This window comes from Coregonus clupeaformis, chromosome 27 (assembly GCF_020615455.1).
Source record: "Coregonus clupeaformis isolate EN_2021a chromosome 27, ASM2061545v1, whole genome shotgun sequence".
NCBI lineage: Eukaryota > Metazoa > Chordata > Actinopteri > Salmoniformes > Salmonidae > Coregonus > Coregonus clupeaformis.
This window is the reverse complement of record NC_059218.1, coordinates 7,346,149-7,418,237: the sequence shown is the minus strand read 5'-3', so window position 1 is coordinate 7,418,237 and position 72,089 is coordinate 7,346,149. Positions and strand designations below refer to the sequence as shown.

The following is a 72,089-nucleotide window of genomic DNA, read 5'->3' as shown; positions in this document are numbered from 1 at the left end:
GTAGTTTGTAGGTTGTTCGGACGCTACATACAATTATGTGAGAAGACCGATTTTCGGGATGTCTCATGGTCTGACAAACGCCGCTCTAGCTCTGTCACCTTTCACTGCAGTGCGACATCGGCAAAAAAAAGGACTTTGTAATGTTATCTACCCACTTAATGAACCCCATAGATAATATAGACAATAATTCTGATCATAAAGTACTCTTAAGACCTTAACCCTCCCGTTGTCCTAGGGTCAAAATGACCCGCCACTGTGTTGAACCAACTTTATTTAATTTTTATATTTTGGGGATCATTTGTGAGAAGGAGGCAGTGAGACTTTCTTTAAAGTCTCACTGCCTCCTTCTCACAAATGATCCCAAAAATATACAAATTAAATAAAGTTGGTTCAACACAGTGGCGGGTCATTTTGACCCTAGGACAACGGGAGGGTTAATAGGGGTCCTATTGAGGTCATTTTGACCATAGTCCAGCGGCTACTTGAAAAAAGATGTGGACTTTGTGATAGCAGCACCAAATTTCACACACCGCTAGGGCTATAGTTCCATCGCAGATTTTGTCCATTACCCCCCTTGAGGTCGTTTCCAATATGGCCACTGGAAAATAGGCTAAGAAACCCAAGATAGGTAACTGGTTGGATAGATGTCACCAGGGGTACTCTGCTCCGGTCAGAGAGCAAGCAGACGACAGAGACAGTGCCAAAGTTTACATATTTATTAAGGACTCGTGGTTGGACATGGTAAAGTTGGATTTGTGTGGTTCTGCAACAAAGGAGAGACATTATAAGCAGGTTGCATAACATAAAAGGTAAAGGTGATAAGGATGAATCTATTAAACCAATATACACCAAGACAGTCGTGAAGAGGGCACGACAAAGCCTATTCCCCCTCAGGAGACTGAAAAGATTTGGCATGGGTCCTCAGATCCTCAAAAAATTATACAGCTGCACCATCGAGAGCATCCTGACTGGTTGCATCACCGCCTGGTATGGCAACTGCTTGGCCTCCGACCGCAAGGCACTACAGAGGGTAGTGCGTACGGCCCAGTACATCACTGGGGCCAAGCTTCCTGCCATCCAGGACCTCTATACCAGGCGGTGTCAGAGGAAAGCCCTCAAAATTGTCAAAGACTCCAGCCACCCTAGTCATAGACTGTTCTCTCTGCTACCGCACGGCAAGCGGTACCGGAGTGCCAAGTCTAGGTCCAAAAGACTTCTCAACAGCTTCTACCCCAAAGCCATAAGACTCCTGAACAGCTAATCATGGCTACCCGGACTATTTGCACTGCCCCCCCACCCCATCCTTTTACGCTGCTGCTACTCTGTTAATTATTTATGCATAGTCACTTTAACTCTGCCCACATGTACATATTACTTCAACTACCTCAACTAGCCGGTGCCCCCGCACATTGACTCTGCACCGGTACCCCCTGTATATATAGCCTCCCTACTGTTATTTTATTTTATTTCTGCTCTTTTTTTCTCAACACTTTTTTTGTTGTTGTTTTATTTTTACTTAAAAAAAATAAATATATGCACTGTTGGTTAAGGGCTGTAAGTAAGCATTTCACTGTAATGTCTGCACCTGTTGTATTTGGCGCATGTGGCCAATAAAATTTGATTTGATTTGATTAATGAAAATAATGAAATTAATGTCATGACTTAACTAAAATATACATGAAAAATAGGAAACAAACGTATTCTTAACACAACTGGAAAGAAACTGAGGAATGGCTTGACAGGATTTAAATGCAAACTAAAGGTGTTAATGAGCCTATCAGGGCAGTCCTGATAATTAGTGACTAGTGTGTGGCATTGAGAGAGAGTCAACAGTTGAAATAAACTTGGTTGATCACGTTCATCTCAGTAGTATGCTGCTCAACTCTGAGGGCTTTTGTACAGGAGCCAACCAGCTGCATGGGGACGTATTGGACACAATTCACATGGCCATATCTCTAAAAATAATTGGTACGTACAGCCCAATGATGGCTTAAAATGTTTGAGGGGGTCTGGAAAACACAATAAAACGGCCCAAAGATGCCATATACAGTGGGGGAAAAAAATATTTAGTCAGCCACCAATTGTGCAAGTTCTCCCACTTAAAAAGATGAGAGAGGCCTGTAATTTTCATCATAGGTACACGTCAACTATGACAGACAAAATGAGATTTTTTTTTCTCCAGAAAATCACATTGTGTAACGATCCCGGCAGTCTGAGTCGGGTCCTGTCTGTGGACTAGTTTTTCTGTTCGTGATCTCCAGTTTCCCGAGGGTTCGGGAACGCTCCGGGGAGCTCTCTTGATTTCCGCACCTGCATCCCATCAGCAATCTGCACACCTGGTCCTGATCATCACCCTTCTTAGGCTCTGGCCTAACATCCATTCCCTGCCGGATCGTTAGCCATGAACAGTAGGTTTACCAGAGTATCAGTCTTAGAGCCTAGCGTTAGTTTTGTTGTTTTTGCACCTTGTTGGGTTGTTGCTTACTTACCCCCGTTTTGTTCCATCTGCAGTCACCCGTCCGAACCTTCATCCAACCTCTGCCTGGTGGTCGGCGGCTGCCGACCCAGGATGGGATCAACCACTGCACCCCCAACAACTAATCAACGCCGCCCGCTCTGTTCCCTGGATTATTCAGCATCACTCTTGAATTTGTAAATAAACACTCACCTTCGTTTCAACTTACCTTGTCCTGGTCTGCTTCTGGGTTCTGGCTTAGCAACTCGTGACAGAACGATCCGGCCAGTAATGAACCCAGCGGACCTGGACTCTGTTCGCCATGCCATTACCCAGCAGGAGAAGATGTTGGGCCATCATAGCACGGTACTACAGGAGATCGCGTTGTCAGTTCGAACCTTTCTACCGGTCTGACGGAGGTCCAGAACCAACGCAAGTGTCCGGTGGAGGATCCACTACCGGTTTCACCCATCTCGCCTGCCGCTTCTGAAGCTGTGTCCTTCCGTGAGCCCAAGGTTCCGACGCCCGGATAAATATGAGGGGGAGCTGGGAAGATGCCGTTCCTTCCTTATGCAGTGTGGATTAGTGTTCGATCTACAGCCCTACTCTTATGCCACAGACAAGGCTAGGATAGCCTTTGTGATTGAGTTGCTGCGTGGTCGAGCGCTGAGTGGGCTTCAGCCGTTTGGGAACGACAGGATCCCTGCATGGCTTCATACCAGGGGTTCACGGCCGAGATGAGGAAGCTCTTCGACCATTCCGTCCGAGGGAGGGACGCAGCTAGGCGCCTGTTTCGCTCGCCAAGGAACTCGCAGCGTGGCCGACTTCGTGATCGAGTTCAAGACGTTGGCTGTGGAGAGTGGGTGGAATGAGGAGGCTCTGCAAGCGGCCTTTACCAGGGTCTGTCGGAGCAGCTCAAGGATGAGTTGATCTCCTATCCGGAGCCTAGTGACCTGGACAGCTTGGTAGCCTTGTCTATTCGGGTGGATAATCGAGTCCGTGAGCGAAGGAGGGAGAAGCAATGGGTTCCGTCCCAACCGATCAGCTTCTCAGGTTCCAGTCGGGTCGTCAAACTGCGCGGCTCGCTAAAGTTGGGAGGACTTTTAGCGAGCCAGTTTCACCTCTCAATACCTCTGTCAGACCCCGTTTCCGGCTACCCTTATGAACAGGAATCAGAGCTTAGCGATTAACGCTTTTATCGATTCAGGTGCCGATGGAAGCTTTCTAGATGCCGAGTTGGTGGAACAGCTGGGGCTTTCCAAGGAGCAATTGCCGGAAGCCATTGAAGCTACCACTCTGGACGGCAGTAGTCTGGCACGTATCACGATGAGGACTGAACCGGGTTAAGATGCGGTTGTCGGGGAATCATTCTGAGATGATTTCATTCTTCATTCTGCCGTCTTCCCATGTTCCTCTGGTCCTTGGATACCCCTGGCTGAAGGAACACAATCCCACGTTCGATTGGGTGACGGGCAAGGTAACGAGTTGGAGCCTTGATTGTCATGCTAACTGTCTCAAGACTGCCTGCCCCCATTCGGTTCCCAGTCAGGTGATTGAGGCTAAACCCCCAGATTTGTCCCTGGTTCCCCGAGACATATCACGATTTGGGGGAAGTTTTCAGTAAGCAGAAGGCTCTGTCACTCCCTCCCACCGACCATATGATTGTGCCATCAACCTGTTCCCTGGAGCTGTCTACCCCAAGGGAAGGTTATACAGTATCTCCCGACCTGAACGTGAGGCTTTGGAGACCTACATCAAGGAGTCCTAGCCGCTGGTCTCGTTCGTCCTCGTCATCACCCCTGGGGGCAGGATTCTTCTTTGTGGGTAAGAAGGATGGCTCTCTTCGACCGTGTATTGATTATCGGGGTTGAATGACATCACGGTCAAGAACAAGTATCCCCTGCCCTTGATGAGTTCTGCCTTCGACTCCTTACAGGGTGCTACGGTGTTCACCAAGCTAGACCTACGCAATGCGTATCACATGGTCCGGATCAGAGAGGGGGACGAGTGGTTGACGGGTTTCAATACACCGATGGGTCACTTGAGTATCAGGTGATGCCGCTTTGGACTGACCAATGCTCCAGCGGTATTCCAGAGTATGGTGAAACGACGTCCTGAGAGAGATATGATCGGTCTCTTTGTGTTTGTTTACCTGGATGACATTCTGATCTTCTCGAAGGAACCTTCCGACCACGTCCAGCATGTCCGGCAGGTTCTGCAGCGATTGTTGGAGAATCGCCTGTTCGTGAAGGCCGAGAAGTGCGAGTTTCACGCCCACACGACATCCTTTCTGGTACATCATCTCCAGGGGAGAGATTAGGATGGACCAGGAGAAGGTTAGAGCGGTTCTGGAATGGGCCCAGCCCGGTACGAGATTGCAGCTCCAGAGATTTTTGGGGTTTGCGAATTTCTACCGCAGATTCATCCGGGATTACAGCCGTGTGGCCGCTCCGTTAACTGCCTTGACTTCCAGTATCAGGACCTTCAAGTGGAATCCGGAGGCGGATCGAGCGTTTCTGGATTTGAAGAGGCGATTCACCAACGCACCGATTCTCTCTCAACCGGACACGGCCCGTCAGTTCGCCGTTGAAGTGGACGCGTCTGATGTGGGAGTTGGCGCCATCCTGTCGCAGCGATGCTCCACGGACAGTAAACTCCATCCCTGCGCCTACTACTCTCGCCGCCTTTCGCCTGCGGAGAGGAATTACGATGTGGGTAACCGGGAGCTTCTCGCGGTGAAACTTGCCTTGGAGGAGTGGCGCCACTGGTTGGAGGGGGCGGAGCAACCGTTTATTGTCTGGACTGACCACAAGAATCTTGCTTACGTGCAATCGGCTAAACGCTCTCAACTCCCGTCCAGGCCAGGTGGGCGTTGTTTTTCGGACGATTCAAGTTTTCCCTGACGTTCCGACCTGGATCTAAGAACGGCAAGGCGGACGCCTTGTCCCGGATGTTCTCCAAGACGGAGGAGAGTGGGTCCAAGACCGAGACAATTCTCCCCCCGAACTGCGTCGTGGGGAGCAGTTATGTGGAAGATTGAGGAGGAGGTGCTGGCGGCCCTTCGGACTCAGCCCGGTCCCGTAACGGTCCACCCGGTCGGTTGTTTGTGCCTGAGTCGGTTCGTCCTGCTGTCCTCAAATGGTCCCACGCCAGCAAGATGGCTTGTCACCCTGGCGTGGCTCGGACAATGGCGTTTCTTCGCAGACGTTTTTGGTGGCCTGCCATGGCCGAGGATACTCGGGGTTTTGTTGCTGCCTGTCCAGTGTGTGCGCAGAATAAGAGTACCAATCGGCCCAGCTCTGGACTACTTCACCCCCTTCCTATTCCCCGGCGACCATGGTCGCATCTGGCCCTGGACTTCGTCACTGGGTTGCCCGCTTCTGAGGGGAACACGGTCGTTCTGACTATCGTGGACAGATTCAGCAAGTTCGCCCACTTTGTGCCAATTGCCAAGCTTCCCTCTGCCTCGGAGACGTCCGAGATCCTGGTTAGGGAGGTTTTCAGGGTCCACGGTTTGCCCAGTGATATCGTTTCCCGACCGTGGCCCTCAGTTTACCTCTGCTGTCTGGAAGTCCTTCTGTTTGGCCATTGGAGCTACAGTCAGTCTCACATCTGGTTTTCACCCCCAATCCAATGGTCAGGCGGAGAGAGCCAACCAGAAGATGGAATCCACGCTACGCTGCCTGGTCTCTTCCAACCCCACCTCCTGGGTCTCTCAGTTGCCTTGGGTTGAGTATGCCCACAATACTCTCCCCTACATCTGCCACTGGGATGTCTCCCTTCCAGTGCCTGTATGGCTACCAACCTCCCCTGTTCCCTTCTCAGGAGAAGGAGCTCTCAGTGCCTTCTGTTCAGGCCCATATTCGTCGTTGCCACCGGACCTGGCATCGGGCCAGAAAGGCACTCCCTTAGAGTTTCGGACCGTATCAGCTCCAGGCGAATCGTCGCCGGATCCCCGCTCCCACCTATACCATCGGAGATAGGGTCTGGTTGGCCACACGGGATCTTCCGTTACGGACTGAGTCTAGGAAGTTGTTACCGAAGTTCATTGGTCCGTTTGTGGTGGAGAAGGTGATCAATCCAGTGGCAGTTCGACTCAAACTACCGAGGACGCTCAGAGTCCATCCCACCTTTCATGTCTCCTGCCTCAAGCCTGTTTTCCTCAGTCCTCTGTTGCCTCCTCCGCCTCCTCCTCCTCCTCCTCGGATGATCGGAGGTGGTCCTGCCTACACGGTGCGACGCATCATGGATTCCAGACGGCGGGGCCGGGGTTTCCAGTATCTCGTGGACTGGGAGGGGTATGGTCCTGAAGAGAGGAGTTGGATTCCGCGCGACAGATCCTAGATGCTGATCTCATCCGTGACTTCTACCGCCTCCATCCTGGCGCTCCGGGGAGTCCGCCCGGTGGCGTTCGCGGAGGGGGGGTACTGTAACGATCCCGGCAGTCTGAGTCGGGTCCTGTCTGTGGACTAGTTTTTCTGTTCGTGATCTCCAGTTTCCCGAGGGTTCGGGAACGCCTCCGGGGAGCTCTCTTGATTTCCGCACCTGCATCCCATCAGCAATCTGCACACCTGGTCCTGATCATCACCCTTCTTAGGCTCTGGCCTAACATCCATTCCCTGCCGGATCGTTAGCCATGAACAGTAGGTTTACCAGAGTATCAGTCTTAGAGCCTAGCGTTAGTTTTGTTGTTTTTGCACCTTGTTGGGTTGTTGCTTACTTACCCCCGTTTTGTTCCATCTGCAGTCACCCGTCCGGAACCTTCATCCAACCTCTGCCTGGTGGTCGGCGGCTGCCGACCCAGGATGGGATCAACCACTGCACCCCCAACAACTAATCAACGCCGCCCGCTCTGTTCCCTGGATTATTCAGCATCACTCTTGAATTTGTAAATAAACACTCACCTTCGTTTCAACTTACCTTGTCCTGGTCTGCTTCTGGGTTCTGGCTTAGCAACTCGTGACACATTGTAGGATTTTTTATGAATTTATTTGCAAATTATGGTGGAAAATAAGTATTTGGTCAATAACAAAAGTTTCTCAATACTTTGTTATATACCCTTTGTTGGCAATGACACAGGTCAAACGTTTTCTGTAAGTCTTCACAAGGTTTTCACACACTGTTGCTGGTATTTTGGCCCATTCCTCCATGCAGATCTCCTCTACAGCAGTGATGTTTTGGGGCTGTCGCTGGGCAACACGGACTTTCAACTCCCTCCAAAGATTTTCTATGGGGTTGAGATCTGGAGACTGGCTAGGCCACTCCAGGACCTTGAAATGCTTCTTCCGAAGCCACTCCTTCGTTGCCCGGGCGGTGTGTTTGGGATCATTGTCATGCTGAAAGACCCAGCCACGTTTCATCTTCAATGCCCTTGCTGATGGAAGGAGGTTTTCACTCAAAATCTCACGATACATGGCCCCAGTCATTCTTTCCTTTACACGGATCAGTCGTCCTGGTCCCTTTGCAGAAAAACAGCCCCAAAGCATGATGTTTCCACCCCCATGCTTCACAGTAGGTATGGTGTTCTTTGGATGCAACTCAGCATTCTTTGTCCTCCAAACACGACGAGTTGAGTTTTACCCAAAAGTTATATTTTGGTTTCATCTGACCATATGACATTCTCCCAATCCTCTTCTGGATCATCCAAATGCACTCTAGCAAACTTCAGACGGGCCTGGACATGTACTGGCTTAAGCAGGGTGACACGTCTGGCTCTGCAGGATTTGAGTCCCTGGCGGCGTAGTGTGTTACTGATGGTAGGCTTTGTTACTTTGGTCCCAGCTCTCTGCAGGTCATTCACTAGGTCCCCCCGTGTGGTTCTGGGATTTTTGCTCACCGTTCTTGTGATCATTTTGACCCCACGGGGTGAGATCTTGCGTGGAGCCCCAGATCGAGGGAGATTATCAGTGGTCTTGTATGTCTTCCATTTCCTAATAATTGCTCCCACAGTTGATTTCTTCAAACCAAGCTGCTTACCTATTGCAGATTCAGTCTTCCCAGCCTGGTGCAGGTCTACAATTTTGTTTCTGGTGTCCTTTGACAGCTCTTTGGTCTTGGCCATAGTGGAGTTTGGAGTGTGACTGTTTGAGGTTGTGGACAGGTGTCTTTTATACTGATAACAAGTTCAAACAGGTGCCATTAATACAGGTAACGAGTGGAGGACAGAGGAGCCTCTTAAAGAAGAAGTTACAGGTCTGTGAGAGCCAGAAATCTTGCTTGTTTGTAGGTGACCAAATACTTATTTTCCACCATAATTTGCAAATAAATTCATAAAAAATCCTACAATGTGATTTTCTGGATTTTTTTTTCTCAATTTGTCTGTCATAGTTGACGTATACCTATGATGAAAATTACAGGCCTCTCTCATCTTTTTAAGTGGGAGAACTTGCACAATTGGTGGCTGACTAAATACTTTTTTTCCCCACTGTATAGATATCCTTTAATATTTTAGTAAAATAAGCTGGTTAAAACGTGTACCTTTTTTGTAAAGGTTTTCATGGCTAGTTCAAAAGATACATACAGTTGAAGTCCCGTGTAGCTCTGTTGGTAGAGCATGGCGCTTGCAACGCCAGCGTTGTGGGTTCATTTCCCACGGGGGACCAGTATGAAAAAATGTATGCACTCACTAACTGTAAGTCGCTCTGGATAAGAGCGTCTGCTAAATTACTCAAATGTAAAGTTGGAAGTTTACATACACTTAGGTTGGAGTAATTCAAACTTGTTTTTCAACCACTCTACAAAATTCTTGTTAACAAACTATAGTTTTGGCAAGTCGGTTAGGACATCTACTCTGTGCATGACACAAGTACTTTTTCCAACAATTGTTTACAGACAGATTATTTCACTTATAATTCACTGTATCACAATTCCAGTGGGTCAGAAGTTTACATACACTAAGTTGACTGTGTATTTAAACAGCTTATAATAATGTCATGGCTTTAGAAGCTTCTGATGGGCTAATTGACATCATTTGAGTCAATTGGAGGTGTACCTCTGGATGTATTTCAAGGCCTACCTTCAAACACAGTGCCTCTTTGCTTGACATCATGGGAAAATCTAAAGAAATCAGCCAAGACCTCATTAAAAAAATGGTAGACCTCCACAAGTCTGGTTGATCCTTGGGAGCAATTTCCAAATGCCTGAAGGTACCATGTTCATCTGTACAAACAATAGTACGCAAGTATAAACACCATGGGACCACGCAGCCGTCATACCGCTCAGGAAGGAGACGCGTTCTGTCTCCTAGAGAAGAACGTACTTTGGTGTGAGTCAATCCCAGAACAACAGCAAAGGACCTTGTGAAGATGCTGGAGGAAACAGGTACAAAAGTATCTATATCCACAGTAAAACGAGTCCTATATCGACATAACCTGAAAGGCCGCTCAGCAAGGAAGAAGCCACTGCTCCAAAACCGCCATAAAAAAGCCAGACTACGGTTTGCAACTGCACATGGGGACAAAGATCGTACTTTTTGGAGAAATGCCCTCTGGTCTGATTAAACAAAAATAGAACTGTTTGGCCATAATGACCATCATTATGTTTGGAGGAAAAAGGTGGTAACTTGCAAGCCGAAGAACACCATCCCAACCGTGAAGCACGGGGGTGGCAGCATCATGCTGTGGGGGTGCTTTGCTGCAGGAGGGACTGGTGCACTTCACAAAATAGATGGCATTATGAGGAAGGAAAATTATGTGGATATATTGAAGCAACATCTCAAGACATCAGTCAGGAAGTTAAAGCTTGGTCGCAAATGGGCCTTCCAAATGGACAATGACCCCAAGCATTCTTCCAAAGTTGTGGCAAAATGGCTTAAGGACAACAAAGTCAAGGTATTGGAGTGGCCATCACAAAACCCTGACCCTAAAGCCTATAGAACATTTGTGGGAAGAACTGAAAAAGCATATGCGAGCAAGGAGGCCTACAAACCTGAGTCAGTTACTCCAGCTCTGTCAGGAGGAATGGGCCAAAATTCACCCGACTTATTGTGGGAAGCTTGTGGAAGGCTACCCGACACGTTTGACCCAAGTTAAACAATTTAAAGGCAATGCTATCAAATACTAATTGAGTGTATGTAAACTTCTGACCCACAGGGAATGTGATGAAATAAATAAAAGCTGAAATAAATCATTCTCTCTACTATTATTCTGACATTTCACATTCTTAAAATAAAGTGGTGATCCTAACTGACCTAAGACAGGGAATTTTTACTAGGATTAAATGTCAGGAATTGTGAAAAACTGAGTTTAAATGTATTTGGCTAAGGTGTATGTAAACCTCAGACTTCAACTGTATAATAATAATAATAATGATTATTATATGGGTGTTCCCTGAAGTCTATTGATTGCAATTATATATAATATGATATTATGTTTTGTGTCAATTTTAAGAAATGTGACAGGAAACCTGCCCTGTACATGTCACTTTAGGTAAAATCCCATAGATATGCATTATGTCCAGCAGAGAGACAGGTAACCCATTATGACGAGACCTTTCAGTCTTCACACAAAGTGAGTAAACTACATAAATATGTCTAGCTATAGTGCCATTGCACATCTAATAACCTATTGTACTCTAAAAGACCAGTTTTCCAAAATGACCACTAACCAGCTACATTGGTTCTAATTGGACAGGATTCACATGGCCATATCTCCATACAAACAGCCCAATGATGGCTTAAAATGTTTGACGTGGTGTGGAGAACACAATAAAATTACATAAGTATTCCTTATGTATGTGTCCTTTAAACTTTATGCAGAAATGTGGTGGAAACATCCCCTAGAATTACTCTTCTGTCATTTGAATTGGCCATAACTTCAATAGTAAGTGGTATATTAAGCCTAATGATGGCTTTAAATGTTCAAGGTAGCGTGGAAAATACAATCAAATAGATAATGTATGTTTTTTTACTTTAGGGAACACCCATTTGACAGTTTTAAGTGTTTAAAAGTAAAATACTGAAAATTAGGATGAAAGTATGTTCAAAAATCCTTTTGTACAAATTATTTGTCATTGGCCTGTATGTACCAATTATTTATGGAGATATGGCCATGTGAATCCTGTCCAATATGGCCCTATGGACCTGGTTGGTGGTCATTTTGGAAAACTGAGTATAATCATGGATGTAGTTCTGCCGGGGCGCACCGAAGCGACAAATCAATGTCTCGCAAGATCACTGAATGAATTATTGATTAGCGTTAACGTCTTCAGACGAGTTCCGTGGGGCGTGTGGGGGTCGTAGAGCAAAACGGAGACGGCAATCGTGAGAGTCTCATCTTTTACATTAGTTTGAATGCCAAACTGTTCGGACGCTACAGACGTTTTCATGAGAAAAAACGATTTTGGGATGTGAACTGATATCTCTACCTTAAACTGAAAGATTTTGATGGGGATCTTTTAAATATGTTACTTAGATTGACGCACGTGTGTCTTAAGAGTACTTTATGATCAGCATTATTGTCTATATTATCTGTGGGGTTTATTAAGTGGGTAGATAACATTACAATGTCATTTTGATATTGTTTGGAATGATTTTACCATATTTTCTTCTAACAGGAAATCTGAATTTTATTAAAATGGCCGCCCTGGTTGACTGACATGCTTCTGTGGCTGCCTCCAATCATTAAAATGCTTCATTCTCTAGCTAGAGGACTCCTGATAGCTCCAGGAGTGATAAGTATAATTTTTGGCTTCATCTGTTGTTGTCTAGTACTGTCTTTTTACTAGCTAGTGCCATCTGCTTTGAGTGCTGTCTTCCCAGTAGCCTTCTTTTTGTCATTTAGCAGATGCTCTTATCCAGAGCGACTTACAGGAGCAATTAGGGTTAAGTGCCTTGCTCAAGGACACATCAAAAGATTTTTCACCTAGTCAGCTCAGGGATTAGAACCAGCGACCTTTCGGTTACTGGCACAACGCGCTTAACTACTAAGCTACCTGCCGCCCCATAACTTGCAGATTGTTGACACATCAACAAGGATTAATGGGCATGGCAATTTGTGACAGTTGTTGTTTTTGTATTCAGTGTTGTTTTTGTATTCAGTGGCTTTTCCTCACCTAGGCAATAAGCAATTAGTACCGGTAGGTGTACTCTTCACCTTTGCAAGGCAATTAGCAATTAGTATTAGTACTTCAGTCTCTCCTGTTTTCTCAGCTGCGGTCTGGTCACAAAACTAAGACCGTATCCGAAACAAAGACGGTTCTGTCAAGTTATGGAAGCGGAAATGGGCTTATAATTGGAATGTTTGATAAACTTTGGAATGGAATTCAAAACACAGCGCTGTGAAAACAATTAAGAAGTTTGAGTTTGGGCAACACTGAGATCCTATGCACAATGTAGCCTAATCAAATGTCTAATATTCGGCCTAACGTGGAAATGCAATGCATCAATGGAATGCAACTAAAGGATCTAAATATACTGCGTGTTTAAATGTAATTAAAGGGGACAAAACATATAATGGGATTAAATGTTTAACACATCTAAAAGGCCCAACTTGCACATGTTCAATGAAAAATGGGTCAATATGCTGAAATGGATGACTGTGTTTTAAAGCATTAAAGGAGGTCTAAAGGGGCATTGCGTTTAACAATCAAATCAACAACTGTGTCGTTGTAAATTGAATGAATTAAAAGTGAATGATGGCAGATGAAATCCCAAATAAGACCCCACTGGAGAGGGCAGGGGGAGCAACTAAATTCACTCTATGCAGCCCGGAGAGGCAAACTTGTAGTATGTACACACAAAATGAATGAAATGAAAGTCCTTCTTGTTGATGGAGGAAATGTCGAAACTGTGAATGAGGGTCTTGAAGCATTTTATGTTGTTCTCAATGAATGCTCATGAATCTGTGCTAGAGCTGGTCACAGAGGAGGAAAAGGAACAGGAGAGCGTTAACTATTATCAACCAAGAATGAGGACTTATGAACATTTCCTGAAAGAGGTGGAAATATGGAAAAATGCTGAAGTGGAGCCAGAAACGCTAATTGAACCACATGACAGCATTTCCAATATGTCAAACATATCAAGTAAAACAAAGTATTCTAAGGCTGCATCATCCTCAGTGTCCTCGCCTAAAAGCTGAGGCAGAGCGAGCAGCTGTACTTGCTCGCCAAGCATCATTACAGGACAAGCATGCATTGGAACTGGAGAAAGCTAAACTGGAACAACAGAAAGCTCAACTGAACGTTAGGATGGAAAAAATGGAACTGGAAACGGACATAGCAGCATATAATGCCAGACTGAAGGTCCTGGAGAGTTTTGAGTCAACTTCTCAATCCCATGCCGTGACAGCCCACTTACTAAGCCAAGAAGATGGAATTAACTATTTTGAGAACCAGGATCCCGAGATCTTTGAGGAAGCTGAACCATCACCTGTAGAGTTTGCAGGATTAGGTGCAGCTCCAAAGACCCCACTACAAAGGGTTTTACAACAACAGACAACAAAGCCATCAAAACCCATTCAGAAAACAGTCAGAAACCACACCCTTCAGCAGCCAACAGCAAGGTCACAGAATCAACACTGTGGGTATCAGCCATAATACCAGCCATGATAACCTCTCTACTGTCATGCAAAGGCAGAATTAAATTGCTGACCTCCTTGTACTACAGCACAAACAGGCCACACTCCCTGTTAGGGAGATACCTATGTTTGACTGTGATCCTCTAAACTTTAGGCCATTCATGCGTGCATTTGAGCATGGCATAGAAGATAAGACAAGCAGCCACCAGGATAGGCTGTATTACCTGGAACAGTACACCTCTGGTCAGCCCAAGGATCTGGTCCACAGTTGTCTGCATATGGAAGCCAGATGAGGCTATGCAGAGGCTAAAGGGTTGGTAAAGGAACACTTTCCAATGAAATGAGCACTGCTTACATGGACATTTTTTGGAACTGGACAAACATCAAACCGGATGATGGAAAGGGACTGGGTGGCTATGCACTCTATCTTAGAGGTTGCTGTCATGCTATGCAAGACCTACAGAACATGGAAGAGCTTAATCTTCCTTCCAACATAAAGTTGATAATGTCAAAACTTCCCTACAAACTAAGGGAAAAATGGAGGTCTACAGCATGTGATATTTTAGGGAGAAGCCACCTGACGGCCCAGTTCAGTGACCTTGTGACATTCATGGAAAAACAGGCCAAAATATTGCAGGATCTGTTGTATGGCGATATTCAAGATCCCCTGTCCAACAAAAGGTTTTTACAAACCAAAACAGCAGCAGACTTTAAACAGCCGTTCAAATCCAAGAACAGGGAAAGCAGCTTTGCCACTGCAGTAGCTGTAGCGGCAGATTGTGACTCTGAAAAACCTTTAAAAGAACAAACATTCAAAGTAAAGAGACCAGGCACCTACCCTTCTGATGCTCCCAGTGGACCGTATGCAGTGAAAACACTCTTTGGATGGGTGATGAACGGTCCTCTTAACCCCTGTACCATGGCAGAAGAATCTGGACGTCCTACGGTGATGGCCAATCGCATCTCAATGGCCGACCTGGGGTTTCTTCTTGTAAATCAGTACAACCATGACTTCCCTGAGAGGGAGTATGAAGGGAAAAGTTAGATGTCAGCTGAGTATCGTAAGTTTATGGAGATAGTATCAAGCTCCATAACCCTCAAAGACCGTCACTACTACTTACCGTTGCCCTTTCACAACAAAGATGTAGTCCTGCCAAACAACCGTGACATGGCAGTGCAGCAGGCTCAAAATCTTATCAGGAAGTTCAGGAAGGACAAAGTACAAAGGCTTAATGGAAGCGGTAATAACAAAAGGTTACGCTGAGTAGGTACCACAAGAACATCTCCTCAGAGAGAAAGGCAAGGTATGGTACATACCACACCATGGCGTTCACCATAAGCGCAAAGGAACAATACGAGTGGTGTTCGACTGCTCATCATATAATGGCACATCTCTCAACAGTAAACGCCTTCAAGGCCCTGACCTGGCAAACACGCTCATCGGAGTCTTGCTAAGATTTCGGCAAGAGCACATTGCCATGATGGCGGACATTGAAGGAATGTTCCATCAAGTACGTTTCCATGAAGATGACTTAGACTTCCTGCGATTCCTATGGTGGCCAGATAGTGATAGTAACAAAAGATTGGAGGAGTACAGAATGACGGTACATCTTTTCGGTGCTATATCTTCTCCAAGTTGCGCAAACTTTCCACTGCAAAAGACGGCAGAAGAAAACTGTGAGAAGTACGATGAAGAGGTGATTGAAACAGTCAAGTCCAACTTCTATGTTGATGACTGCCTCAAATCAGTGGCCACAGAAGAACAAGCCATAGCTCTCACAAAAAACCTCAGATGTATGCTCTCAAGGTGGGTTCAAGTTGACCAAGTGGGTCAGAAACAGCCGTGCTGTGCTGGCTTCTATCCCTGATGAACACAAAGCCAAGCAGATAAAATAACTGGACCTGGACAGAGAAAAGCTGCCTGTTGAGAGAGCACTTGGAATCCGATGGAACATTGAAAGTGATGCGTTTACCTTCCGAGTCACGAAAATAGGTATTCTCTCAACTGTCAGCTCTGTTTATGATCCATTAGGTTTCCTCGCCCCATTCATATTAAAAGCAAAGCAAATTCTTCAAGAGCTCTGCAAGCTCAAGTGTGGATGGGACAAAGTCTCTATTTCATGGAAGAGATGGCTCTCAGAGCTGGACCAGCTGTCCAGATTCCAGATTGACAGGTGCATGATGCCTGAGAACTTTGGTCAAGTCAAAACCGCACAGCTGCTTCACTTCAGTGACGCAAGTGAACAAGGTTATGGCACAGCAAGTTACCTTAGGTTCACAAACGGTATGGAAAAGGTCCACATCGCATTCATGCTGGGAAAATCAAGGGTGACTCCACTCAAGCAGATGACGATCCCCAGACTGGAACTTGCTGCAGCAACATTTGCGGTGCGAGTGGACAGGATGTTAAGGTTGGAGCTCCAGATTGAACTTGAGGAGTCAACTTTCTGGATAGACAGCCATTCTGTGCTAAAATACATCTGCAACGATACCAAGAGATTCCATACCTTTGTGGCTAATAGGGTTGCTGTGATCCGTGACCTATCGAAAGCACAACAGTGGAGGTATTTGAACTCCAAACACAACCCAGCCAACAATGCCTCTAGAGGGTTACATGTTGAAATTTTCCTGAACTCAAAGAGATGGCTCAAAAGACCAGAATTACTGGAGAAAGCAGAAACACAATGGCCGAAAGTCCCTGAGGAACTTGGCTCCATCCCTCCGGATGATCCAGAAGTGAGAAAAGATGTCATCGTTAACAGTACAAGTGTGGAAGAAAAGGATCCGAACAGCAAACTGATTGAGTACTATTCGACATGGAACAGCTTGAAGAAAGCAGTTGCCTGGATGCTGAAACTGAAGAGACTTCTTCTACAGTTAAGCCAGAAAAGGAAAGTTCTCACAAAAACTGATCCAGGATCAGTTCAGTTTAACAAACTCACTGAAGGAACACATTGATAAGTTCACACTGACATTTGGAAAAGAAAGTCTGTCTGTGGATGACCTAGATGAAGCAGAAAAGGTCATCATTCGATTTGAGCAAAGACAGCACTTTAAACAAGAAATTGCACTTGTTGTGAAAGGAAGACAATGTGCCTAGGGAAGTGGCTAAATCTGTAAGCTTGATCCAATTGAGAGTGGGAGGAAGGTTAAGCAAAGCTGCTATGCCTATAGAACTAAAGAATCCTATGATCCTGCCCAAAGACTCCCACATCTCCAGACTGATCTTACTCCACATTCATGAGCAGGTTGTCCACTCTGGGAGAGGTCACATGCTTTCCAGACTTCACCAGTGATATTGGATACCCTGTGCCAACTCCTTAGCAAGGAAGATCCTTAAGAGCTGTGTCTTCTGCAGGCGGATGCAAGCTAGAGCTGGAGAACAGAAGATGGCCGACCTTCCACAAGATCGGGTGTCACCTGATTTGCCGCCTTTCACCTATGTGGGCATAGATTACTTCAGCCCCATAGAGGTGAAGCGAGACCGCGTTCATGTGAAGTGGTATGGTGTGATCTTTACTTGCCTTGTGAGTCGAGCTGTCCATCTAGAAGTGCTAGTTATCTGGATACTGATTCCTGCATTCAACCTTTCCCTCTGGAGCCTACCATGGGGGAGTATGAGTGAGGTTGATCCGACTGGTGAAAAATATCCTCTATTCAGTCCTTAAAGAGCAAGTACTGGATGATGAGGCTCCGCAGACAGCCTTGTGTGAAGTTGAGGCGATCATGAATGACAGACCAATCACAACTGTAACGAATGATCCTAATGCTCTAGAACCCCTGACTCCGAACCATCTGCTTGATCTGAAAGCAAAGCCAGTCCTGCCACCAGGACTATTCCAGAAAGGAGACCTATACTCACGAAGGAGATGGAAGCAAGCACAATATATCACTGACCTCTTCTGGAAGAGATGGATAATGGAGTATCTTCCACTTATACAGGAGCGGAACAAGTGGAACAAAACTAAGAGAAACTTCAGTCCTGGTGACCTTGTTGTCATCGTAGATGATACAGCCCCAAGGAACTCTTGGCTAATGGGGCGTGTGGTGGAGGCTTTGCCAGGGGCCAAAGGTCTTGTCCGGAGCATCATGGTTAAGACCAATACTCTATGGTGTTGGCAGCATCATCCTGTGGGGATGTTTTTCAGTGGCAGGGACTGGGAGACTAGTCAAGATCGAGGGAAAGATGAACCGAGCAAAGTACAGAGAGATACTTGATAAAAATCTGCTCCAGAGCGCTCAGGACCTCAGACTGGGGTGAAGGTTCACCTTCCAACAGGACAACAACCCTACAACTTATCCAGAACGCTGCAGCCCGCCTGGTGTTCATCCTTCCCAAGTTCTCCCATGTCACCCCGTTCCTCCACAGACTCCTCTGGCATCCAGTCAAAGCTCGCATCCACTACCAGACCATGGTACTTGGCTATAGAGCAGCAAGAGAAACTGCCCCTCCCTACATTCAGGCTATGCTCAAACCCTACACCCCAACCCGAGCACTCCGTTCTGCCACCTCTGGTCTCTTGGCTCCCGCTCAGCCCAGCTCATGCTCTTCTCTGTCCTGGCACCCCAATGGTGGAACCAGCTTCCCCCTGAAGCTAGGACAGCAGAGTCCATGCCCATGTTCCGAAAACATCTTCAACCCAACCTCTTCAAAGAGTATCTTAAATAATCCAACAGCACACCCCCCAGTCTCAAAAGTTTGGACACACCTACTCATTCAAGGGTTTTTCTTTATTTGTAAAAAATTTTACATTGTAGAATGATAGTGAAGATATCAAAACTATGAAATAACACATATGGAATCATGTAGTAACCAAACAAGTGTTAAACAAATCAAAATATATTTTATACTTGAGATTCTTCAAATAGCCACCATTTGCCTTGATGACAGCTTTGCACACTCTTGGCATTCTCTCAACCAGCTTCATGAGGTAGTCACCTGGAATGCATTTCAATTAATAGGTGTGCCTTCTTAAAAGTTAATTTGTGGAATTTATGTTTGAGCCAATCAGTTGTGTTGTGACAAGGTAGGGGGGGTATACAGAAGATAGCCCTATTTGGTAAAAGACCAAGTCCATATTATGGCAAGAACAGCTCAAATAAGCAAAGAGAAACGACAATCCATCATTACTTGAAGACATGGTCAGTCAATACTGAACATTTCAAGAACTTTGAACGTTTCTTAAAGTGCAGTCGCAAAAACCATCAAGCGCTATGATGAAACTGGCTCTCATGAGGACCACCACAGGAATGGAAGACCCAGAGTTACCTCTCCTGCAGAGGATAAGTTCATTAGAGTTACCAGCCTCAGAAATTGCAGCCCAAATAAATGCTTCACAGAGTTCAAGTAACAGACACATCTCAACATCAACTGTTCAGAGGAGACTGAATCAGGCCTTCATTGTCGAATTGCTGCAAAGAAACCACTGCTGACACCAATAAGAAGAAGAGACCTGCTTGGGCCAAGAAACACAAGCAATGGACATTTGTCTTTTGGTCTGGAGTCCAAATTTGAGATTTTTGGTTCAAACCGTTGTGTCTTTGTGAGACGCGGTGTGGGTGAACGGATGATCTCCGCATGTGTAGTTCCCACCGTAAAGCATGGAGGAGGAGGTGTTTTAGTGTGGGGGTGCTTTGCTGGTGACACTGTCAGTCATTTATTTAGAATTCACTTAACCATTATGGCTACCACAGCATTCTGCAGCGATACGCCATCCCATCTGGTTTGGGCTTAGTGGGACTATCATTTGTTTTTCAACAGAACAATGACCCAACACACCTCCAGGCTGTGTAAGGGCTATTTTACCAAGAATGAGAGTGATGGAGTGCTGCATCAGATGACCTGGCCTCCACAATCCCCCGACCTCAACCCAAATGAGATGGTTTGGGATGAGTCGGACCGCAGAGTGAAGGAAAAGCAGCCAATAAGTGCTCATCATATGTGGGAACTCTTTCAAGACTGTTGGAAAACCATTCCAGATGAAGCTGGTTGAGAGAATGCCAAGAGTGTGCAAAGCTGTCATCAAAGCAAAGGGTGGCTATTTGAAGAATCTCAAATATAAAATATATTTGGATTTGTTTAACACCTTTTTGGTTACTACATGATTCAATATGTGTTATTTCATAGTTTTAATGTCTTCACTATTATTCTACAATGTAGAAAATAGTAAAAATAAAGAAAAACCCTTGAATGAGTAGGTGTGTCCAAACTTTTGACTGGTACTGTATGTTTTGGAATGTTGTGTACATACATCCTTCTTTTCACTCTGTAATTTAGGTTAGGATTGTGGAGTAACTACAATGTTGTTGATCCATCCTCAGTTTCCTACTATCACAGCCATTTAACTCTGTAACTGTTCTACAGTCACCATTGGCCTCATGGTGAAATCACTGAGTGGTTTCCTTCCTCTCCACCAAATGAGTTTGGAAGGATGCCTGTATAGTTGTAGTGACTGGGTGTATTGATACACCATCCAAAGTGTATTTATTAACTTCACCATGCTCAAAGGGATATTCAATGTCTGCTTTATTTAAAAAAAAAACAATCTACCAATAGCTGCCCTTCTTTGCGAGACATTTGAAAGCTCCCTGGTCTTCGTGGTTGAATCTGTGTTTGAAAATCATTGCTCGACTGAGGGGCCTTACAGATAATTGTATGTGTGGGGTACAGAGATGAGGTTGTCATTAAATAAATAATGTTAAACACTATTATTGCACATAGAGTGAGTCCATGCAACTTATTATGTGACTTGTTAAGCACATATTTACTCCTGAACTTATTTAGGCTTGACATAACAAAGGGATTGAATACTTATTGACTCAAGACAATTCAGCTTTTCATTTTTCATTAATTTGTAAAAATTTAACTTTGACATTATGGGGTTTTGTGTGTAGGCCAGTGACACAAATCTCAATTTAATCCATTTTAAATTCAGGCTGTTACACAACAAAATGTGGAAAAAGTCAAGGGGTGTGAATACTTTCTGAAGGCACTGTAACGCTCACACTTGACCTTTCCCCCCCTTACTAGCTCTGACTTTGCTGATAGCTACTTTATTGAGGATAAATGTACTTACTATGACAGTGATATGTGGTTGTCCCACCTAGCTGTCTTAAGGTGAATGCACTAACTGTAAGTCACTCTGGATACGTTTCTGCTAAATAACTAATGTAAATGTAAAATGTTCCTTAAGATACAGTATCTGGTGTACCAAGTTTGATACTTTTGATCTCGGGTATATTTGGGTCTTATCTGCTGCACTATGTGCCCTGTGCTGTGTTTACTTTCGCTAAGCTACACATTTGTTTTGGGAGGAACAAACCCTCCCTCCTTCCTTCCAAACAAACGTGGCGATACGGCAAGATGTTGGCTCGTTTTAACTAGGCTCATTAGCCAGGGGGAAACAACTCCAGTTATTAAAAATAATTTGCTGTTATCGTGGCTGCTTCTGCCACTGCTTTGGTCAGCCAAACGTCACCGGGCGAGTTCTGTGCAGCGGCTGCCTGCCACTCTCTCACTCACCTGCCTGTCGACCCCTATCCTCCGCTGCTGCCGTTTTCTCAGGCTAATTAGTGACAGAGGAGGAATATTTTACAGCTAAATAAAAATGCAGCGCTTCGGCCTGCGCTCTAATTGACGATCCTGCTTCTGAGGGTGGGAGGAGGAGGAGAAGAAGAAGAAGAAAGTGCTGAGGAAAAAGAAGAGAAGAGCGCTTGTTCGGCTTGGGAGTGTAGAAGTAGAAGCATGCACTGAATATTGAGTCATTTTGTAATTAGCGTGTATCAAGAAAGCTGCTTGTTTAGCAGGTCGAGTTTGGTAGATTTTTATAATGGTGGCGTAGTCACCCGAGGGAGTGATTCGGTTATCTATTTATATGAACTCACTTACACTCATTGCATAAATGAAAGGGGAGCATTAGAAGCGCATGGTTAAGGTTGGAAGGCTGCCATAGTAACTATATCCCCAGTGGATAGCCTAGCCTATCAACCCTCAAATTCGTACTTAGGTTGGCTAATCAACATAACATACTGTATAACTACGGTTAAATGTCACTGTTTTTTACATATTTTAATGAGACCAAGGACCTGGGCAATACATACACTTTTATCCTGCTTCAATTTGCTCTGAATCAGTGTCGGAAATCGACAACAGCCAGGCTATTGAGCAACAATGACTAAAGGCCCATTATCACCAAGTCCATTATTTCCGTCCAAATAATTAGTAGGAAAATAAATGTTTCGTTTATGACGCCGTTCACACCAATTGCGAAATATCCATAAATGATTTATTCAGAACAGGTTTGATTTTTTGCGTCTTTTTGCATGCGAAAATGTCACGGTTTCGGCCGAGGCTGCTCCTCCTCCTTGCTCGGGCAGGCTTCGGCGGTCGTCGTCCCCGGAGTACTAGCTGCCACCGTTGTATGTTATCGATGTTTGTTTGGTTTTGTCTTCCTTGTTCACCTATTTCCTGTTAGTGTTAATTATGTTCCCTATAAGTGTCTCGTTTTGTTTGTAGTGAGTTGTGTGTAATTGTTCCGCCTGTCCGTAGGTGCTGGTATTTTGCTCTATTGTGTTTAGAGTCCAGACGCACTTTTGCGTATTTCTTGTGCATTGGAGTATTTTGCGCACTGTTGCGTAATCGCTCGCCTCCTTGTTTTGTTGAGGCCCTTTTCTTTGTATTGTCGTGTCCTCTAGTAAAGTCTGTTGGAAGTAGCTTCTGTGTCCTGCGCCTGACTCCTACACCACATCCACATCAGCCATTGACAGAATTACACACCATCATGGAGTCAGCAGGAGCAGCAGCAGCACCCGAGTCGCTGGAGGAGCGCGTCAGCGGGCAAGACGACCGGATCCGTCAACTTGGGTCCGCCCTGCAGGACGTGATCATCACTCTGCACCGATGGGAGACCAGAGGAGTGCCCACACCTCCTCCGACCTTACCACCACCATCGGTCAGTCCTCCCATCCAAGCTCCAGAATCCAGTGGGATTCGGCTCTCGCTCCCGAGGGCGTATGATGGTGCCACAGCCGGGTGTCAGGGGTTCCTCCTGCAGTTGGAACTCTACCTGGCCACCATACACCCGGCGCCCTCGGGATACGAGAGCGTTTCCGCCCTCATCTCCTGTCTCTCCGGCAAGGCGTTGGAGTGGGCCAACGCTGAATGGAGGGGAATAGACGCCACCACCATCACCTACGCGGAGTTCTCCCGCCGCTTCAGGGCAGTGTTCGACCATCCACCTGAGGGGAAAGCGGCAGGGAAGCGTCTATTCCACCTCCGACAGGGGAAGAGGAGCGCACAGGAGTTCGCCCTGGAATTCCGGACTCTAGCGGCGGATGCGGGGTGGAATGAGCGGGCCCTCATCGACCACTATCGATGCAGTCTACGGGAGGACGTTCGAAGAGAGCTGGCCTGCAGGGACACCAACCTATCGTTCTACCAGTTGGTGGACATGTCCATCCGTCTCGACACCCTGGACGACACCCATGGACGGCCCCCGAGTGGGGGCCGTCCATTCCATCCTCCAGCACCTCCGAGCCGAGCCCTATGGAGCTCGGGGGTGCTGGCGCTGGAGAGAGGAGGAGAAGGAGCCCGAGGGGGGCCGTCCCCTGCACCAACTGTGGCCGTGGAGGGCACACTGCGGCTAGGTGCTGGGGAGGGTCTCCAGGGGGACGGGACAACAGGCCACGCACTGGGGAGTCCTTCCAGGTGAGTAGGCACCCCACTTACCCAGAGCTCTCTGTTGTTCACTTATGTATACCTGTAAGATTTCCACAGGTTGCACCTCATTCCCAGCATAAGGCGCTAGTAGATTCAGGTCAGCTGGGAATTTTGTTGATCGGAATTTTTGTGTAAAGTTAGGGATTCCCCTCCTTCCTGTTGATGCTCCCTTCCCTGTCCATGCACTAGATAGCCACCCGTTGGGATCGGGGTTGATTAGAGAGGTCACAGCACCACTTAGGATGAGTACGCAGGGGGGTCATGAGGAAACTATTCAGTTATATCTGATCGACTCTCCTGCGTATCCAGTGGTGCTGGGGCTTCCCTGGTTGACCATAATCCCTCCATTTCGTGGCAACAGAGGGCTCTCAAGGAGTGGTCTGCCCAGTGTGTAGGGCGATGTCTAGGTGTTTCCGTGGGGGCGACCTCGGTGGAGAGTCCGAACCAAGTGCCCGCAATGCACATTCCCCCTGAGTATGAGGATGTAGCACTCGTGTTTAGCAAGACGAGGGCGACGCGGTTGCCTCCTCATAGACAGGGGGATTGTGCGATAGACCTCCAGGCAGGAGCAGCGCTTCCGCGGAGCCATGTGTATCCTCTGTCTCAAGAGGAGAAGGGGGCTATAGAGACTTACATAGCCGAGTCTCTGAGACAGGGATACATACGGCCCTCCACTTCCCCTGCGTCCTCGAGCTTCTTTTTTGTGAAGAAGAAGGATGGAGGGTTGCGCCCGTGTATTGATTACCGTAGTCTCAATCAGATCACTGTGAAATACAGTTATCCACTCCCTCTGATTGCGACTATGACGGAATCATTACACGGAGCGCGTTTCTTCACAAAACTAGATCTCAGGAGCGCCTACAACTTGGTGCGCATTAGGGAGGGCGATGAATGGAAGACAGCATTTAGTACCACCTCGGGTCATTACGAGTATCTCGTCATGCCATACGGGTTGATGAATGCTCCTTCAGTCTTCCAATCCTTTGTGGACGAGATCTTGCGGGACATGCAGGGGCAAGGTGTGGTCGTGTACATTTACGACATTCTAGTGTACTCTTCTACCCGAGGCGAGCATGTAGCCCTGGTGCGCCGAGTGTTGGGGAGGCTGTTGGAGCACGACTTGTATGTCAAGGCAGAGAAATGTCTGTTTTTCCAGGAGTCGGTCTCCTTTTTGGGTTATCGGTTGTCCACGTCAGGGGTGAGGATGGAGGTTGACCGTGTGTCAGCCGTGCGTAATTGGCAAACCCCAACCACGGTTAAAGAGGTGCAGCAGTTCTTGGGTTTTGCAAATTACTACCGGAGGTTTATCCAGGGTTTTGGACAGGTGGCAGCTCCCATAACGTCCCTGCTGAAGGGGGGCCCGGTGCGTTTGCAGTGGTCAGCTGAGGCGGACAGGGCATTTGGGAGACTGAAGGACCTGTTCACTTCGGCTCCGGTGCTGGCGCATCCGGACCCCGCTTTACCATTCCAGGTAGAGGTGGACGCGTCAGAGGCCGGTATTGGGGTCGTACTATCGCAACGGTCTGTGCTTTTTATTCCAAGAAGCTCAGCCCGGCGGAGCGAAATTATGACGTAGGGGACAGGGAGCTGTTAGCCGTGGTACAGGCCCTAAAGGTGTGGAGGCATTGGCTTGAGGGGGCTCAACACCCTTTTCTCATTTTGACTGACCACCGTAACCTGGAGTACATCCGGGCAGCTAGGAGATTGAACCCTCGTCAGGCTCGGTGGAACATGTTTCTAACCCGGTTCGTGTTTAAAATAACGTACATCCCTGGGTCCCAGAACGGTAAGGCAGACGCCCTGTCCCGGCGGTATGACACAGAGGAGAGGTCCATTGAGCCCACTCCCATCCTGCCGGAGTCTTGTCTGGTGGCACCGGTAGTGTGGGAGGTCGATGCGAAATCGAGCGGGCGTTGCGTGCCGACCCTAGTCCCCCAAAGTGTCCTGTGGGTCAGACGTACGTTCCGCTCGAGGTTCGGGATCGTCTGATTTATTGGGCTCATCGTCCCCCCTCCTCTGGACATCCAGGTATTGGCCGGACAGTGCACTGCCTTAGCGCTAAGTACTGGTGGACAACGTTAGCCAGGGATGTGAGGGTTTATGTCTCCTCCTGCTCGGTGTGCGCCCAGTGTAAGGCGCCTAGACACCTGCCCAGGGGAAAGTTACAACCCCTGCCCGTACCACAGCGACCCTGGTCTCACCTCTCGGTGGATTTCGTTACAGACCTTCCCCCCTCTCAGGGGAATACCACTATACTGGTCGTTGTGGATCGGTTCTCGAAGGCCTGTCGTCTCCTCCCAATGCCGGGTCTCCCTACTGCCCTACAGACCGCTGAGGCACTGTTCACCCACGTCTCACTGTTCACACCACTACGGGGTGCCCGAGGATATAGTGTCTGATCAAGGTCCCCAGTTCACCTCCAGAGTCTGGAGGGCGTTCATGGAGCGCTTGGGGGTCTCGGTGAGCCTTACCTCGGGGTACCACCCAGAGAGCAATGGGCAGGTAGAAAGAGTGAACCAGGATGTGGGGAGGTTTCTGTGTGTTAGGGTATCAGCCGGTTCTGGCACCATGGCATCAGAGCCAGATCGAGGCTCCTGCGGTGGATGAGTGGGTGCGGCGCTCGGAGGGGACGTGGAACGCTGCACACGTCCATCTGCAGCGGGCCATCCATCGACAAAAGGCGAGCGCCGATCTCCACCGCAGTGAGGGTCCGGTGTACGCACCTGGAGATCGAGTCTGGCTCTCGACTCGAAACCTGCCCCTCCGCCTGCCCTGCCGGAAGCTGGGTCGGCGGTTTGTGGGGCCATTTAAAGTCCTGAGGAGGTTGAACGAGGTGTGTACAGTTCGGTCCATCTTGGATTCGAGACGTCGGATGGGGGGTCTCCAGTATCTCGTGGAGTGGGAGGGGTACGGCCCGGAGGAACGGTGCTGGGTGCCGAGGAGGGACATCTTAGACCCATCTCTCCTGACTGAGTTCCACCGTGGTCATCCCACGCGCCCTGCTCCGCATCCTCCTGGTCGTCCCCGAGGCCGGGGTCGGCGCACGGCTGGAGCCGCGCGTCAAGGGGGGGGTACTGTCACGGTTTCGGCCGAGGCTGCTCCTCCTCCTTGCTCGGGCAGGCTTCGGCGGTCGTCGTCCCCGGAGTACTAGCTGCCACCGTTGTATGTTATCGATGTTTGTTTGGTTTTGTCTTCCTTGTTCACCTGTTTCCTGTTAGTGTTAATTATGTTCCCTATAAGTGTCTCGTTTTGTTTGTAGTGAGTTGTGTGTAATTGTTCCGCCTGTCCGTAGGTGCTGGTATTTTGCTCTATTGTGTTTAGAGTCCAGACGCACTTTTGCGTATTTCTTGTGCATTGGAGTATTTTGCGCACTGTTGCGTAATCGCTCGCCTCCTTGTTTTGTTGAGGCCCTTTTCTTTGTATTGTCGTGTCCTCTAGTAAAGTCTGTTGGAAGTAGCTTTGTGTCCTGCGCCTGACTCCTACACCACATCCACATCAGCCATTGACAGAAAATAAGCTGTTGACCAACATAAATTGTTATCTGGGACACTGCCACCGACAGGTCTGTGGGATCCTTGTGTGAATTAATGAATTCATTCATTTGTAATGCATCAATGCAGTTAAGTATCAATTTAGCCAATGTGATCACATCACATCAGAGCTACACATCGCTCTCGCCATTCAAACTTCCCCGCCAGTTCATTGCCAACGCTGTTGACTATTTTATAGCCATTCAGCAACAAAAGGATTGATCTACACTTCTCTCCTCGAATAAGCCTAGGCCTATGAGTTTAAAAATCTAAATAAGTTTCAAACTATATTGCTGTTCATTGTCTATATACAGTGAGGGAAAAAAGCATTTGATCCCCTGCTGATTTTGTACGTTTGCCCACTGACAAAGACATGATCAGTCTATAATTTTAATGGTAGGTTTATTTGAACAGTGAGAGACAGAATAAAAAAATGCTGAAAAGTGTCAAATTTTATAAAATGATTTGCATTTTAATGAGTGGTCAGACGTTTCTTGTAGTTGGCCACCAGGTTTGCACACATCTCAGGAGGGATTTTTTCCCACTCCTCTTTGCAGATCTTCTCCAAGTCATTAAGGTTTTGAGGCTGACGTTTGGCAACTCGAACCTTCAGCTCCCTACACAGATTTTCTAAGGGATTAAGGTCTGGAGACTGGCTAGGCCACTCCAGGACCTTAATGTGCTTCTTCTTGAGCCACTCCTTTGTTGCCTTGGCTGTGTGTTTTGGGTCATTGTCATGCTGGAATACCCATCCACGACCCATTTTCAATGCCCTGGCTGAGGGAAGGAGGTTCTCACCCAAGATTTGACGGTACATGGCCCCGTCCATCGTCCCTTTGATGCGGTGAAGTTGTCCTGTCCCCTTAGCAGAAAAACACTCCCAAAGCATAATGTTTCCACCTCCATGTTTGACGGTGGGGATGGTGTTCTTGGGGTCATAGGCAGCATTCCTCCTCCACCAAACACGGCGAGTTGAGTTGATGCCAAAGAGCTCCATTTTGGTCTCATCTAACCACAACACTTTCACCCAGTTCTCCTCTGAATCATTCAGATGTTCATTGGCAAACTTCAGACGGGCCTGTATATGTGCTTTCTTGAGCAGGGGGACCTTGCGGGTGCTGCAGGATTTCAGTACTTCACGGTGAAGTGTGTTACCAATTTTTTCTTGGTGACTATGGTCCCAGCAGCCTTGAGATCATTGACAAGATCCTCCCGTGTAGTTCTGGGCTGATTCCTCACCGTTCTCATGATCATTGCAACTCCACGAGGTGAGATCTTGCATGGAGCCCCAGGCCGAGGGAGATTGACAGTTATTTTGTGTTTCTTCCATATAATTGCACCAACTGTTGTCACCTTCTCACCAAGCTGCTTGGCGATGGTCTTGTAGCCCATTCCAGCCTTGTGTAGGTCTACAATCTTGTCCCTGACATCCTTGGAGAGCTCTTTGGTCTTGGCCATGGTGGAGAGTTTGGAATCTGATTGATTGATTGCTTCTGTGAACAGGTGTCTTTTATACAGGTAACAAGCTGAGATTAGGAGCACTCCCTTTCTCCTAATCTCAGCTTGTTACCTGTTTAAAAGACACCTGGGAGCCAGAAATCTTTCTAATTGAGAGGGGGTCAAATACTTATTTCCCTCATTAAAATGCAAATCAATTTATAACATTTTTTACATGCGTTCTTCTGGATTTTTTTGTTGTTATTCTGTCTCTCACTGTTCAAATAAACCTACCATTAAAATTATAGACTGATCATTTCTTTGTCAGTGGGCAAACATACAAAATCAGCAGGGGATCAAATACTTTTGTCCCTCACTGTAGCCTATATATTAGGCTATATATTATAGGCCTGCAAAAATTAAATCTAGGCAACCACCTGTGCTGAAAGTAACTAGCTCTCACAGTCTCACATCAGAATTAGACGTTCATCAATGTCAAATTTAGCTGTTGTTGCAAACAAAGTGTTTAAGGTTAAGTATAGGCTTTAACCCTTCAGACCCCAATAGAATTCCAGAATGCTGCTATAGATTACTGAGACTTTTCAAGATAAAGCTCATTTTCTCACACATTTCAAACAGACATAGCTCAAAAACAATGAACAAATGACAATTACAAGTTAACTTAGTTTTAAAGAGTACAACCTCTTCGTTAATATGACACCACAGTCATGTCAATAGGAATAACACTCATTTTGTCTTCCATTGTGTAAAGACACTCACTATCAAAAAACGATTAACACTCAACACAACAACAAACAAACTTTATTATTTCAATTGTAGTATATTTGACCAAATTACTCACTTAAAATGTACAAAGTATAATATATTATACTTATAAATATTATTTACATATAAATATAACAATTATCCAAAATGTGACGAGAGGACAATATTCAGAAAATATTTCAAAACCCACACAAAGTAGCCAATTTGATTGACAACGATTCTTACTTCTGTAACAATGTAAAAATGCAAATAACTATTCAGAGACTATTTCAAAATGTAGGTAACCTCTCTCAATAAGATTTAATACGGACCAGGCCTGACACAAAATGTAGAAATTGTAGACAACAATTCAGTGAATGCAACAAGTATTACATAGAGACAGATAAAGAAATAAGATACAAAACAACAACTGTACAGAGACAATAAAAGAATTGTAGGACAAATTCACAATTCACACTGTCACTTTAGTGTTTGCATTTCGCCTACAACATGTCATGGAACTTCTGGAAGCACGGCCCCATCCTGCAAAGTGGCACAGACCACGTAGAGCACCCAAAGGAAACTCTACGTGTTTCGTGCCACACATCTTCCACTCTTTGGCCTGCTTCCACTCTGGATGCACACCAAACACCCTTTCTTGTGCCCTTCAAACTTCACCTGCTTTCAAATGAGTTACAACTTGTTCTACACGCCCTGGTGCCACACTGTTGGCTCCCCTCTTCCTGCCACTGTAGCCAAATCACAAAGTGAATTCACAAGCTGCGTTTTGAATGTCTTCAGGGACCAGCGCCTGCGGTTCTTGGGAAGGGGCCTTTGCAGGGTGACAATGCACGCATTTATGATGGCAATGTTGAGCATCCCCCAAAACATATACTTCCACCATTTTCAGCCTGTGCATCCAACATTGTAATAGCTCCTCAGTTAGTCAAGATGGTCAACCCTACCCATTTTTTTGTTGTAATCCATTACAAGCACCGGAACAGATATAAGTTCCTACCACTTTTAAAAACAACACCAAAACCCCTGCCACTGTCACTTTACGCCCAGGCTGTGGTACAAGGATGAATGTTGGGACTTAGGGCATACACACGCCATGGAAACGTAGGCTCCCATCTCGGGTGTGCTCTCCCTCTTCCCCTCCCTCTTCCTCCTCCTCTCCCTCTGCTTCCTCCTGTCCCATTGCTTCGTCCTCTCCTTATGCTTTGTCCTCTTCCTCCTCCTCGTCACTCTCCTCTTTCTCTCTCCCTCCACTCTCCTCTCCTTCACGCTCCTCTTCCTCTCTCCCTCCACTCTCCTCTCACTCCACTCCTCCCTCCTCGCTCCACATCTCTATCCCTCCAATCATCTCTAACTCCTATTCCTCCCTGCCTTTTGCTGCTGAGCCCTGACTCTCCACATCACTTCCTTCACTTTCACTGACGTAGAGAACAGAGTAAAAGAGGGATGCATAGGATCCATGCTCAAGTTTTCTGTTTTTTTTGTCTTATTTCTTGTTTGTTTCACAAAAAAGCAAGCTACAGTGGGGGAAAAAAGTATTTAGTCAGCCACCAATTGTGCAAGTTCTCCCACTTAAAAAGATGAGAGAGGCCTGTAATTTTCACCATAGGTACACGTCAACTACTTTGTTATATACCCTTTGTTGGCAATGACACAGGTCAAACGTTTTCTGTAAGTCTTCACAAGGTTTTCACACACTGTTGCTGGTATTTTGGCCCATTCCTCCATGCAGATCTCCTCTAGAGCAGTGATGTTTTGGGGCTGTCGCTGGGCAACACGGACTTTCAACTCCCTCCAAAGATTTTCTATGGGGTTGAGATCTGGAGACTGGCTAGGCCACTCCAGGACCTTGAAATGCTTCTTCCGAAGCCACTCCTTCGTTGCCCGGGCGGTGTGTTTGGGATCATTGTCATGCTGAAAGACCCAGCCACGTTTCATCTTCAATGCCCTTGCTGATAGAAGGAGGTTTTCACTCAAAATCTCACGATACATGGCCCCATATATTCTTTCCTTTACACGGATCAGTCGTCCTGGTCCCTTTGCAGAAAACCTGCCCCAAAGCATGATGTTTCCACCCCCATGCTTCACAGTAGGTATGGTGTTCTTTGGATGCAACTCAGCATTCTTTGTCCTCCAAACACGACGAGTTGAGTTTTTACCAAAAAGTTCTATTTTGGTTACATCTGACCATATGACATTCTCCCAATCCTCTTCTGGATCATCCAAATGCACTCTAGCAAACTTCAGACGGGCCTGGACATGTACTGGCTTAAGCAGGGGGACACGTCTGGCACTGCAGGATTTGAGTCCCTGGCGGCGTAGTGTGTTACTGATGGTAGGCTTTGCTACTTTGGTCCCAGCTCTCTGCAGGTCATTCACTAGGTCCCCCCGTGTGGTTCTGGGATTTTTGCTCACCATTCTTGTGATCATTTTGACCCCACGGGGTGAGATCTTGTGTGGAGCCCCAGATCAAGGGAGATTATCAGTGGTCTTGTATGTCTTCCATTTCCTAATAATTGCTCCCACAGTTGATTTCTTCAAACCAAGCTGCTTACCTATTGCTGATTCAGTCTTCCCAGCCTGGTACAGGTCTACAATTTTGTTTCTGGTGTCCTTTGACAGCTCTTTGGTCTTGGCCATAGTGGAGTTTGGAGTGTGACTGTTTGAGGTTGTGGACAGGTGTCTTTTATACTGATAACAAGTTCAAACAGGTGCCATTACTACAGGTAACGAGTGGAGGACAGAGGAGCCTCTTAAAGAAGAAGTTACAGGTCTGGGAGAGCCAGAAATCTTGCTTGTTTGTAGGTGACCAAATACTTATTTTCCACCATAAATTGCAAATAAATTCATTAAAAATCCTACAATGTGATTTTCTGGATTTGTTTCTTCTCAATTTGTCTGTCATAGTTGACGTGTAGCTATGATGAAAATTACAGGCCTCTCTTATCTTTTTAAGTGGGAGAACTTGCACAATTGTTGGCTGACTAAATACTTTTTTCCCCACTGTAGCTAGCTATAGCAAGCAGCTTGGGCCGTTTCCATATGAATTACATCAGTAGAAACAAGACACAACAACCAACTAGTTAACTGACTATATACAGCTAAACACTACAACTATTTCCATGAGACAGAGAGCAATCATTCAATCTCCACTGCTGATGGAGCTGCAGTATGAAAATGTATGCACTCACTAACTGTAAGTCGCTCTGGATAAGAGCGTCTGCTAAATGACTAAAATGTGCTCGCCTGTACTAACCAAGTTATCATGACATGACAGGACTTGCTAATATGTGAGCTATTCCCCAAGTTTCCCAGCATCAAACATCGACAACACCAAACATATATCTGCTGTTTACTTATTTCACTCAGCTCAACATCATCGCTTTTCAAATTGCAAGGACGTGTGTAAATCAGTATCACCAACCAATAAAGCCTCTTTCACAATGAAAAGTAATGTCTGCTTCGGCGCTGCCATTTTGAGTAATGAAGTTTTAAAAAATGGTTAATGTCAATAACAGCATAGCCTGTTTACGGTTTCTGGTTGATGACAACAGCCACGCGAATAAGACAACAGGTTTGTTAATTTTGAGATATTGACACAGATATTCCTGTTAGAAAAAATAAGCCTTTCGCTGCCACTATTGTAATTTAAAGAAAGACTGTTGACGGCCACTATGGGTTCTAAAGGGTTAACTCTGATTTGTTAAGTTTAGGGTTAAGTTTAGGCATTAACTCCGAATTGTTCAGGTAAGGGTTAAAGTTTGTGATAGGCTTAAAAATAAAATCTCAAAAACAACTTTCTATCGCTGGATTCAAACTTGCAAATTTTGGAATCGGAGGCTCACGCCAATCCACCATCACCATATACAACACCCTAGCAAAACCGAAACCAACTTGAAGCTAACATTGTTCACTGTTGCCCCTAGTGGCCGGTGTCCAAGTCATCTCCTGACGTCGAATGCTGACTTGTATCACGGGTGACCTGGCTGGCTAAAAGACAGAGACAAAACATATCTGCCGGAGTTACCCTTATCATTAAGTGGTTGCGCAGATTTAGAATTACTCACTCAAATTAAAATGTAGTGTCAGCATAAGCACCCATTGCTTCACAAAAATGTATCAACAGGTGATCAGTAGGCTATGGACAGGTTGCGTGCATGTCTTTCTGTTTTCTAATGGTTGTCAATTTCATCTTCACATAGCATGTATCACAGCTGTCTCTATAGCCTATCTCCCACTTAAAATGTTCCTTGTCAATTTATATGATAGATTTAGCATTATCCTATAATGTAGCATAGACTCGTTTTTTGATGTCCTACAGAAAGGATTTGAAGCTAAGGCAAGGTTTTTAATACGTTTTGGGGAAAGAAGAAATGTGATTTGCAAACCTGGTCTCAGAGCATTTCGTATTATTCTGTACGTAAATCTGGGAACTCCATTTATTATGATATGTATTAATTTGTATGTTATATTACAAATTACAATTCTTATTATATGTTAAGAATTTGCAAAACGTATGATATGTTACGAAATCTAGCTAGGTGGCTAACGTTAGCTAGCTTGCTAACGTTAGCTAGGCTAGGGGTTAGGGTTAAGGTTAGGGTTAAGTTTAGGAGTTTAGTTAACGGGTTAAGCTTAGGGTTAGCTAAAAGGGTTAAGGTTAGGGTTAGGTGAAGGGTTAGATAAAAGGGTTAAGGTTAGGGTTAGGGGAAAGGTTAGCAAACATGCTAAGTAGTTGCAAAGTAGCTAAAAAGTAGTAAGTAGTTGAAAAGTTGCTAATTAGCTAAAATGCTAAAGTTGTCCGTGATGAGATTCGAACTCGCAACCTTTGGGTCGCTAGACATTTGCATTATATGCCAACCCATCCATCCTCCTTTCATTTTTGCCTTAACCCTTTGACACATACGAACACACAGGTGTGATCATTTTACAGTGCAGCGTACGCTCAAACCGGTGGGATTAGAACACTTCTTTAGAACGTCCAGTTACGATTGATGCAACAGTCAGCGTTTGAGCTGGCCACACTGTTTTTTTCACAGAAACATTTTGCACAAATACAGTCTTTACAACGTTATGTCCTCAATGTGAGCATTTTATTTTTGGATGCAGTGTTCAGACGTTCACAGAAGTAGCGACAGCGTAACAGAATTTTCATCCAAACCGGAAAATGAGTCGTAGCGCTAACTGAGGAAAGAGTGACCTAACACAACCGGTCATATTTATCTAACTCTCGGCTGACAAAAACCATAATATGAATGAGCTAATAGTAATTATTATTTACAATTCATCACATCACGGGTGACCTCACCAGTGACCAAAATAATTGAGTAAAACACTTTCAGAAATTCTAAAGTAATCCTACAATGGGTAGTTTGTGCACGCCATCATGCTTGTTTTATCGCGTCAACCAAAGATAAGAGGTTACAAGAAGAGTTGGGTCTGTTTGCAGTATGCATGTTGAAGGGGGTGTGTTGTCTACCATCATTCACTTCCATCATTCACTTCCGGAAGTTTACTCGAAAAACGAGTGAACCATCCCTTTACCTTGTTTTGTTATAACATCTTTGGTCTGACAGACGTTTACGTGACAACCAGAAAGAATTGTATGATGTCAACAAACATGGCGCCACACATAGCTGGTAATTAGCTTAGCATTAGCTCATCATAATCAGGACAACCTTCAAAAAAGTATTTTACACACGTGTCCATTACAATCTATGCAAGAATCAAAATGCATGATTTGTCACCAGTACTAGAAAATGTGAATAAAACAATAAATACATTATGCTCCATACATACATATGGTGTGCTACAGTAGAAATGACAACACAAAATACAGAAACTATAATCATAATGTAATAAGGCACTGATTTTGATAGGAACGCACACATGTCCAAAGTTATTATTAGTGGTGAAGGCAATGCTGGCACCAGCCGGAAAATGTGCCAGGGAGGAAAAAGCTTGGGCTTGTCTTGTCGGAGAGAGAAGTTTGTGCTCAGTAATGCCTCAAACGTAAATTGTCCGCAACAGTAAAATGGGCTACTTCTATGTGAATTAATCATGAGGCGGAACACACCTCAATTCAAACTATTGTTAGAAAATATAACTTGTTAGAAAATCATTGTTGATTAGCCTATAGATAATTAGCAGGCAGCGTACCTTGGTTTGAGGGCAGCGTGGGTTAACTGTCCTGTTGCGCAACAAACACATTTTGGAACAGTGAATGCATTCTGACTACACGCACATTAAAAAAAACTCACGCTGGTGCAAACGTTAGAGATATTTGGAACTCTCACGGGAAAAGGTTAAGTAACCATCTGTCTTATGTAACCATACCAAAGGTAACATATCATACTAAATCTCAGATTTACGTACAGAATAATACGAAATGCTCTGATACCAGGTTGGATTTGCTTATGTGTCTGAGCGAGATGCGCTGCAGGCGGTTTGATTGATGGGTCCTTTTAGGTGGGTGGGTGGATGGGCGTGCATTTATAAGTTTGCTTAGTCTCCATGTCCATTCAGAAAGTTACCTAAAATACGCTAGGCCTATTATTACTAGCATATTTTCAGAAGCACATTATTTGTTCAATAGTATATGATTATTCTCTCATTAATGTGTCCTCTCTAGCCACTTTGAACAACATATTGCCACTAAGAATTGCCACTAAGCAGCGTTGGTGACGTTATATAAATGTTTTGGAAAAGTGGAGGAAAAAAAAAACTTCTGTAGTGAGCGAACGGTTTGGCCTACAAACTACAACCCCCACAAGTGTCACGGGACTCATCTGAAGGTAACTGGTACCGGTTTAAAAAATGTATGTTAGTATGGAGGTAGTTTTGTGCTTACCCCCTAAAAAGGTGTTAAATATGTGTAAAAAAATATGTATACAGTACCAGTCGAAGGTTTGGACAGCTACTCATTCAAGGGTTTTTCTTTATTTTTACTATTTTCTACATTGTCGAATAATAGTGAAGCCATCAAAACTATGAAATAACACATATGGAATCATGTAGTAACCAAAAAAGTGTTACAAAAATCCACTCAACCAGCTTCATGAGGTAGTCACCTGGAATGCATTTCAATTAACAGGTGTGCCTTGTTAAAAGTTAATTTGTGGAATTTCTTTCCTTCTTAATGCGTTTGAGACAATCAGTTGTGTTGTGACAAGGTAGGGGGCTATACAGAAGATAGTCCTATTTGGTAAAATACTAAGTCCATATTATGTCAAGAACAGCTCAAATAAGCAAAGAGAAACGACAGTCCATAATTTCTTGAAGACATGAAGGTCAGTCCATACGGAACATTTCAAGAACTTTGAAAGTTTCTTCAAGTGCAGTCTCAAAACTATATAGCGCTATGATGAAACTGGCTCTCATGAGAACCACCACAGGAAAGGAAGACCCAGAGTTACTTCTGCTGCAGAGGATAAGTTCATTAGAGTTACCAGCCTCAGATATTGCAGCCCAAATAAATGCTTCACAGAGTTCAAATAACAGACACATCTCAACATCAACTGTTCAGAGGAGACTGCGTGAATCAGGCCTTAATGGTCGAATTGCAGCAAAGAAACCACTACTAAAGGACAGCCATAATAAGAAGAGACTTGATTGGGCCAAGAAACACGAGCAATGGACATTAGACCATTGGAAATGTGTCCTTTGGTCTTGAGTCCAAATTGGAGATTCTTGGTTCCAACCACCGTGTCTTTGTTTGACGCGGTGTGGGTGAACGGATGATCTCCGCATGTGTATTTCCCACCGTAAAGCATGGAGAAGGAGGTGTTATGGTGTGGGGGTGCTTTGCTGGTGACACAGTCTGCGATTTAAATAAAATTCAAGGCACACTTAACCAGCATGGCTACCACAGCATTCTGCAGTGATACGCCATCCCATCTGGTTTGGGCTTAGTGGGACTATCATTTGTTTTTCAACAGGACAATGACCCAACACACCTCCAGGCTGTGTAAGGGCTATTTGACCAAGTAGGAGAGTGATGGAGTGCTGCATCAGATGACCTGGCCTCCACAATCACCCGACCTCAACCCAATTGAGATGGTTTGGGATGAGTTGGACCGCAGAGTGAAGGAAAAGCAGCCAACAAGTGCTCAGCATATGTGGGAACTCCAAGACTGTTGGAAAAGCATTCCTCATGAAGCTGGTTGAGAGAATGCCAAGAGTGTGGAAAGCTGTCATCAAGGCAAACGGTGGATACTTTGAAGAATCTCAAATATAAAATATATTTTGATTTGTTTAACACTTTTTGGGTTACTACATGATTCCATATGTCTTATTTCATAGTTGTGATATCTTCACTATTATTCTACAATGAAGGAAATAGTAAAAATAAAGAAAAGCCCTTGAATGAGTAGTAGCACAGACACTTCAAAACCGTATTCCTTATTATAGATTTTTTGACTGTCTTCCATTCATGAATGTGTTATTCAATGCGTTTCTACGGGCTAAGTAGTAAAGGCCAAATTCAATATTTTCTCAAATATATGTAGATTTTTTTGTTTTATACCTAAAGGTGTCCTTAAATTCAAAATCAAATAGCTAAATGATCCATGGTATGACCATCTTAAAACAATTCCATATGTCATCTTAGAACTCAGAATTGAAGATGCTGAGAAGATAATGGATCCTCCATCCATACGTTTATGGTCCCCCCCCACACTTACATCACCCATCCTTCCCCCAGCCCAGCCTTCCATCTGTCCTCTACCCATCCCTCCCCCCTGCCCTTTCTCTTTTTTAGCCTTGCCCCATCCCTGCCCTCTTTCTCCCCTCCCCCCAAACCCTCCCCTACTCTCCCCCCTCCCTCGTCTCTTCCCCCCTCTCGCTCGCCAGCCCTCCTGATATCGGGGTCAGTGTAATCTGTCCGTATATAATCTCAGCCCTAATCCCCTCAATCTCCCACGATTAAACACAAAAAGATGTCCCTAACAAGAGCTGGGAACAGCACAGAGGTTACGCAACAGGCCGGCACCACATTCTATAGTCTACATTGAGGGGAGGGAGGGAGGGAGGGAGGGAGGGAGGGATGGAGGGAGGGAGGGAGGGAGGGAGGGAGGGAGGGAGGGAAAGTTTGTGGGTTGCAGATCAGACAGAGGACAAGAAAAAGGATGATGAATAGATATTTTTAGCAGAACGATGGGTTAAGTATTTTTCAGGGGCTAAAGGGTTAAATCAGAGGCTAACACATCTGTACTGTTATCCATCCCATATAAATATAATTCATTCTATGGTTCCTCCATGCCTATTTCATGGAATGGAATGTTAAGACATGACCTTGTAATAACCTTAGTCTCTCAGGAATGGAGTCTTTGTATATTGAATACCTGGAGTATTGAATGGAGGGGTCAGATGGTTATTTGGAGGTTATTTGGAGGTTGTGTGGAGGTTGTGTGAGAGCAAAACAATCAGAAACAGATTAAACTACATTCTATCCTGGACCATGATGCCACAGATGCTGAAAGATGATTTTTGAAAGAGAACGACAAACTTTGTCCCCCCTCGATTGTGATGGTTCAACCACCCCTTGTGAGAGCCTTCTGTTTCTCTACAGGTAAGAACAAGGTCAGAGTGCCCACCCAGAATCCCTTGTCACAACCCCCCCCCCCCCACGCACACACCCACACCAACAAAAAAACACACATGCACACACCCCTCCCACACCCAACCCCAACCCACACACAGATAGTACAGTATAGCCTATGAATGGCAGTGGGCCAGAAAACCACCATGGGTTGGTTCCACAGTTGCATCGTTAGAACCGTAGAACCGGGCCTGAAGGGTGCAGCTGCCCAGGAGATGTGACCATGTGACGTTCCCTAGTTAGCCACGCTTGGGTTCCCTGGTGACAGGAACATGGCAGTAGTGACACGACAGGACAGAAAGGCCACTCTGGATCCACTCCTCAAGGACACAGGAAGCTCTGAGAGAGATGGACTCTCTGATTGGCTAAACTGGAGACTTACCACCATGCTTCTGTTCTGGGGGAGGTGACCTTGTTTGGCTTGTTGTGTTTCCAGCAATGTCACTCTCTCACTATTTCTCCCTGTCTGTTTGTCACACGCACATATGCATGCACACACACACACATTGCATCCGCTGGTGCAGTAATCACAGTGGACGTTTGCCATAGGCACTCTTATTGTATTGAGAAACATGAGCCGACAGAGCAGATTATATTATATGACGTGAAGCTTCCGCTTCTCCTTTTACACACACTTATGAAAATCTGATACCACTAGTCTTCCTACCCTTCATCTGCCCAGCAATTCATCCAGAACCATACAGAGGGAGAGGGGGGAGAGAGGGGGTGAGAGGAAGAGAGAGAGAGGGGGGGAGAGAGAGAGAGGGGGGAGATTGAAAAGGAAGGAAATAGGGAGAAAGATAAAAGAGGGAAAAGTCAAGTGTAGCAGGTACAGTAGAGAGCCAAGCAGTGACGGTTAACTTACAGTAAGATGAAGAAGAGCAGTTAAAAGTGGGACGGATAGACAGAAAGAGGGAGAGACATGGAGGAGGGAGAAAACAGCTGGCTGAGAGGAACGTGGTGCAGAGGGAGAAAAAAGCCTCAGGTGAAGACTGAACTGCATAATTCATGCTCTGCTACTTTTAGAAACGGCAGCTTCATCAGGACAGGCCCGTTTGACTGGAGAGATGCTTGTGTGTGTGTGTGTGCGTGAGCGTATCTGTGTGTGTACTGTTGTGTTGTGTGTGTGTGTGTGTGTGTGTGTGTGTGTTTAACTGGAGGAGCTGCATGCATTCACCTTGCTCTGCTATTCACCCTCTCTCCCTGACTGCACAGTACAAGGCCATTAGTGCTCCCCAAGGCTCATGGAGGCTCTACGTCTGTGTGGGTCTGCTTTCATGTATCAGTGAGTGGGCTCCAAGGTGTGTGTGTTAGGGATGGGGAGGGGGGGACTGCTTGCCTGTGTCAGAGAGTGTGTCTCTACTGTATGTGGGAACCTTCACATGTACACTGAGTGTACAAAACATTAGGAACACCTGCTCTTTCCATGACATCTGTAGACTGACCAGGTAAATCCAGGTGAAAGCTATGATCCCTTATTGATGTCACCTTTTAAATCCACTTCATTCAGAAAGGGAGGAAACAGGTTAAATATGTTTTTTTAAGCATTGAGACAATTGAGACATTTTATTTTATTTTTGTCATTTTTAGCAGACGCTCTTATCCAGAGCGACTTATAGTTAGTGCATACATTATTTTTTATTTATTTGTATTTATTTTTTCATACTGGCCCCCCATGGGAATCGAACCCACAACCCTGGCGTTGCAAACGCCATGCTCTACCAACTGAGCTACATCCCTGCCGGCCATTCCCTCCCCTACCCTGGACGACGCTGGGCCAATTGTGTGCCGCCCCATGGGTCTCCCAGGATCTCTAGTGGCACAGCTAGCACTGCGATGCAGTGCCTTAGACCACTGCGCCACTCGGGAGGACAAAGACATGAATTGTGTATGTGTGCCATTCAGGGGGTGAATGGTCAAGACACAATATTTAAGTGCCTTTGAATGAGGCATGGTAGTAGGTGCCAGGCACACCGGTTTGAGTGTGTCAAGAACTGCAACACTGCTGGGTTTTTCAAACTCAACAGTTTCCTGTGTGTATCAAGAATGATCCACCACCCAAAGGACATCCAGCCAACTTGACACAACTGTGGGAAGCATTGTGAGTCAACATGGGCCAGCATCCCTGTGGAACGCTTTCGACACCTTGTAGAGTCCATGGCCCGACTAATTGAGGCTGTTCTGAGGGCAAAAGGGGGTGCAACTCAATATTAGGAAGTGTATATCTATGTTTGTGCACAGTGCACACACGTGTGTATCTTCATGCATACAGTATGTGTGTGCCTTACTAGTAGATTATTGCGTGTGTATGTACAGTGCACAGCGGCAGACACACACACACACACACTATAGGGGAACAAGCTCAATAGGCAGTGGTTGAATGATCAAACATACTGAGGGAGGCCTTGCCGACTAGAATCCTCATCACTGGGTTTAGAATGTGTTGACTGGTGGATTAAAAAGCAACGAACAAACACCACTGAGATACAAATAGGAGGAATAACAAAGAAATATACAGTTGAAGTCGGAAGTTTACATCCACCATAGCCAAATACATTTAAACTCAGTTTTTCACAATTCCTGAAATTTAATCCTTGTAAAAATTCCCTGTCTTAGGTCAGTTAGGATCACCACTTTATTTTAAGAATGTGAAATGTCAGAATAATAGTAGAGAGAATGATTTATTTCAGATGTTATTTCTTTCATCACATTCCCAGTGGGTCAGAAGTTTACATACACTCAATTAGTATTTGGTAGCATTCCCTTTAAATTGTTTAACTTGGGTCAAATGTTTCGGGTAGCCTTCCACAAGCTTCCCACAATAAGTTGGGTGAATTTTGGCCCATTCCTCCTGACAGAGCTGGTGTAACTGAGTCAGGTTTGTAGGCCTCCTTGCTCGCACATGCTTTTTCAGTTCTACCCACACATTTTCTATAGGATTGAGGTCAGGGCTTTGTGATGGCCACTCCAATACCTTGACTTTGTTGTCCTTAAGCCATTTTGCCACAACTTTGGAAGTATGCTTGGGGTCATTGTCCATTTGGAAGACCCATTTGCAACCAAGCTTTAACTTCCTGACTGATGTCTTGAGATGTTGCTTCAATATATCCACATAATTTTCCTTCCTCATGATGCCATCTATTTTGTGAAGTGCACCAGTTCCTCTTGCAGCAAAGCACCCCCACAGCATGATGCTGCCACCCCCGTGCTTCACGGTTGGGATGGTGTTCTTCGGCTTGCAAGCATCCCCCTTTTTCCTCCAAACTTAATGATGGTCATTATGGCCAAACAGTTCTATTTTTGTTTCATCAGACCAGAGGACATTTCTCCAAAAAGTACCATCTTTGTCCCAATGAGCAGTTGCAAACCGTAGTCTGGCTTTTTTTTATTGCGGTTTTGGAGCAGTGGCTTCTTCCCTGCTGAGCGGCCTTTCAGGTTATGTCGATATAAGACTCGTTTTACGGTAGATATAGATACTTTTGTACCTGTTTCCTCCAGCATCTTCACAAGGTCCTTTGCTGTTGTTCTGGGATTGATTTGCACTTTTCACACCAGAGTACGTTAATCTCCAGGAGACAGAATGCGTCTCCTTCCTGAGCGGTATGACGGCTGCGTGGTCCCATGGTGTTTATACTTGCGTACTATTGTTTGTACATATGAACGTGGTACTTTCAGGCAATTGGAAATTGCTCCCAAGGATGAACCAGACTTGTGGAGGTCTACAATTTTTTTTCTGAGGTCTTGGCTGATTTCTTTTGATTTTCCCATGATGTCAAGCAAAGAGGCACTGAGTTTGAAGGTAGGCCTTGAAATACATCGACAGGTACACCTCCAATTGACTCAAATGATGTCAATTAGCCTATCAGAAGCTTCTAAAGCCATCACATCATTTTCTGGAATTTTCCAAGCTGTTTAAAGGCACAGTCAACTTAGTGTATGTAAACTTCTGACCTAATGGAATTGTGATACAGTGAAATAATCTGTCTTTAATTACTTGTGACATGCACAAAGTAGATGTCCTAACCGACTTGCCAAAACTATAGTTAAAAATACATGTGTAGAGTGGTTGAAAAATGAGTTTTAATGACTCCAACCTAAGTGTATGTAAACTTCCGACTTCAACTGTATAACAAAGTTGTCGACAAGAATCACAAACCATTTTGTTTTTCTTCTGCCATATTTGATGAGGGTGCTTTTTGCATCGCAACTGACTTTTGATTAATTTGAGAACGTCAGCGACATTTTTAGATAGGAAGAAGAATAAGATATCACCCTTTCTGTATCAACCCCTATTGTAGTTTTGCACTCCTCTCCCATATCCACATCTCATATAGACATCTACTGTACACGTTTCCCCCACCCACGCACAACACGACTCGTTATCCACATTCTCCATTATAGACGAACATACAACATGGAGATCCAGCATCTAGATGTAAGAGGGGGCTCACAGGTCGTCAACCCGAAGTGGAACCCCCCTCTCTGGGTGCGGATTCGTCAGTTCTGCCCTGCCTGGTCTGGATCAGCTGTGGGTTCATGGTTACTGGAGAGAGCCACCATTAAAGACATGTCAAATATTCTCCTTTTAACTATTTCCTCATTAACTACCCCTCTCAATGTCAATAACCCCCTGGAGTCAAATGTCTTTTTTTATTTTATTCTTTTTTTAAATTTCACCTTTGATTAACCAGGTAAGCCAGTTGAGAACAAGTTCTCATTTACAACTGCGACCTGGCCAAGATAAAGCAAAGCAATGCGATAAAAACAACAACAGAGTTACATATGGGGTAAAACAAAACATAAAGTCAAAAATACAACAGAAAATATATGTACAGTGTGTGCAAATGTAGCAAGTTATGTAGGTAAGGCAATAAATAGGCTATAGTGCAAAATAATTACAATTAGTATTAACACTGGAATGATAGATGTGCAAGAGATGATGTGCAAATAGAGATACTGGGGTGCAAATGAGCAAAATAAATAACAATATGGGGATGAGGTAGTTGGGTGGGCTAATTACAGTTGGGCTGTGTACAGGTGCAGTGATCACTAACCTGCTCTGACAACTAATGCTTAAAGTTAGTGAGGGAGATAAGAGTCTCCAGCTTCAGAGATTTTTGCAATTTGTTCCAGTCATTGGCAGCAGAGAACTGGAAGGTGTTGGCTTTGGGGATGACCAGTGAGATATACCTGCTGTAGCGCATACTACGGGTGGGTGTTGCTATGGTGACCAATGAGCTAAGATAAGGCGGGGATTTGCCTAGCAGTGATTTATAGATGGCCTGGAGCCAGTGGGATTGGTGACGAATATGTAGTGAGAACCAGCCAACAAGAGCGTACAGGTCACAGTGGTGGGTAGTAAATGGGGCTTTGGTGACAAAACGGATGGCACTGTGATAGACTACATCCAATTTGCTGAGTAGAGTGTTGGAGGCTATTTTGTAAATGACATCGCCGAAGTCAAGGATCGGTAGGATAGTCCGTTTTACGAGGGCATGTTTGGCAGCATGTGTGAAGGAGGCTTTGTTGCGAAATAGGAAGCCGATTCTAGATTTAACTTTGGATTGGAGATTGTTAATGTGAGTCTGGAAGGAGAGTTTACAGTCTAACCAGACACCTAGGTATTTGTAGTTGTCCACATACTCTAGGTCAGACCCGTCAAGAGTAGTGATTCTAGTCGGGTGGGCGGGTGCCAGCAGCATTCGATTGAAGAGCATGCATTTAGTTTTACTAGTGTTTAAGAGCAGTTGGAGGCTACAGAAGGAGTGTTGTATGCCATTGAAGGTCATTTGGAGGTTTGTTAACACAGTGTCCAATGAAGGGCCAGATGTATACAAAATGGTGTCGTCTGCGTAGAGGTGGATCTGAGAGTCACCAGCAGCAAGAGCGACATCATTGATATACACGGAGAAAAGAGTTGGCTCAAGAATTGAACCTTGTGGCACCCCCATAGAGACTGCCATATGTCCAGACAAATCAAATCAAATCAAATTTTATTGGTCACATGCGCCGAATACAACAGGTGCAGACATTACAGTGAAATGCTTACTTACAGCCCTTAACCAACAGTGCATTTATTTTAAACAAAAAAAGTAAGAATAAAACAACAACAAAAAAAGTGTTAAGAAAAAAAAAGCAGAAGTAAAATAAAGTGACAGTAGGGAGGCTATATATACAGGGGGGTACCGTTGCAGAGTCAATGTGGCCCTCCGATTTGACACATTGAACTCTATCTGAGAAGTAGTTGGTGAACCAGGCAAGGCAGTCAGTTGAGAAACCAAGGCTATTTAGTATGCCAATAAGAATGCGGTGGTTGACAGAGTCGAAAGCGTTGGCCAGGTCGATGAAGACGGCTGCACAGTACTGTCTATTATCGATCGCGGTTATAATATTGTTTAGGACGGAATAAAATGCTAATTAATTACTTAAAAATCATACAATGTGATTTTCTGGATTTTTGTTTTATATTCCGTCTCTCACAGTTGAAGTGTACCTATGATAAAAATTACAGACCTCTACATGCTTTGTAAGTAGGAAAACCTGCAAAATCGGCAGTGTATCAAATACTTGTTCTCCCCACTGTAGATCCTGAAAATACATAAGATGAACTCCAACATTAACCAAAACATGAGCAAAGTAGAGTTGTGTGAACTTTCTGTTGCTAGACTGCCACATAATTTATCAAATTGAAGTGCCAAGGTGAAACAGTAACGAGTGCAGGCAGCTTACCATTACCTTCACCATAACAGGTTATGTGCAATGAAACTAGCTAGCTAGATAGCTAACTAGGCTAACGTTAAATATGAAGTTGCCGCTCAACAGCAAGTAAAACTGTAGCTAACGTTACTGTTCAAAGTAACTTATAGTCCTACTAAAGCATGTAGCTAGCTAAAGGCACAGCAGGCAGCAGGCTGAAAATCTGTTTTCAAAGATGTACGATTAAATAGTCACCACCACAGAAGCTTCGCTATTCACCATCTTCCAAGTTGTTTTGTTGTTTACTTGAAGAGTTTTAACTAAATTCAAATACAATAAAACATTCAATTTTTTCCCGCTATTGGTTCATTTCGGTAGCGCATCCCTATATCTAATTGACAGCTGATTATCAGCTGCTGTCAAAGCCTAAATTAGTATGACATCCGGGCATTTAAAGTATACTTGATTTTCAAAATGTCACATAGTATAAAACTTCATTTCTTTGAATACTCAAGCGGCCTACTATTTAGGACGTAAGGGTATTCAGACACTGCCACTGTCTGTCTCCCTTAATGAGCGTGTTGGTGGAGGAGTAGAGCTGATGGCCCGTGTCATGTTCCTACACGCGTCTGTGTGTTTAGTCTGTTTAGTAAAAGGTTACAGCTCTGGTAGAGGGAGGGAGGGAGGGAGGGAGAGAGAGAGAGAGAGAGAGAGAGAGAGAGAGAGAGAGAGAGAGAGAGAGAGAGAGAGAGAGAGAGAGAGAGAGAGAGAGAGAGAGAGAGAGAGAGAGAGAGAGAGAGAGAGAGAGTAAAATAAAAAGATGGAGTGCATGAGGGATACAGAGGGAGAGAGAAAGAGATAGGGGGAGAGAGAGTGGAAGAGCGAGCGAGAGTAAGAAAGCAGGGCAATGCTAATTGGGCCAGGAGATCGGGGTCAGGATAGAGTGAAGGAGCAAATGAAGGAGAGAGAGGAGTCCACTACTCGTCAGGCCCTCGGGTGGCTCGTTGTGCTTAATGACGCGTCTCTGTGCTAATTAGTAGACTGTAATTAACACCTGGATGGCCAAGGTCTCCGTGGGTTGTCTCTCTCTTTCTCTCTCTCTCTCTTTCTCTCTCTCTCTCTTTGACACTCGGTCTCCTCCACCTCAGACTTGCACGGACACCACAAACCAACATAGGTGCCAACCTATGGTCAAACAGCATTGTTCTCATTGTGTGTGTATGTGTGTGTTTCTTTACTTGTGTGTCTGTGCTTGTATGTGTATACGTGTGCATGCGTCCTTGCATGTGTGTGTGCATGTACGTCCGCGTGTGTGTGTGTGTGTATGTATGGGAGGCAACCAGCCAGTGTTGGGTACACATGGTCTATCATTGGCGTGTTGAAGTAGGCTTCACCTCCAGACTTGTTTAAATATTAAGATTGTGTGATTGAGTGATGGCTCCACATGTATACTTTACACACAGGCCCTTGTGCAGATGGACATGCAGAAGTAGCACAAGTTCCAAACACAACTAACTTACAGCCTCAACTTCAACTATCAAAGCGTCACTGAACCTCAAACACACCATATAATATATTTCATATCGTACATAAGCTTGTTAAACCTGACCTTTTTGTGTGTTGTTTTATGCTGTGTACACTTTATGGGGCTCAAATTGAGGAAAAATATTGTTGGAGACGCACACGCACACACACACACACGTATGTGCATGCACACAAGCACGCATACACACACCCACACACTCTTCCACATACTGTAGAAATACACACACAGATATGGCACCAAATACAAATATGCCTTTGTTGGATCCCTCCTCTATTTAGCATCAATAAACCATGGTGTGTTGGGGAGACATTCAATTCAGACAAAACTAATCTCCAAACACACCATTTAATAATACAGGTAGGAATCTATATATCCCCCTCTCCTCCTTTCCTCTCATCTGTTTCCATCCCCCTCTCCCTCTCTCCTCTATCCCCCTCACCTGTAGTGGGATTGGGTCATGTCGGGGCTGCTAAGTAGAAATAGGCCAATTAACTTGAATAGGAATACCCCTTCTAGTATTTCTATTTCTTTGACCTGCTCCTTTCAGTGGTGGTGAGGGTACTGGGGATGTAATGTTGCGCACTACTTTGTTATTCCTTTAATTTTAAAGTAACCTCGCGCTGCTACTGATCTGCATTTATATAAAAAATATTACACACAAGCATACACGCGCTCGCACACACACACACACAGACACACCCTTGACCAAACTCAAAGTTACCGCGTTAGCCAAGTAGCTAACTGCAGAGTCAGAATGCTTGGGTGAGTAGAAATGTTGTTGGGATTCGGTGACAGCTGAAGCTTGGGAGTTTTGCTGAGCAAAGCACTGGGGATGGGTAAGGGAGGGGAGAGAGGAAGAGAGGGAGAGGATAAAACAAAGAGCAGAAAGGTGTGAACATATGAGAGGAAGTGGAATGATATTAAGAAAGGCGGAAAGGGGGGATGGAGAGATTGTGTGTGTGTGTGTGTGTGTGTGTGTGTGTGTGTGTGTGTGTGTGTGTGTGTGTGTGTGTGTGTGTGTGTGTGTGTGTGTGTGTGTGTGTGTGTGTGTGTGTGTGTGTGTGTGTGTGTGTGTGTGTGTGTGTGTGTGTGTGTGTGCATGTACGTGCATGCTGGTTGAGAGAGCGTTTAGGTAAAAATCAAAATCAAATCACATTTTATTTATCACATGTGCCGAATACAACCTGTGTAGTCTTTACAGGGAAATGCTTGTTTACGAACCTTTCCCAATGATGCAGAGTTTAAAAAATAGCAATAAAACATAAAATAGTAACAACACGAGGAATAAAATAAAATACACAAGAATGGAGCTATATACAGGGAGTACCAGTACCAGATCAATGTGCAGAGGTACGAGGTACTTGAGGTAGATACACTAAATGACCAAAAGTATGTGGACACCTGCTCAACATCTCAATCCAAAATTATGGGCATTAAACATGGAGTTGGTCTCCCCTTTGCTGCTATAACAGCCTCCACTCTTCTGGGAAGGCATTCCACTAGATGTTGGAAAATTGCTGCGGGGACTTGCTTCCATTCTGCCACAAGAACATTAGTGAGGTCGGCACTGATGTTGGGTGATTAGGCCTGGCTCGCAGTCGGCGTTCCGATTCAAAGGTGTCCGATGGGGTTGAGGTCAGGACTCAGGACCTCGCTTTGTGCACAGGGGCATTGTCATTCTGGAACAGGAAAGGGCCTTCCCTAAACTGTTGCCACAAAGTTGGAAGCACAGAATGAATAATCTAGAATGTCATTTTATGATGTAGTGTTAAGATTTTCCTTCACTGGAACTAAGGGGCCTAGCCCGAACCATGAAAAACAGCCCCAGACCATTATTCCTCCTCCACCAAACTTCACAGTTGGCGCTATGAATTGGGGCAGGTAGCGTTCTCCAGCCATCCGCCAAATCCAGATTAATCAGTCGGAATGCCAGATGGTGACGCGTGATTCATCACTCCAGAGAACGCGTTTCCACTGCTCCAAAGTCCAATGGCGGCGAGCTTTACACAACTCCAGCCGACTCTTGGCCTTGCACATGGTGATCTTAGGCTTGTGTGCGGCTGCTCGGTCATGGAAACCCATTTCATGAAGCTCCCGACAAACAGTTCCTGTGCTGATGTTGCTTCCAGAGGCAGTTTGGAACTCGGTAGTGAGTGTTGCAATTGAGGACAAACGATTTTTATGCACTACGCACTTCAGCAATCGGCGGTCCCGTTCTGTGAGCTTGTGTGGCCTACCACTTCACGGCTGAGCTGTTGTTGCTCCTAGACGTTTCAATTCACAATAACAGCACTTACAGTTGACCGGGGCAGCTCTAGCAGGGCAGAAATTTGACGAACTCACTTGTTGTAAAGGTGGCATCCTATGACGGTGCCAAGTTGAAAGTCACTGAGGTCTTCAGTAAGGCCATTCTACTACCAATGTTTGTCTATGGAGATTGCATGGCTGTGTGCTCGATTTTATACACCTGTCAGCAACCGGTGTGGCTGAAATAGCCAAATCCACTAATTTGAAGGGGTGTCCACATACTTTTGTATATATAGTGTATGTACAGTGGGGGAAAAAAGTATTTAGTCAGCCACCAATTGTGCAAGTTCTCCCACTTAAAAAGATGAGAGAGGCCTGTAATTTTCATCATAGGTACACGTCAACTATGACAGACAAATTGAGGGAAAAAAATCCAGAAAATCACATTGTAGGATTTTTAATGAATTTATTTTCAAATTATGGTGGAAAATAAGTATTTGGTCACCTACAAACAAGCAAGATTTCTGGCTCTCACAGACCTGTAACTTCTTCTTTAAGAGGCTCCTCTGTCCTCCACTCGTTACCTGTATTAATGGCACCTGTTTGAACTTGTTATCAGTATAAAAGACACCTGTCCACAACCTCAAACAGTCACACTCCAAACTCCACTATGGCCAAGACCAAAGAGCTGTCAAAGGACACCAGAAACAAAATTGTAGACCTGCACCAGGCTGGGAAGACTGAATCTGCAATAGGTAAGCATCTTGGTTTGAAGAAATCAACTGTGGGAGCAATTATTAGGAAATGGAAGACATACAAGACCACTGATAATCTCCCTTGATCTGGGGCTCCACGCAAGATCTCACCCCGTGGGGTCAAAATGATCACAAGAACGGTGAGCAAAAATCCCAGAACCACACGGGGGGACCTAGTGAATGACCTGCAGAGAGCTGGGACCAAAGTAACAAAGCCTACCATCAGTAACACACTACGCCACCAGGGATTCAAATCCTGCAGTGCCAGACGTGTCCCCCTGCTTAAGCCAGTACATGTCCAGGCCCGTCTGAAGTTTGCGAGAGTGCATTTGGATGATCCAGAAGAGGATTGGGAGAATGTCATTTGGTCAGATGAAACCAAAATAGAACTTTTTGGTAAAAACTCAACTCGTCGTGTTTGGAGGACAAAGAATGCTGAGTTGCATCCAAAGAACACCATACCTACTGTGAAGCATGGGGGTGGAAACATCATGCTTTGGGGCTGTTTTTCTGCAAAGGGACCAGGACGACTGATCCGTGTAAAGGAAAGAATGAATGGGGCCATGTATCGTGAGATTTTGAGTGAAAAACTCCTTCCATAAGCAAGGGCATTGAAGATGAAACGTGGCTGGGTCTTTCAGCATGACAATGATCCCAAACACACCGCCCGGGCAACGAAGGAGTGGCTTCGTAAGAAGCATTTCAAGGTCCTGGAGTGGCCTAGCCAGTCTCCAGATCTCAACCCCATAGAAAATCTTTGGAGGGAGTTGAATGTCCGTGTTGCCCAGCAACAGCCCCAAAACATCACTGCTCTAGAGGAGATCTGCATGGAGGAATGGGCCAAAATACCAGCAACAGTGTGTGAAAACCTTGTGAAGACTTACAGAAAACGTTTGACCTGTGTCATTGCCAACAAAGGGTATATAACAAAGTATTGAGAAACTTTTGTTATTGACCAAATACTTATTTTCCACCATAATTTGCAAATAAATTCATAAAAAATCCTACCATGTGATTTTCTGGATGATTTTTTCTCATTTTGTCTGTCATAGTTGACGTGTACCTATGATGAACATTACAGGCCTCTCTCATCTTTTTAAGTGAGAGAACTTGCACAATTGGTGGCTGACTAAATACTTTTTTCCCCCACTGTATATGAAGGCAGGGTAAAGTGACTAGGCATCTGGATAGATAATAATAAGAGTAAAATTAAGAACAGAGTATCAGCAGCAAATGATGAGTGTAAAAGTGTGTGTGAGTGTGTGTATGTATATTTGTTTGTGTTGTGTCGGTATGCATGTGTGAGTTATGTGTGTGCGTATGTAGTGTTTGAATGTGTGGGAGATTTGTGTGGGAGTGACAATGTAGTTTGTGTGAGTGAGTGTGTATATGGTGTGTACAGTGCATTTGAAAAGTATTCAGACCCCTTGACTTTCTCCACATTTTGTTACGTTACAGCCTTATTCTAAAATAGATTATATTGTTTTTTCCCTCATCAATCTACACACAATACCCCATAATGACAAAGCAAAAACAGGTTTTTAGAAATTTTTGCAAATGTATAAAAATACAAAATAAACGGAAATGTTACATTTATATAACCGTTCAGACCCTTTACTCAGTACTTTGTTGAAGGACCTTTGGCAGTGATTACAGCCTCGAGTCTTCTTGGGTATGACGCTACAAGCTTGGCACACTTGTATTTGCACTCACTACTGTAAGTCGCTCTGGATAAGAGCATCTGCTAAATGACTACAATGTCAATGTAAAATGTGGACGCCAAGGAACTTAAAGCTCTCGACCTGCTCCACAACAGCCCTGTCAATGTGGATGGGGGCGTGCTCTCCCCTCTTTCTCCTATAGTCCACCATCAGCTCCTTGGTCTTACTGACGTTGAGAGAGAGGTTGTTGTCCTGGCACCACACTGCAAAATCTCTGACCTCCTCCCTGTACGCTGACTCATTGCCCTCTGGGATGAGGCCTACCACCGTTGTGTCATTAGGAAACTTGATGATGGTGTTGGAGTCATGCACGGCCACTTAGTCGTGGGTGAACAGGGAGTACAGGAGGGTACTAAGCATACACCCCTTGCTGACCCTCAACAAGGGGCCCCCATGTTGAGGGTCAGCGTGGCGGAGGTGTTGTTGCCTACCCTCACCACATGGGGCCGACCAGTCAGGAAGTCCAGGATCCAGTTGCAGAGGGATGAATCCAGTTGTTATCGGCTGAATCCCAGAACATAAACCAGTCTGTACTAGCAAAACAGTTGTGTAGCCTCACGTTTGTTTCAGCCGACCACTTCCGTTTGGAGCTCATCACTGGTACTTCCTGTTTGAGCTATTGTTTGTAAACAGGAAGCAGGAGAATGGAGTCATGGTCAGATTTGCCAAAGGGAGGATGAGGGAGGGCCTTTTATGCATTTCTGTGGATAGAAAACAAAAGTGGTCTAGAGTTGTAGCACCCCTAGTGGCGCAGCAGACGTGTTGGTAGAAGTGAGGTAGGACGGTTTTAAGTCTCCCTGCGTTAAAGTCTCCGCCCACCACAAACGCTGCATCTGGGTGAGCGGTTTCTTGTTTGTTTATGGCCCCATACAGTTCGTTGAGTGCCAGAGTGGTTTTGGCCTGTGGAGGAATGTAGACAGCCGTGATAATTACGGATGAGAACTATCTTGGTAGATAAAAGGGTCTGCAGCTTACTATGAGATAGTCTACACTGAACATAAATATAAACGCAACATGCAACAATTTCTATGATTTTACGGAGTTACAGTTCATATAAGGAATTGAAATAAATATGGATTTCAAATGACTGGGAATACAGATATGCATCTGTTGGTCACAGATACCTTTAAAAAAAAGTAGGGATGTGGATCAGAAAACAGTATCAGAAGTAAGTATCCTCATTTTCCTCATGCTGCACGACATATCTCCTTCGCATAGAGTTGATCAGGCTGTTGATTGTGGCCTGTGGAATGTTGTCCCGTTCCTCTTCAATGGCTGTGCAAAGTTGGTGGATATTGGCGGGAACTGGAACACGCTGTCGTACACGTTGATCCAGAGTATCCAAACATGCTCAATGGGTGACATGTCTGGTGTGTATACAGGCCATGGAAGAACTGGGACATTTTCAGCTTCCAGTGTTGTAGAAAATTGTCTTTGTCCTCAGTCAAACACAAAGCACTTTCAGAGTTTTTGTAGAATTAAGATAGACTTTATTACAGATAATATAGACGAGGTGGTCTGCAGAGCATCTAACTTTCCACCTCTCAGCTCTCAGTTTATATAGTCATTTTACATACCTTTTAGCTTAATCCCTCCCTCTTTGGTTCCTCCACCACTGTCTCCAGTTTTCACCTCTTGACCCCTCCGCCCACTTCCTTAATGGCGGTATCTGACTTCCCTCCCTTCTGATTCCGTGTCTGGAAACAATAGTGGTGGGACCAAGCCCTGTCATGCAAAAATAACAGAGCCCTTTCCTGGCTCTGTTCTGACCCCCTAATTGATTCTCAAACCTATCAATCAATAATTAAACATGTCTTAAAACAATGCAGGTCCATAATCAATTTCTCAAACATATACCAGCCTCCTCCCTCTGTACCACTCAGTCCAAACGCCCATCATGTTGTGATTAACCATGTTTAGTTTGAACTCTGTTCAACCCTGGCTCCGTTCCAGGAATATGCCTAAGGAGAGAGGCAACGGGCAACAGTCTGGTTTCAGTCACTGATAAGGTAGGACAGCCGTGGATTAGGGAGGAGCGAGGAATTTGACCCGAAGACAGGTCAGATGAAAAGATAATACACAGTCCTATTTCACACACACATATACCTGGCAGGGCAATTACTACACCAGTGAGAGGAACCAATTAAGTTATTGCCTAGCAACAGAGATGTACCCATGTTTAACCTTGGCTCCGTGTTCGTCATGTTGTGATTAACTATGTTTATCTTATAGTCTACTGAGTCTGAAGAGATTTAACTATAGTCTACTGAAAAATCCCAATCACCAGGAATTGTGAACAGATAAAACATGAGGTGATGGCGGCAGATGAATGGCACGACAATGGGCCTCAGGATCTCGTCAAGGTATATCTGTGCATTCAAATTGAAAATGATAAAATGCAATTGTGTTCGTTATTCGTAGCTTATGCCTTCCCATACCATAACCCCAGCGCCACAATGGGGCACTATATTCACAACTTTGACATCAGCAAACCACTCGCCCACACAACCCATATACGATGTCTGCCTTCTGCCTGGTACAGTTGAAACCGGGATTCATCCGTGAAGAGCACACTTCTCCTCGACTAACCGGTGCCCCCACACATTGACTCGGTACCGGTACCCCCTGTATACAGTGGGGGAAAAAAGTATTTAGTCAGCCACCAGTTGTGCAAGTTCTCCCACTTAAAAAGATGAGAGAGGCCTGTAATTTTCATCATAGGTACACACATCAACTATGACAGACAAAATGAGGAAAAAAATTCCAGAAAATCACATTGTAGGATTTTTAAGGAATTTATTTGCAAATTATGGTGGAAAATAAGTATTTGGTCAATAACAAAAGTTTCTCAATACTTTGTTATATACCCTTTGTTGGCAATGACACAGGTCAAACGTTTTCTGTAAGTCTTCACAAGGTTTTCACACACTGTTGCTGGTATTTTGGCCCATTCCTCCATGCAGATCTCCTCTAGAGCAGTGATGTTTTGGGGCTGTCGCTGGGCAACACGGACTTTCAACTCCCTCCAAAGATTTTCTATGGGGTTGAGATCTGGAGACTGGCTAGGCCACTCCAGGACCTTGAAATGCTTCTTACGAAGCCACTCCTTCGTTGCCCGGGCGGTGTGTTTGGGATCATTGTCATGCTGAAAGACCCAGCCACATTTCATCTTCAATGCCCTTGCTGATGGAAGGAGGTTTTCACTCAAAATCTCACGATACATGGCCCCATTCATTCTTTCCTTTACACGGATCAGTCGTCCTGGTCCCTTTGCAGAAAAACAGCCCCAAAGCATGATGTTTCCACCCCCATGCTTCACAGTAGGTATGGTGTTCTTTGGATGCAACTCAGCATTCTTTGTCCTCCAAACACGACGAGTTGAGTTTTTACCAAAAAGTTATATTTTGGTTTCATCTGACCATATGACATTCTCCCAATCCTCTTCTGGATCATCCAAATGCACTCTAGCAAACTTCAGACGGGCCTGGACATGTACTGGCTTAAGCAGGGGGACACGTCTTGCACTGCAGGATTTGAGTCCCTGGCGGCGTAGTGTGTTACTGATGGTAGGCTTTGTTACTTTGGTCCCAGCTCTCTGCAGGTCATTCACTAGGTCCCCCCGTGTGGTTCTGGGATTTTTGCTCACTGTTCTTGTGATCATTTTGACCCCACGGGGTGAGATCTTGCGTGGAGCCCCAGATCGAGGGAGATTATCAGTGGTCTTGTATGTCTTCCATTTCCTAATAATTGCTCCCACAGTTGATTTCTTCAAACCAAGCTGCTTATCTATTGCAGATTCAGTCTTCCCAGCCTGGTGCAGGTCTACAATTTTGTTTCTGGTGTCCTTTGGCAGCGCTTTGGTCTTGGCCATAGTGGAGTTTGGAGTGTGACTGTTTGAGGCTGTGGACAGGTGTCTTTTATACTGATAACAAGTTCAAACAGGTGCCATTAATACAGGTAACGAGTGGAGGACAGAGGAGCCTCTTAAAGAAGAATTTACAGGTCTTTTGTGTGATTTTGTTTGTTATTCTTTCTTAAAACTTAAAACTTTCTTAAAACTTTCTTAAAACTCGGTTTTCGCTTAGCCTCAATTTCACTAGGACTCCACCTCGTCTCCCGTATTTACGCCTACGGCGTTTTGGTAGCCCATGGAACAAAGGAATAGGACCCGGTATGAACAGTGGAACTGCTGAGTCAGAGTTTAAGTCGTATTTGAAGTCGAACTCAAGGTTAGTAACTGTCGATCTGATGTCCAGAAGTGCTTAGCGGTCATATGTGATAATAGTAAAAATAAACACAATAAAAGTCTGCCCTGCTAGAGCTGCCCAACTGTAAGTGCTTTTATTGTGAAGTGGAAATGCCTCTGGAAGCAAAGTCAACACAAGAACTGTTCATCGGGAGCTTCATGAAATGAGTTTCCATGGCCGAGCAGCCACACACAAGCCTAAGATCACCATGCGCAATGCCAAGCTTTGGCTGGAGTGATGTAAAGCTCACCGCCATCTGGAGTGATTAATCACGCTTCACCATCTGGCAGTCTGATGGATGAATCTGGGTTTGGCGGATGCCAGGAGAATGCTACCTGCCCCAATGCATAATGCCAACTGTAAGGTTTGGTGGAGGAGGAATAATGGTTTGGGGCAGTTTTTCATGGTTCGGGCTAGGACCCTTAGTTCCAGTATAGGAAAATATTAACGCTACAGCATACAATGACATTTTAGATGGTTCTGTGCTTCCAACTTTGTGGCAACAGTGTGGGCAAGCCCCTTTCCGGTTTCAGCATGACAATGCCCCCGTGCACAAGGCGAGGTCCATATAGAAATCGTTTGTCGAGATCGGTGTGGAAGAACTTGATTGGCCTGCACAGAGCCATGATTTCAACCCCATCGAACACCTTTGGGATGAATTGGAACACCGACTGCGAGCCAGGCCTGATCGGCCAACATCAGTGCTCTTGCGGATAAAATGGAAGCAAGTCCCGCAGCAATGTTCTAACATCTAGTGGAAAGCCTTCCCAGAAGAGTGGAGGCTGTTATAGCAGCAACTCCATGTCAATGCTGTCACGGTCGTCTATGTCGTCCAAGTATGACCAAGGCGCAACGTGTCCAAGAAACATGACTTTATTAATCAAAGTAACCAAATACAAAACAAAAGACGACTCAAATGAAGTCCACGGTACAACAGACCGAAAACGGAACAAAAACCCACAAACACCAGGTGAAAACACACAGTTTAAATATGGCTCCCAATCAGAGATAACGAGCCGACAGCTGACACTCGTTACCTCCGATTGGGAGTCACATGACTAATAAACCAGAAAGACAACCCCTAGACACCCCAACCAAACAGCACACAACAAAACGAACACACCCATACCCAACCTAACCCACACAACACCCAACAATACAAACACACCCTGGTTCAAAAACAACGTCCCGAACCAGAGCGTGACAGTACCCCCCTAAAGGTGCGAACCCCGGGCGCACCAACAAAAGACTAGGGAGGGTCTGGGTGGGCGTCTGTCCACGGTGGCGGCTCTGGCCCCGGTCGTGATCCCCACCCTACCATAGTCACAACCTGCTTACGTAACCTCCTCCACATGACCACCCCCCAACTAAACCCCACAGGATTAAGGGGCAGCACCGGACTAAGAGGCAGCACCGGACTCAGGGGCAGCACCGGACTCAGGGGCAGCACCGGGCTAAGGGGCAGCACCGGACTAAGGGGCAGCACCGGGCTAAGGGGCAGCACCGGACTAAGGGGCAGCACCGGGCTAAGGGGCAGCACCGGACTAAGGGGCAGCTCCGGACTGAATGGCGGATCCTGGCTGGCTGGCTCTGGCGGATCCTGGCTGGCTGGCGGATCCTGGCTGGACGGCTCTGGCGGATCCTGGCTGGACGGCTCTGGCGGATCCTGGCTGGACGGCTCTGGCGGATCCTGGCTGGACGGCTCTGGCGGATCCTGGCTGGACGGCTCTGGCGGATCCTGGCTGGACGGCTCTGGCGGATCCTGGCTGGACGGCTCATGGCTGGCTGACGGATCTGGCTGCTCATGGCTGGCTGACGGATCTGGCTGCTCATGGCTGGCTGACGGATCTGGCTGCTCATGGCTGGCTGACGGATCTGGCTGCTCATGGCTGGCTGAAGGATCTGGCTGCTCGTGGCTGGCTGACGGATCTGGCTGCTCATGGCTGGCTGACGGATCTGGCTGCTCATGGCTGGCTGACGGATCTGGCTGCTCATGGCTGGCTGACGGATCTGGCTGCTCGCGGCTGGCTGACGGATCTGGCTGCTCATGGCTGGCTGACGGATCTGGCTGCTCATGGCTGGCTGACGGATCTGGCTGCTCATGGCTGGCGGAAGGCTCTGGCTGATCCTGTCTGGCGGACGGCTCTGGCTGATCCTGTCTGGCGGAAGGTTCTGACTGATCCTGTCTGGCGGAAGGCTCTGGCTGATCCTGTCTGGCGGAAGGCTCTGGCTGATCCTGTCTGGCGGAAGGCTCTGGCTGATCCTGTCTGGCGGAAGGCTCTGGCTGATCCTGTCTGGCGGAAGGCTCTGGCTGCTCCTGTCTGGCGGAAGGCTCTGGCTGCTCCTGTCTGGCGAAAGGCTCTAGCGGCTCCTGTCTGGCGGAAGGCTCTAGCGGCTCCGGTCTGGCGGACGGCTCTGAAGGCTCATGGCAGACGGGCGGCTTTGCAGGCTCAGTACAGACGGGCGGCTTATGCAACGCTTGGCAGACGGGCAGTTCAGGCGCCATAGGGCAGACGGGCAGTTCAAGCGCCCGTTGGGCAGACGGGCAGTTCAAGCGCCGTTGGGCAGACGGGCAGTTCAGGCGCCGTTGGGCAGACGGGCAGTTCAGGCGCCGTAGGGCAGACGGCAGACTCTGGCCGGCTGAGACGCACTGTAGGCCTGATGCGTGGTGCCGGAACTGGAGGTACCGGGCTGAGGACACGCATCTCAGGGCTAGTGCGGGAAGCAGGAACAGGGCATGCTTGGCCCTGGGGACGCACCGTAGGCCTGATGCGTGGTGCCGGAACTGGAGGTACCGGGCTGAGGACACGCATCTCAGGGCTAGTGCGGGGAGCAGGAACAGGGCATACTGGACCCTGGGGACGCACCGTAGGCCTGATGCGTGGTGCCGGAACTGGAGGTACCGGGCTGAGGACACGCATCTCAGGGCTAGTGCGGGAAGCAGGAACAGGACGCACAGGACTCGGGGAACACACAGGAGGCTTAGTGCGTGGTGTAGGCACTGGTGGTACTGGACTGGAGACAGGAGGTGGCGCCGGAAATACCGGACCGTGCAGGCGTACTGGCTCCCTTGAGCACCGAGCCTGACCAACCTTACCTGGTTGTATGCTCCCCGTCGCCTGACCAGTACAGGGAGGTGGAATAACCCGCACCGGGCTATGTAGGCGAACCGGGGACACCATGCGTAAGGCTGGTGCCATGTAAGCCGGCCCGAGGAGACGCACTGGTGACCGGATGCGTGGGGCCGGCTTCATGACATCCAGCTCAACGCTCAAACTAGCCCGGCCGATACGTGGAGCTGGAATGTACCGAACCGGGCTATGCACGCGTACAGGAGACACCATGCGCTCTACTGCGTAACACGGTGTCTGCCCGTACTCTCGCTCTCCACGGTAAGTACAGGGAGTAGGCGCAGGTCTCCTACCTGACTTCGCCACACTCCCTTCTAGCCCCCCCCCAAGAAATTTTTGGGTAGTACTCTCGGGCTTCCAGCCTTGCCTCCGTGCTGCCTCCTCATATCGCCGCCTCTCGGCTTTAGCTGCCTCCAGCTCTTCACGAGGACGGCGATATTCTCCCGGTTGATCCCAAGGCCCCTCACCATCCAGAATCTCCTCCCATGTCCATGAATCCTTTATGGGAGTCCATAAATCCTGTGTAGGTAGGTCCTGTTGCCGCTTGACACGCTGCTTGGTCTTTTTGTGGTGGGTTTTTCTGTCACGGTCGTCTATGTCGTCCAAGTATGACCAAGGCGCAACGTGTCCAAGAAACATGACTTTATTAATCAAAGTAACCAAATACAAAACAAAAGACGACTCAAATGAAGTCCACGGTACAACAGACCGAAAACGGAACAAAAACCCACAAACACCAGGTGAAAACACACAGTTTAAATATGGCTCCCAATCAGAGATAACGAGCCGACAGCTGACACTCGTTACCTCCGATTGGGAGTCACATGACTAATAAACCAGAAAGACAACCCCCTAGACACCCCAACCAAACAGCACACAACAAAACGAACACACCCATACCCAACCTAACCCACACAACACCCAACAATACAAACACACCCTGGTTCAAAAACAACGTCCCGGAACCAGAGCGTGACAAATGCCCATGATTTTAGAATGAGATGTTCATCAAGCATGTGTCCACATACTTTTGGTCATGTAGTGTATATCTAAATATGTCTGCCATTTGACAAGGTAAAATACTTTAATACGTTAGTAATGAAACATATCTAGTGAGCTTTCAGCAATGCATATCAAAATATGTCTGCCGTTTATATACACTGTACAAAACATTAAGAACACCTTCCTAATACTGAGTGGCACCCCTTTTTGCCATCAGAACAGCCTCAATTCGTCGAGGCATGTTGACTCCAATGCTTCCCACAGTTGTGTCAAGTTGGCTGGATGTCCTATGGGTTGTGGACAATTTTTTGATACACACGGGAAACTGTTGAGCGTGAGAAATCAGCAGCGTTGCAGTCTTTGACATACTCAAACGGTGTGCCTGGCATCTACTACCATACCCCGCTCAACGGCACTTAAATAATTTGTCTTACCCATTCATCCTCTGAATGGCACACAAACACAATCCATGTCTCAATTGTCTCAGGCTTAAAAATCCTTCTTTAACCTGTCTCTTCCCCTTCATCTACACTGATTGAAGTCGATTTAACAGGGATCATAGTTTTCACCTGGATTCACCTGGTCAGTCTGTCATGGAAAGAGCTAATGTTTTGTACACTCAGTGTAGATGAACGATATCTAATGAGCTTTCAACATTGTCTTCTATTGTCTCCTATCTTGGACATCTATGACACACACACACATCGGTGGATTGATCAGCTGTTGTTAATCACATCACTTTTTTATTACCTGGCATGGTCCTATTGATCCCATATCGACCCGCCATCTTTGCTCCATCTCCTCATCCCTTAGCTCACTGTCATTTAGCACTTCGCCAGCGCAATATTGTCATTATGACACCCCAGGCGTCTGCTCTTGGTCAATGGCTCCCTCGCGTGAATGTTGTGTTATTACGCTCCGTGTCCACTCAGCTAAAGTCAGATTTACAGGGTTGTGTCAGACGATGGGTGTGAGTTGGGAATATTGGACTGAGGTAACTCTCTGTCTCTCAAGGACCTTTGGAGTTCGGGTCTCTTCCTTCTGTGTTTTCAGACTTTACTGTCTCTGAGAACGGTGTGGTTATGCACATCCAAGTGTGGAACAGAAGCTGGACAATAAATGTTTAATTGTTGCCATCTCAGAAGGTTTTATCCACCACATTCAGACAGGCCAGGTATGAGGTACAATGTTGTGTCCAAAAGTTATTTTCATGGTTTCTTATTGCTCCTGTGATATTTCTCTCTTGCTCTCGCTCTCTCTCACACACACACGATTCTCTCTCTCTCTCTCTCTCTCTCTCTCTCTCTCTCTCTCTCTCTCTCTCTCTCTCTCTCTCTCTCTCTCTCTCTCTCTCTCTCTCTCTCTCTCTCCCTCCCTATCTCTATCTCTATCTCTAACTCTCTGTATCCCTATCTCTCTCTCGTTCTCTCTCTCTCTCACAAACACACACACATTCCCCTCAGATAGAGAGAGAGAGAAAGAAAGGAGAAATTCTTATTTCTCACTTCATCTGCCAGTCATCTTCATCCCTTTAAAGTGTGTCCCCTGATCATCTCTCCAGTTAGATAGCTTACAGTAGCTTTGCAACAACACAGGCTCTTTCGTAGATTCTGGCCAGCTAGTGGGTGGTTTCCAGCACCAGGAAAAACTGTCTAGCTGTAAGACAGGACTAAATCCGGTGTGTAGAACAGCCAAAGATGCTTCTTGATTTAGGCTTTGGATATGTGCACACCATTCTGACAAGAATAGAATAGTAACTAACATTGCATTTACATGTTGGTACATAGTATATCAGTAATTGCTTTGTCATTGCATAGTAATGGAGTAGTTGAGTGTTACAAAAGTGAAATAAGGAACAGTCCGTAGTCCAGTAATAAAAAAACTCCTCAACTCTATTATTATTCAGTTCAAGTAAATCTAATGACATGCTAATACAATTCTGTGATCAGAACCGCGTGACTAAACAGATATAAGATCAGCATAATGTAAAATGTGACCGTAACACATTTACTAATAGGCAACCACGACATTGCTAAATTGTAGTATACACTGACACAGCAACATTTCAGAGGACCACAAAGCTTTAAAACTAAAGCATCCAACTTTAAAGAAATGAATAAATGAATAGAACACTTTCTCCACATGAGTAAAAGGAAGGCAAACAAAGGTCATAAGACAATTAACTTTTATTGTTTTCTCATCCTATTCCCCCATTCCTAATGTACTTAAGGCATTCATTCCACCCCCTCAACCCTAAGACTAGACTCCCCAGCACGTCCTGGTAGGGGGCGCACACCTCTTTCTCTCTTTTTTCCCAGATGCCCCAGCACGTTCCCCGATAGTGTACAATTCACATGTATCGTCTCCCTTCTGTATTCGTATAATACCGAAAACTGGCAACATGCCGAATAGTATTATAAAGCAGTGAATAGACGGTTCCACTTAAACACAACAGCCTTCATTAGTAATCTCACAGTGCTAAGACGTCTGGTGTGCCTGTGTGTGTTTAGCATTGTTTAATGCATTCCACCACTCGTCAACTCATCAGACAGCTAGTATTGAAGCCCTGTTTGTAGAGATGAGGAGACAAGGAGCTGAGGGTATGTGTGTGTGTGTGTGTGTGTGTGTGTGTGTGTGTGTGAGAGAGAGAGAGAGAGAGAACAGTGAGGATGGGTACGCCACTGAGAGGCTTTTGTCTTTAGAATGTATGTGATGAAGAGAATGCATGAATGAAAAGAGGGAAGTAAAGGTGCGTTTCAAAAGACAAAGTTTGCGTAGATCGTGATTAGCACTGTCACAGTCTCTCTGGAACAGGCTATAGGCCTGCACTTGTATAAAGGCTAACATAATCTGCATTATTCAACGGGTGGGTCTAATCCTGGATGCTGGTTGGTCAAAAATGGCTGCCACCGGCTATTATGGCGAAAAGCCTGTGTCAGAGTGCGAATTACGGGGGGCCCAGGGCGGTCTCAGACCCCCTGAATGAGACATGAGTTCCCCTAAACGCAACAAAGTCCAATTTGGGGGAGGGTGGGGTCTCTAAATAATGCTAATTTAACCATTCTCCTATTTGTTTAAAATGCTATTTGTACTGCTACAGTGGTAAATATTAAAATAAAAGCTACCAATCCATGTGGCTGCACTTGTCATCCCAATATAGTCCTGTAGCCCAGACCCTTTTCAGGTGTCCCAACTTTTCTTTCTACAAAAAAGGTACTTTTGTCAGCAAGATGCATCAATTAATTCAGGCTACAAGAGTGGAGACCCAATGACAATCGTTGAATGTCATTACACTTTTCGATGCTTTGTATCAGATGTCTCTTTCCATTCATCAAATGGCGCGAGTGCACAGTGCACTGTTTGGATGCTGGAATTATTTTGGAGTGGACGAACATGTGCAGGTGGCCTACTCTTTGAAGTGATTTGTTTGACAATAATATGAAAGCATCATGACTGGTTGTGTTCATGACAAATTAAAAGCAAACAGAAAAAAATACCTGTAAGGTTCTGTATTTATTTTCTTAGTTCACCTTGTGTTCTTGAACGTAGCCCTGTCTTTCATTTTTGTTCATTGATTTCACCTGTGTTAGTTACTCACCTGGTCTCATCAGCTCCTTATTTAGTTCAGTTCATTCTGTTTGTGCCTTGAGGTATTGTTCGTTTTGACTCTACTAAGCCTTTTCCTAGCTCGTTTGTGAGAACCAGTTTTAGACATCAGTCCTAGTTTTGATTCTCCTGCCTGTTTGCCTACCTGTGTATAACCATTGCCTGCCTGTGACCACGATTCCTGCCTTCTGCGAAGGCGAAATAAACACCTGTTGCGCTCTGTGCGTGAATCTACACCTTTTTCTCCCTGAGTATTCATTACAGAATACCTCACCTAAAAACGGAATGGATTCAGCGGCGCTACAGCGGCACCTAACCCAGCAAGAGGAGCGTATGGAGGATATCCGCTATCTTCTCCGCCAGCCTATCCCTACTCCTCCGATGCCAGGTATCGTAACCCATAGCCCTCCATTTATTCATATCCATGCCTGGAAAATATGACGGTACACCTGGGAAATGTCAGGGATTTCTGATGCAATGCAGCAAATACATTGAGCACAACCCCACTAACTTCGCTGGTGGATTTTTTGTGTGTCTCTACTCACAGGCAAAGCCCTTGTTTGAGCCACCGCCATATGGACTGCCAACAGCACAGAACTCGGATCCGAGACCCATTTCCACACCCTCTTCAAGGAGGTATTCGATCACTCTCCTTCCGGCCTCCTCATAGAACTTCAACAAGGATGCAATTCAGCTGCCGAGCATGCCCTCGAGTTCCGCACCATGGCTGCAGAGAGTGGATGGAGTGAGGCTGCTTTACTTACCGTCTACCGAAGAGGGCTCAACAGGGAAATTCAGGCGGAGCTGGCCTGTAGAGGTGACCTTCAGGATTTAAATCAATGCATTCGCATGTCCATCTCCATCGACCACCTCATCGCTGACAGCCGAAGAACTCTGCCACCCAGGAACCCGAAACCTTCTCTTTCCGTGATTCTGTCATCCCGTCTGAGTCTTCCAGAGCCCATGCAGTTGGGCCATGCTCCTCTCCCGTGTATCGAACGTCAAAGGTGGATCCAAGAAGGGCTCTGGAGGGAAATATCATCTACTCAGCCATTGCCCTGTTCGCCCCCCACGGAGAGATGAGAAGGGTCCCTCTGCTGCCATGCAGGTAGGCGTGTCCTTATTTCTAAATATCTCCCAGAAGCAATTCTCCATCCCAGTATTGATAACCGTGAAGGGTGTTACTAAGTGCGTAGAGGGCTTGATAGATTCGGGAGCAGCAGGTAATTTTATCGATCACCAGCTAGTACAAGAGCTTGACATTGATCTAACACCTGTCACCCCTCCCTTAAGGATTAACACCCTGGAGTCTTCCACACCAAAATCATTCAACTCATGGAACTCTCATCCCCCAAACAACCACTCATCCTCGGACACCCCTGGCTTTGTCATCACGACCCTGCCATCTCGTGGTGACAAGGTGAACTACTGTCCTGGTCTTCTACCTGCTTCACCAGTTGTCTCAGCCTACCCTGCAGAGCCAACACCATTGAGGACTCTGCCTCTGCAGTGCAACCCACCATACCATCTGAATACGCCCAGTACAGCAATGTCTTCAGCAAAATCAAGGCCTCCACTCTGCCACCACATTGCCCAGGGTACTGTGCTATTGACTTACTCCCTGGAGTGTCCTCACCAAAGGGCTGTGTTTACCACCTATCTATCCCGGAAAATGAGGCAATGGAGAACTACATTGATGAAGCACTCAAACTGTTTCATTCGTCCTTCTTCTTCCCCGGCTGCGTCCAGCTTCTTCTTCGTTGAAAAAAGGACGGTGGTCTCCATCCATGTATTGATTACCGTTCTCTGAATGACGTCACGGTCAAGAACCGTTTCCCTCTGATCCCAGCGACCCTTGAACAAGTGGGCCGTGCCAACATCTATACAAAACTCGACCTGCGACATGCAAATAACCTTGTCCGTATACGTGAAGGCGACGAATGGAAGATGGCCTTTATCACTGCACGAGGGCACTACGAATACCTGGTCATGCCCAATGGCCTTACTAACGCCCCGCCGTCTTCCAATCCTTTATGAACTAGGTTTTCCAGGATATGATTAACCGCTTTCTCATCGTCTACATTGATGACATCCTGATTTACTCCCACTCCCTGAAGGAACACATACAGCATGTACAAAAGGTTCTATAATGGCTCCTTGACCATAACCTTTATGTGAAGACTGAAAAGAGCACCTTCCATGTAACCTCGGTAAACTTCCTCTGTTTCGTACTGACACCTGGAGGGGTCAGCATGGATGAGAACAAAGTAATCGCCATCAGTAACTGGCCAAAACCCACCACCGTTAAGGAACTCCAACGTTTCATTGGGTTCTCCAATTAGTATCGCCGGTTCTTTCGGAACTTCAGTTCTACTGCCGCTCCCCTCACTGCCCTTACCAGCCAAAAGACCCAGATCCTTCAATGGACTGATACCGCCCTGACTGCTTTCAACACCTTGAAACGCCTCTTCACCTCAGCTCCTGTCCTTCGCCAACCGATCCGACCCTTCCTTTCACCCTGGAGGTGGATGCCTCCTAAGTAGGAGTAGGAGCCATACTCTCTCAGCAGGTGGGAACACCTCCCAAATCACATCCCTGTGCCTTCTTCTCCAGGAAGTTATCCTCTTCTGAGAGGAATTATGATGTGGGGAACAGAGAACTCCTCGCCATCGAGCTGGCCCTCGAGGAGTGGCGCCACTGGTTGGAGGGCGCACAACATCCCTTTCTCGTCCTAACAGATCATCGTAATCTGGAATATATCAGAGGGGCCAAGAGGTTAAACTCCAGACAAGCCCGCAAGGCTCTCTTCTTCACACGTTTCCATTTTCATGTTACTTACATCCCTGGAAAGAAAAACGTAAAAGCTGATGCTCTCTCCTGCCAGTTTGACCTTCCGACCAGTAACTCAGACCCTACACCCATTCTTCCTTCATTTTGCATTATGGGACAGGTACAGTGGGAGGTTCACTCTGCCATACAAGAAGACCTAACCTCAGACCCGGCTCCTCCTGAGACACCAGCTGGGAAGAGTTACGTACCAGCAGCTGTTAGACCCCAACTGATGCAATTGACGCCTCCCGAGTGGCGCAGTGGTCTAAGGCACTGCATCTCAGTGCTTGAGGCATCACTACAGACCCCCTGGTTCGATTCCAGGCTGTATCACAACCGGCCGTGATTGGGAGTCCCATAGGGCGGCGCACAATTGGCCCAGCGTCGTCCGGGTTTGGCCGGTGTAGGCCGTCATTGTAAATAAGAATTTGTTCTTAACTGACTTGCCTAGTTAAATAAAGGTAAAATAAAAATAAAATGTGTCACACGTCCTTGGGGTCAGGACATCCGGCATTACACGAACCACCAAACTTCTAGCCCATAAATTCTGGCATCCAACGTCAAGGATTACGTACTCTCCTGTCCAGTCTGCGCCCAAACCAAAAGCCCTCGTCATCTCCCTTCCGGTAAGCTTCAGCCTTTGCCAATCCCTCACAGACCCTGGTCCCACATAGCTGTTGACTTCATCACAGACCTTCCTGAATCATCTGGTTACACCACCATCCTTGTCATAGTAGACCGTTTTTCAAAAATGTGTCGTCTGGTTCGTCTTCCTCATTTACCTAACGCCATGGAATTGGCTGAGTGTATGTTCCAGCAGGTGTTCCGTCTGTATGGGATTCCGGAGGACATCGTCTCTGACCGCGGGCCCCAGTTTGTCTCCCGGGTGTGGCAAGCCTTCTGTGACCGACTGGGGGTCGCCCTCAGCCTCTCCTCCGGGTACCATCCCCAGACCAACGAGCAGACGGAAGGCCTGAACCAAGAAATAGGGAAGTACCTCTGCCAACAATGTTCTGCTTCTCCACACGACTGGAGTCGGTATATGGCCTGGGCCGAATACGCTCAGAACTCACACATGCATTCATCCCTCTGCCTTACTCCGTTTCAGTGTGTATTTGGTTACCAACCCCCCATGTTTCCCTCGGAGGCGGAGCCTGGTACTGTCCCAGCTGTCGACGACTGGTTTCGGTATAGTGAGCGGGTATGGGAGACCGCTCACCGGCATCTGCAGGAAGCCTCTAATACCCAGAAACGCTTTGCTGACAGACACCGCTGACCTACGCCACTTTTTCACCCCAGACAGCATGTATGGCTCTCTACCAGAGACATCCGGCTCTGCCTCCCCTGCAAAAACGTCTGTCCTCACTTCACTGGTCCATTCAAGATAACCCATCGCATCAACCCTGTCACGTACTGCCTCCAGTTACCCCGTCAGTATAAACTCTCCTCGTCCTTCCATGTGTCTCTGTTAAAACCGGTCACCTACAGTCCTCTTCATCCTCCAGTCTCAACCCAGAGTGCGCCCCCACCATTGGACGACGGAGGGGAACCTGCCTACTAAACCTTTTCCTAGCTCGTTTGTGAGAACCAGTTATAGCCTTCAGTCCTAGTTTTGATTCACCTGCCTGTTTGCCTACCTGTGTATGACCATTGCCTGCCTGTGACCACGATTCCTGCCTTCTGCGAAGGCGAAATAAACACCTGCTGCGCTCTGTGTGTGAATCTACAATCTCCCTGTCACGCCCTGACTTATGGGACTCTAGCATGTTGAGTCAGGCTGTGGAGGTCTAGGTTGTTATTTCTATGTTTACGTTCTAGGTGTTGTATGTCTATGTTTGGCCGGGTGTGATTCCCAATCAGAGACAGCTGTCGCTCGTTGTCTCTGATTGGGGATCATACTTAGGCAGCCTGTTGGCAATCATTAGTTGTGGGATCTTGTTCCGTGTTAGAGGCTTGTTTTGTGTTTAGCCTTAGGACTTCACGTTTTGTTGGTTTGTTGTTTTGTTCGTGTGTTTATCGTTGAAATAAACATGTACGCATTTCACGCTGCCCCTTGGTCCGACCCGTCCTTCAACGAACGTGACAGAAGATCCCACCAAACACGGACCAAGCAGCGTTCCCAGCAGCAAACACCCTGGACACAGGTGGGGAAGATTTGGTCTTGAGAGGAGATATTTGCGGGGAAAGGACCCTGGGCAAAGAAGGAAGCCCAGGCAGGAGAGGAGCAACGGCAACACAGAAGGCGCCGCCCGAGGAGGAAGCCCGAGAGGCAGCCCCAATAAAACATTTTTGGGGGGCTAAAGGAGTGGTCGGGGTGCGAGAGAGAAGAGCCCCGACCACTGCACCCGGTGGGTTTCCAGGTTGAGTCCCTACGACCATGGGAAGAAGAGTGGGAACAGTTTTATACTGAGGAGTCGGAGGATGAAGACGACGATGAGTTTCTGTTCCCTAACTCGTGGGGGCTCCCGGAGGAGTCCTCACTAGAGGAGGAGTGCCGAGAGAGAGAGAAGGATCGGATCTGCAGGGTAAGAGAGGAGGCCACCACATTACGGGGGCTGATAGCAAGAATAGAGCGGGAGAGCTCCATTCAAAAGGAGGCACTGCAGGAGGCTCGTAGGGAAAAGGAGGAAGTAGATGCACGGTGAGAGGAGCTGGTTAGGCAACATAAGGAGTGTAGGTTAATAGAGGAACCCATGTATGCGGAGATACGCACTGTATCGCCAGTGCGCATGCACAGCCCAGTGTGTTCTGTGCCAGCGCCCCGCACGTGTCGTGCGAAAGTGGGCAGCCAGCCAGGACGGGTTGTGCCGGCTCAACGCTCCTGGTCTCCAGTGCACCTCACCAGTCCTTTACGGCCCATACCTGCTCCTCGCACCAAGCCAGTGGTGTGTGTCCCCAGTCCGGCCCGGCCCGTATCTGCTCCTCGCACCAGACCAGTGGTGCGTGTTCCCAGTCCGGCCCGGCCCGTTCCTGCTCCTTGCACCAGACTTGTGGTGTGTGTTCCCAGTACGGCCCGGCCCGTCCTGCTCCTCGCACCAGACCAATGGTGCGTGTTCCCAGTCCAGCCCGGCCCGTCCCTGCTCCTCGCACCAAACCAGTGGTGCGTGTCGCCAGCCCGGTACGCCCCGTACCTGCTCCCCGCACCAAGCCAGTGGTGCGTGTCCCCAGTCCGGCCCGGCCCGTACCTGCTCCTCACACCAGACCTGTGGTGCGTGTTCCCATTCCGGCCTGGCCCGTTTCTGCTCCTCGCAACAGACCAGTGGTGCGTGTTCCCAGTCCGGCCTGGCCCGTTCCTGCTCCTCGCACCAGACCAGTGGTGCGTGTTCCCAGTCCGGCCCGGCCCGTGCCTGCTCCCCGCACCAAGCCAGTGGTGCGTGTTGCCAGTCCGGCCCGGCCCGTTCCTGCTCCTCGCACCAAGCCAATGGTGCGTGTTCCTAGTCCGGTCCGGCCCGTGCCTGTGCCTCGCACCAAGCCAGTGGTGCGTGTGTCCAGTCCGGCACGGCCCGTGCCCTTCCACCGGTGCCTTGGCCGGCATCGGTCAGCTGCTCCACTCCAGAGCCAGAGCAGTCCGCTCCACCGGTGCCTGATCCAGCTCCGGTCAGCTGCTCCACTCCGGAGCCAGAGCAGTCCGCTCCACCGGGGTCCAGTCCAGCTCCGGTCAGCTGCTCCACTCCGGAGCCAGAGCAGTCTGCTCCACCGGTGTCTAGTCCAGCTCCGGTCAGTGGCTCCACTCCGGAGCCAGAGCAGTCCGCTCCACCGGTGCCAAGTCCAGCTCCGGTCAGCGGATCCACTCCGGAACCAGAGCAGTCCGCTCCACCGGGGTCCAGTCCAGCTCCGGTCAGCAGCTCCACTCCGGAGCCAGAGCAGTCCGCTCCACCGGTGCCCAGTCCAGCTCCGGTCAGCAGCTCCAGTCCGGAGTCAGAGAAGTCCGCTACACTGGTGTTCAGTCCAGCTCCGGTCAGCGGCTCCCGTCCAGACCCAGACGTCAGCCCCTCTCCAGGTTCGGGGTCTCCTACACCAGGGTCCAGACAGGGCTTGGTACATCGTGGGAGGAAGGAGAGGGGAAGCAGCGCGCCGAGGTCCAGACCAGACCAGGGGCGCAACGGGAGGGCTGAGAGAATGTGGTCATCACGCCCGGAGCCGGATCCGCCTCCGAGGCGGAATGCCCACCCGGACCCTACCCTGTTATGTCAGGTTTGTGCGGTCGGAGTCCGCACCTTTGGGGGGGGGGGTACTGTCACGCCCTGACTTATGGGACTCTAGTATGTTGAGTCAGGGTGTGGAGGTCTAGGTTGTTATTTCTATGTTTACGTTCTAGGTGTTGTATGTCTATGTTTGGCCGGGTGTGATTCCCAATCAGAGACAGCTGTCGCTCGTTGTCTCTGATTGGGGATCATACTTAGGCAGCCTGTTGGCAATCATTAGTTGTGGGATCTTGTTCCGTGTTAGAGGCTTGTATTGTGTTTAGCCTTAGGACTTCACGTTTCGTTGGTTTGTTGTTTTGTTCGTGTGTTTATCGTTGAAATAAACATGTATGCATTTCACGCTGCGCCTTGGTCTGACCTGTCCTTCAACGAACGTGACACTCCCTGAGTATTCATTACATTACCATTAAATGACGTCTTTACTGTTAGGTCCGGTGACAAAAATAGAGACCCCCCCCCAGGCCCGGCCCATTCCTGCTCCTTGCACCAGACCTGTGGTGCGTGTTCCCAGTCCAGCCCGGCCCGTCCCTGCTCCTCGCACCAAACCAGTGGTGCGTGTCGCCAGCCCGGTACGCCCCGTACCTGCTCCCCGCACAAAGCCAGTGGTGCGTGTCCCCAGTCCGGCCCGGCCCGTACCTGCTCCTCACACCAGACCTGTGGTGCGTGTTCCCATTCCGGCCCGGCCGACTGTCACGGTATAATTCGCACTTGGGCATAATTACTGTTCCATCTCCCATTGGCCCAGCCAGACAATGTCTACACTGTATTTTTGATCGATTTGATGTTATTTTAATGTACAGAAACATTGCTTTTCTTTCGAAAACAAGGACATTTCTAAGTGACCCCAAACTTTTGAACGGTAGTGTATATATACAGTTGAAGTTGGAAGTTTACATACACCTTAGCCAAATACATTTAAACAGTTTTTCACAATTCCTGACATTTAATCCTAGTATAAATCCCCTGTTTTAAGTCAGTTAGGATCACCACTTTATTTTAAGAATGTGAAATGTCAGAATAATAGTAGAGAGAATGATATATTTCAGCTTTTATTTCTTTCATCACACTCC

At 46.6% G+C, this 72,089-nt stretch overlaps 1 pseudogene; it reads left to right on the top strand.

The window, feature by feature from the left end:
* The first annotated feature begins 15,449 nt into the window (after positions 1-15,449).
* On the top strand, positions 15,450-36,107 carry LOC123482024 (annotated as a pseudogene).
* The last annotated feature ends 35,982 nt before the right edge of the window (positions 36,108-72,089 follow it).